Source organism: Equus quagga, chromosome 17 (genome assembly GCF_021613505.1).
Source record: "Equus quagga isolate Etosha38 chromosome 17, UCLA_HA_Equagga_1.0, whole genome shotgun sequence".
NCBI classification, from domain to species: domain Eukaryota; kingdom Metazoa; phylum Chordata; class Mammalia; order Perissodactyla; family Equidae; genus Equus; species Equus quagga.
The window spans coordinates 11,896,314-11,957,261 of NC_060283.1; the positions used below are offsets into that span (position 1 = coordinate 11,896,314).

General features: G+C 37.8%; 2 protein-coding genes and 1 pseudogene across 2 annotated transcripts; all 3 read left to right on the plus strand.

The window, feature by feature from the left end:
- Positions 1-2,330, plus strand: part of LOC124229025 (membrane-spanning 4-domains subfamily A member 4A-like) — a 12,015-nt pseudogene extending 9,685 nt beyond the window's left edge.
- A 2,913-nt stretch (positions 2,331-5,243) lies between these two features.
- LOC124229460 (membrane-spanning 4-domains subfamily A member 4A-like) lies at positions 5,244-23,875 on the plus strand. The gene is made up of 7 exons (XM_046644670.1): positions 5,244-5,303; positions 12,274-12,433; positions 13,506-13,643; positions 16,773-16,829; positions 18,019-18,177; positions 21,620-21,721; positions 23,624-23,875. The coding sequence occupies exons 2-7, from the start codon at positions 12,290-12,292 to the stop codon at positions 23,711-23,713; spliced, it is 690 nt and encodes a 229-aa protein (XP_046500626.1). The 5' UTR covers positions 5,244-5,303; positions 12,274-12,289; the 3' UTR covers positions 23,714-23,875.
- Positions 23,876-26,836: 2,961 nt separating this feature from the next.
- LOC124229026 (membrane-spanning 4-domains subfamily A member 4A-like) lies at positions 26,837-60,638 on the plus strand. Its single transcript, XM_046644152.1, has 7 exons — positions 26,837-26,910; positions 49,137-49,296; positions 50,374-50,511; positions 53,642-53,698; positions 54,845-55,003; positions 58,484-58,585; positions 60,519-60,638. Exons 2-7 carry the CDS (start codon positions 49,153-49,155, stop codon positions 60,636-60,638), a joined length of 720 nt encoding a protein of 239 aa, XP_046500108.1. The 5' UTR covers positions 26,837-26,910; positions 49,137-49,152.
- The last annotated feature ends 310 nt before the right edge of the window (positions 60,639-60,948 follow it).

A 60,948-nucleotide genomic window follows, 5' to 3' on the forward strand; every position in this document is an offset into this window, starting at 1 on the left:
AGGGTATGGCTACAATTAGGAGCCAGTTTTTCTGACCTCTGGCTCATGCTTCATCTCTTTTGGTATTGTAGTCAGTGGTCAATGATTGGACTTGTCATCTCTATTCCTCATATTTTCTTTTTATGAATTTTTTCTTAGAGTATAGATGGTGTGGTGCTCATTTTAAGTATGCCGGAGTTCTGCATTGCTATCTCCCTCTCTGTCTTTGGATGCAAAGTAACCTGTTGTGATCCTGGTCAGGTGAGTATTGGGTTTCTTTGGAAGATATGCATTCATTTCCTATTGCTGTGTAATAGATTATGCAAAGCTAGAGGCATAAAACAACACACATTTATTATCTCTCAGTTTCCACGGATCAAGAATCTGGGCACAGCTTAGCTGAATTCTCTACTCAGGATTTATAAGGCTGTAATTAAGAAGTTGGCTGGGGCTATGGTCTCAGCTGAGGCCTCTGGTCATCTTCTATGCTCACATTGCAGAATTTATTTCTTCTTAGGTGTGGAACTCACGACAAGTTACTTCTACATTGAGGCCTAAAGGAGAGTAAAAGTCTTTGGTGCTTGAAGCCTCTTTTACAGGATTCACATGATTAGGTCAAGTCTCTCCAGAATAATGTCCTTTTTGGGGAACCCAAGGTCAACTGATTAGTAACCTAATTCACAGGATTGATATCCCATCATATACATAGGTCCCACCCACACTCTAAGGGAGAGAATCATACAGGGGCATGGGTGACCAGGTGTCATTTTAGAATTCTGCCTACTACAATGGAGAAAGAAAAGCTATTTTCCTTTATCCCTCAAAGGGACTCCACTCTTATTCCAGATCAGGATACTTCACAATGGAGAGGTCCCTAGACAGTGCCAGATTCTAATCCATTGCCCTCTTTGCAGTCTTCCCTGGGCTGATGAAGAAAGTCAGGGTTTCACACTTTTCTGTTCGTTTGTACACACCTACCATTCTCTTACCCTGAGACCTGCAGCAGATCTTCTTGGCTGCTGAGCAGAAAGAATGTCACCTGGAAAGGATTGGGAAATGGGAGGACACAAGAGACCAAGAGGCTTTAGGAAGAATAAAACAAGGATATCTTCCAAGAATTAAAGGTTCTGGGGTGAGAAATGAACATTAAAAGCCCAAGAGATGCTCATTAGTTTCTTTACCCAAAGGCCCAGGTCAGACAAAGGCCAAAACCAAATCGTAAAATAATAATAGTCGGATAAGATTATTTTTCTGCTGCCCTTCTCCCCACTTTTGTGCCTCTTTACTTTCTTTTGGTGCTCCCAGGCTACGCCACATCCCCCACCCCACCACCCTTGAGCACAGAAGAGAGGTTGACTAAATTACATTAACTTTATTAGTAGACTCTTACATTATAAGACCCTAGAAGTTAGAGTTTCTCAGCAATTCCCAGTGATTTTGTAATTTTATTAAGTGGAGCCTTTTCTCATTAAGTGAAGCATTCGAACAAGGGAGCAAACTCAATAGTAACGTTCACATGTAATATCTAGGCCAGTGTTCCCTTCTGCTCCTAGAGTAGCTGCAGAGCTGAGAAACGTGCTCCCCCTAATTCCACTGGTTACAGAGCTGGGAAGTGTGAATCGAGAAAAGAAATGACTTTGGGGTATATAATGCTTAAGTCTCTATCTCTTCCTGGATCTCCTCACCTTCCCCACCCTGCCACACACTCCATTTCATATTGAGTTTGTGGAAGAAGCACAGGCATTTTCCTTAGTTTCCTAATGATTCTTGTTATTTTGGGTCAGGGTGGTTTTTGCAAGGCTTCATTCAGGTCCAGCAAATCTATGATTTCAATAGGCTGTTGCCATCAGCCTGAACAAGCAAGTGTGGAAGAAGAGCTCTATATTTTCCATGACCCCTTGGTTTACCCAAATGGCTGGGCACCATCATCCACAAGTAAGATCCATCCATTTGCAACACCACAGCAAATAGCTATCAGCATGTCATGCCAAGAGCTATCAATGAGTGTTTTTCATAGATCCAGCCTGATCTAAAGAATGCCTGAGAAACCTCATCAAACTGATGTTGAGACTGAATTCATAGAAGAAAGGATAGACTGTGATAATGATGACATTGTGTGGGCAGGAAAGGTAAACCTGAGGTTATTTGCTTGACTCATCTGTGGCATTCTGATTGATTTCACAGGTTGTGTTCCTGGTGCCGCCAAATCCTCACATGACAGAAACAGCAGCTCCTGTAACAGTTACAGGAGATTTAATGCCACCGATGTATCAATAGAAAAATGTTCCAGAAAATCTATCTTGACAGTTATGCAAGAATCCCACTTGGGAAAGTACCAAATCCAACTTTGATTTATATATGTATATATATACAAAATTCAGAGCTATGTTCTCATTTCCCCTAAGAAGTCAAAATCCCATTTTGCTGGCTCTTTATCACCAATAGCAGAAGTTAAATAAATGCATCATGCTTTTAATGAGTCAATAGCTCTTGAAAGTTTTTCGTCCGGCCTCGGGACTATTATAAAAAGACATGAAGGTGGTAAATACGATTTGGCAGATGAAGGGAAAAAGTCACTGTTGAAATGAAGTTAGAAACAATAATTTCATGTACTGCCTACTTCTCATCAAGAGGTGATATGCTGGAAAGAGACTAAGTGTTGATATCAGAAAATATAGTATAGTAGAGAAGAATGTGGGTTTTTAAATCAGGCAACCCTGAATTTTCATCTCCAAATTTCCATTTCTCTCAATTGTTACCTGTATGACCACGGACATGCCACAAAATTTCTCTGTACTTCATATTTCTGTACAGTAAAATAGTGATAATATCACGTGGCTGGTAGACCCATGATAATTACTTGATACAACACAGGTAGAGCAACCACTACTCCAACTGGCGCATACTGAGCCTTAAGACTATTAATTTACACATGTGCATGAGTATATGTGCATGTGCATTCATTTGTATATGTATAATACCAATTCATTATCATTTTATTCAACACATATCTATAAAGTGCCCATGATGGGCAGGTGTTGGTTTAGGGATATGAGAATATAGTGGTGAACAAGAGAGATGACATCCTTCCTCTCATGTAGGTTGAACTCATAGGGAAGGACATAACTGAACATATTAACAATCAGTCAACCTTTCATATGTTCTTAGAGGCCATATGGAAGCTATATGCAATTTAAAGGGCTAAAGAATGGCTGTTGGTAGTGGTGGGGGAGTGTGGGACATTAGAAACAATACCCAGGAAAGTTCTTTCTGAGGATGTGATAGTTTCATTATAATAGGAGAAAAAGAATCATTGCAGTTTTACAGACATTTTGTCCTTTCTTAAAGTGTCAATTTTTCCAGCTTTATTGAGGTATAATAGACCAATAAAAATTGTATGTATTTATGATGTACAATGTGATGTTTGGATGTAGATATACATTGTGAAATGTTTACCACATGTCCATTACCTCACATAGTTATCTTTATTTATTTTAGTGAGAGCACTTAAACTCTTTTAGCAAAGTATACAATACAGTATTATTAACTATAGTCACCATGATGTACATTAAATCTCCAGAACTTATTTATCCCTCTTTGCTGAAACTTCGTACCCTCTGACCAACATCTTCCCATTTCCCTCACACCCCATCCCCTGGCAACTGCCATTCTACTCTCTCTTTTATGAGTTTGACTTATTTAGATTCCACACATTAGTGAGATCATACAGTATTTGTCTTTCAGTGTCTGGATTATTTTACTGAGCATAATGTCTCCCAGTTTCAACCATGTAGTTGTGAATGGCAGGATTTCCTTCTTTTTTAAGGCTGAAAATATTTCTGTGTGTATATATCACATTTTCTTCATCCATTTATCCATTAATGAACACTTAGGTTGTTTCCATATCCTGGCTATTGCGAATAATGATACAATGAATATGGAAATACAGATATCTCTTTTAGTTAGTAATTACATTTCCATTGAATATATACTCAGAAGAGGGAATACTGGATCACATAGTAGTTCTATTTTTAATTTTTTGAGAAAGCTACATACTCTTTTCCATAATGGCCTTACCAATTTATATTCCCAATAAAGTACATCTGGTTCCAGTATGACTGGGAGAATGGTGCTTTAACTTTAAAAGGATGCTTATAAGCAGAGATGACTTTTCTTTATTCTGTTGACCCTGTCTGGAAACCCCTTATTCCCATTTGTATAAAACCCCTTTCATTTGTCTGTCTCATACTCATTCAACAAGTCTCCAATTAGATGTCCCCTTCTCCTCTGCATCAAAACTGTTGAATTAATTCATCCTCCTATAATCTCTCTTAGAGTACTCTTCTTTACCTTGCAGAGAACTGATTATCCTGAATTACGATGGTCTGTATGCCCCATAATCTATAAGCTCATTGAGGGCAGGATCTATATCATTTTTCCCCATTTTGTCTGCAGCACATAGCACACTGCTTGGCTCATAGCAAATTTTATTTAAGAAGATGTTGAATGAAAAAGAACTGAACACAACTTTGCTTTCCTCCTCCATATACAGTAAATATTGATTTTATCTTACGAATGGGGAATCTTAGTTTCAGAGAAATAACAAAGTCATGCAATAAATGATTGGTATTGGGTTTGTCTTAGTCATAGTCCAGACTCTTTGTGTAATACTATCTTCCTCTTTCAGATGGAAAGTGCCGTAGTAATTACAGGTATGCAATCAACTTTTTGAAATTTTGCAGACATTCATCTCTAATGGTGGAGTTTCTTTTAAAAAATACATTTAAATTGTGTATAGAATGGCCACACACGGTTCTCTAGGGAGACAAGGGGAACGTTTAAAATTGTTAAAAGCCTCTCAAATGATTTTAAATGTCATTACATTAGTTTGTGTATATAAACACTTTTGAGCAGAGCCTGAAATAGAGAAAATCCTCAACTACTGATCTCTACAGTATGTACTTGATCTCACACTATGTACCTGATATACCACTAATAGTGGTAATAACCACCATTATTTTCCTAAAAAGATTGTATGAGGCAGTCACTACTTGTTCAGTATATTTTGCAGTAGACATCTGCACACATATTAGGAGCACACACTCAAGCAGCACTTCCAACATGAAAAAGGAAGTAACTGTGCATGTGAGAAATTCATAGCACTGCCTTTGGGGTTTAGAAAAAGTGCCAGGAGAGGAGGAGGGCATATTAAAACTGAGTGAGGCGTGGAGCATGGGCAAGTGGTTGTATCTGGACTGAAGGCACTTGCCCAGAGTCTCTGGCACTCATAAGACACAACTGAGACCTTCCAAGCTTGAAGAAAGGTAGGTCCAGGGACATGCTTTCCTAGGCTTTTGGGTTGATGGCTTCCTCATCCATTGATTCTAAGATCCCTGGGAGAGGGAGAGAAGAGGAGGTCGCCTCCCATGGTACAAGGTGATATTCCAGGTTGGGGTGGGTCGAGTGCAACTTTAAATGTATGTTTGGGAGGTTCAAGGAGCCAATCTTTGCTGCAGAAGATGGAGATAAGGACAGGCACCTGACAGATGATTCTGGATTATCTTGCATTAGTTACTTTTTTCTCTAACCCCCCAGGCTATGAGAAAACGGAGAGCAATATTTTACACTTTTGACTAATTACTTCATATAGTCTTCATGCTCCTTCTTCCATGGTCTTATTCTCTGTCTCTGACATGTTACTTTTATATTCAACATTTAAGAAAAATATCCGCCACATGCAGAAATTGTTGGAGATGTTGTAGGGCAAAGGTGCGGTCCCCAGTCTTATGCAGGCCCTGGGATAGTCTGGGGCCTGACCTGGTTCCCCAACTATCTTTGGCATCATTCATGAGAACTCAAGGCATAAAGTGAGGCTGCTTATAGGAAGTCTGCTAATGAAAGAGACTGTAGATTTCTAGCATTCTTGGGATCTGAGAGAATCTTGAAGGCAATTGTACTCAATGAATTCTTTACTTGGATGAGGTAAATTAAACCCGGAGAAGGGAAATAACTTATCCAGAGTCACACTAGTCAGTAAAAGAGCTAGGAATAGAACCCAGACTTCTTGATTCCTAGTACAGATGTTTTCCCTGCCCAACTCACCATCTCTACATTACCATCATTAGCCTTCTTTAAACCATCCAAGTTCAGCCTCATTTTGGGCCTCTATTCTATTTCATAAGTTTGACAAGGAAGGAGATGCATCCCCTTCAGACCATCCTTGGTATTCTTGGCAATTGTGACCCATGAGGGGGATGGTGACATAAAAATAATGAAACAACAGATTGATGTTGGTGCTGATCTACAAGGAGATTGGAGCCAGTAGAAGAAGAGGGACGTTTTCTAGGTTTCTCCATGCCTGTAACAGGAACAACAACAAAAAAAGGACATCGCAGTTGACAACGTCCCAATGTATGTGACAGATGATGGGACAAGACTAGGATTCAGCATCTTCCCGAATGTGGAAGAAATGTCCCTCACCTCGACACAGTATTCTCTGTTGTTTTGGTCTCCAGGATCTATGAATATAGGAAACTGAAGCCCTGGAGGATAAACACAAATTTTTGTCCTTGAGGAATTTACATTCTGGAGGTAATTAACACATGGATTTCTATGGTATGAAAGTAGAAGCAGTTATATGAACTTACAGTCAGGGTTTTTAGAAAGAGCACCAGACCTGAGTGACCAAGACCTGACGTGTGTTACCACTGAACTACAAGAACATAAGAGTTATTTGAAAGCATTATTTTAATATGGTGTCTGCTCTGGGGAAACTCACAGCCTTATTAAATTTAGAGGGAGAACCACAAGTGATGTTTGAAAAGACTGAACCTACATTTCCTGAATCCTCAGTCTGAAGGCATGTCTGAGAGATCAATGCAGAGGTTCCTTGGCCTTAACAAGAAGTAAACTCAAGTACACGTTCAGTTTGATTAAGAATCATTAGTCCTTACCTTTACATCACTTTTGGTCCCTAGGACATAAGAAATAACTAAGATTTCTTAAACCCCTCCTTAATATCATCGATTGAGTAAGCCCTGTGTAGGGAATGGAGGAGGTGAAGAGTTGTACCTGAGAGAAGGCAGAGACTGCAGTATTGTCAGTGTGTGAGGAGATCAAATCCTGGGGGGGAGGGTGTGTGTGTGTGTGTGTGTGTGTGTGTGTGGATGTTGTTGTTGCATGGTGGCCTTGGGAATAGCAGAACATTCTTGGCAATGGGTTCAACATGTGAAAATGCCACCATGTAGGAATGAAATTGCTGCTCTGCAGTATTAAAATAAGTCAAGTATATTAGTGGCTTCAAAAATAAAAAGAGAGAGATTCAAGGTAGGGTTAGGGTAATAGATATGGGCTGAAGGAGCGGAGCTGCTCCTATCAACTGCATTACCCATTTTAACTTGAGGGTGAGGGTACTGGGATGCCAAATAAGGAATTTTAGAGAGGAGAGTGCCAGAGTTGTTTTTGCGCTTTAATATGATGATGCTGGCTTCAAAGTGGGGAATGAAATGGACACACATGGTCAAAAGTGTACACAGGATTTCGTTAAGATGCCATGAAGATACTCCTGATAAAAATTGAATGATAGCTTGGTCAGAGGATGTGGGAGAAGTGGCCAGAGTTGAAATGGTTGCCCAGGATCGGAAGATGATTGATTTTTGATGTCAAGGATGAGTAAGAGAAGGCATCAATGACAAATTACCAGAATGTTTCACATGGACAGCTGAGCTAATCATTAGACCTTCCATTACAAAAAACACTTGCTGGGGCCAGTCCTGTGGCATAGTGGTTAGGTTCACACACTCTGCTTTGGTGACCTGGGGTTCACAGCTTCAGATCCCAGGCGCGGACCTACACATTGCTCAGCAAGCCATTCTGTGGTGGCATCCCACATACAAAATAGAGGAAAATTAGCATGGCTATTAGCTCAGGAACAATCTCCCTCAAATAAAAAAAAGGAAGATGGGGAACAGAGGTTAGCTCGGGACCAATCTTCCTCACAAAAAAACAAAAACATGTAGAATCTCATAATCCTCTCATGGTTCTTGTTACCTTTAGCTTTTGCTATTCTATATTAGGAACCAACTGTATGACCCTGAAATAATGTCCTCCATATACTTTTCATTGCACCATTAATTTTTTGAAAGGAAAAAGTTGAAGAAGACTCGATATCTTCTCTCTATTTCTTCTGATGTTTGAAGTGAAAATTCTCCCTCTCCCTCTCTAGGAAAAGTTACTAAATGAAAATCAAACTACGGAGTTTATTGTAATGACTTTAAATTGAGCTCAGAGGGGCAGATCTTCCAGCAAAAGCTGGATTAAAGGATGTGGGTTAGATTGAAGGCCAAAAAGAAAGCTACCTATTTTATGTTCTTTTCTGTAAATTGAGATCTTGGGTTCTGCTCAGAGGATACACAAGTATCCAGAAAAGTCTGAACATGCCTACTCAACAACATGTAATAGGTAACCTATCTCGCTAACCCAGTTATCACTGAGACAGACTACAAGATAAAGAGGAGAGTCTCCTGGCCTGCCTCTACGTAGTCTTGACAATAGCTTATTCCATGACAGCAGAAAACAGATGACACCCCTGGCCTTTCTGAGCAATCTTTGAGACAAACTGCAAAGGAGTGGAAACCTCAACCACTGACCACATGGTACAATGAATAACATGCTCTAATAAATCATATAAGCTCGTCTCCTATGTCTCTCCACATCCCTTAAGACGGGAGCTTTTGGAGCAGGATGCTGACCTGAATAGAGTCCCTCTCTAGCATGTCCTTGAGTGGCAGGCAGTGTAAGAGGAAGTTTGTGTATTATATGCAAAGCTAAAAAATGTGTAAATAACAGCAGTAACAACAATACTACTAGTTCATATGTATTTAGTATTCATTATGTGACATGCACTGGTTTGAATGCACTATCTCGTTATTAAATTTCCACAGTAGGTTGGCACTATTAGTATAGTATAGTATTGGTATAGTATTAGTATAGTATAGAGGAATAGAGACACAAGATAAAGTAACTTGAGTAAAGAGGACCAGAGCTGGAATTTAAATCAAGGTAGTATAATTCCAGATCCTCTTTGCTTAAGAAGATCCACTCTTCTAGTCTGGTGAATGGAAGAACTATTTTGTTTGTACATTTGTCCACTCATCAGTTAACGGACATTTGGTATGTTTCCATCTTTTGGCCATTCTGGTTAATTCCACTAACAAAATGTGTATACAAGTTTTCGTGTGGACATACATTTTTGTTTCTCTTGGGCATATACCTGAGAGTGGAATGGTTGGGTCATGTGGTAAGTCTCCCTTTTACATTTTGAGGTACTCCCGAACTGTTTTCCAAAGTGGCTGCTCCAATTTTCAATCTCAACATCAATGTTTGATACTTCCACTTTCTCCACATTCTCATCACCACTTGTTACGGTCTATTTTTATTTTTTCTATCCTAGTAGGTGTGACGTGCTATCTCATTGTGGTTTTGATTTATATTTCTTTAATGACAAATGATGTTGACATTTTTCATGCTTATCAGTCATTTGCATATTTTCCTTTGAGAAATGCCTATTCAAATTCTTTGGCCATTTTTAAGGTTTTTTTTATAGTTGAATTTTAAGTGTTCTTTATGTATTCTGGATACAAGTCCCATACCAGATATAGGATTTACAAATATCTACTGCCATTCTGTGTGTTTTCTTTCCACTTTCTTCATGGTGACCTTTGCAGTAGGAAAATTTCTAATTTTGAATAAATTTAATTTATCTTTTTATAGTTGCTTGAGCTTTTGTTTTTATAGCTAGGGAACCATTGCCTAACCCAATTTCACAAAGACTAGCTCCTATCTTTTCTTGTAAGAGTTCTATATTTTTAGTGCTTGTATTTAGGTCTTTGATCCATTTTGAGTTATTTTTTTTAGTGTGAAGAAGAGTGTAACTTTGTTCTTTTACATTTTTTTACAACGAATTGGGAAGTGTCCTTTCTCTTCTCCTTTTTCAAAGAGTTTATTTATTTATTTATTTGTGAGGAAGATTGGTCCTGAGCTATAATCTGTGCCAACCTTTCTCCATTTTGCTTGTGGGGTGCCGCCACAGCATGGCTTGATGAGTTGTGTGTAGGTCCCTGATCAGGATCTGAACCACTATGCCACCAGCTTGGCCCCTACATTAATTTTTTTAATTATAATTCATTTGTTTTCTCATAGTATTTTCCTCTCTTCCCTGAAAATTACACAATCCACTTCTTATCTTTATTGGTAACTCTTGATTTTCCTTGTTATTACTTGAAATCTAAAGTTACTCTCTTCACCCATCTCCCAAAGAGCACAAGGACATTACAAGACCAATTCTCATCATTCCAATGTCAAATTTTGCTTTTTGTGGATCTAGTATTTTATATTTTGTCCTCATGTTTAACCTAATAAGTTAGATACTGTTGTTATTATTTTGTACAAACATTGTATGCACATGCATGTTTACCAGTTGCTTTGCTCACCATTCCTTCTTGTAACATGCAACATCCTTCTGGGTTTTATATGCCTTATTATTATTATTTTCTTCCTGAGGAAGATTCACCCTGAGCTTACATCTTTACCAATCTTCCTCTAGTTTGTATGTGAGTTGCTGCCACAGTATGGCTACCGATGAGTGGTGTAGGTCTGCACACAGGAACTGAACCTGGGCCACCAAACAGAGTGTGCTGAACTTAACCACTAGGCCACAGGCCAGCCCCATGCCTTACTTTTGAAGCACATCATTTAGAAGTTCTATTTAGTAAATATCTGTGCTAATATACTCTATCAGGTGTTTACTTATCTGAAAATGTCTTTATTTTACCCTTGATCTTTTTTAAGATTGGCCTTGAGCTGTCAGCCGTTGCCAATCTTCCTCCTTTTTTTTCTCCCCAATACCCCATCACATAGTTGTATATCCTAGTTGCAAGTCATTCCAGTTCTTCTATGTGAGATGCTGCCACAGCATGGCTTGATGTGCAGTGTGCAGGTCCACAACCAGGTTACAAACCAGTGAACCCTGGGCCACCAAAGCAGAGTGCACAAACTTAACTACCCAGCCATAAGGCCAGCCCCTGTACCCTTGATCCTGAAGTACAGTTTTGGTGCAGAACAAATTCTAGGTCTACATTTGTTTGAAAACTATTTTGTATAGTTTTCTGTCTGTCCATAAGTGAGCCATACAATATCTGAATATGGATTCTAATGAGTAGATAATAATGTTCATATGACTTAAACCTATCCCCAGATAACCTGATTGGGTCACTATATTGGGGAGAGAAAATGGCATAAGAGCATTATGTTTGTGCTTTCTGTCTCAGAAAGATAATTTTATATGTCCTTGCTATTCATTGGCAAGTCAGGATTTAAAGCATTCTAATGTGACAAGAGATTTAAATTCTTAGTGTCAGGGATATGACTCAAGATCATAAATTCCATCCCCAAAGTCCAGAGTTTATAGGGTAAAATCCAAGATTACACATATTGTATTTAGTAAAGATGAACCTGGGGAAAGTTTCTCGCTCTGAGATTGTCACTGTGCTCTGATTAAAAAGGAAGACTACAAGATGCAGGTAATTGGATTGCAGATGATTCTGTGCAATTTATTACTATTATAAAAGTTATCTTTTGAGCCAACTCTGATGACCGAGTGGTTAAAGTTAACTCTCACCACTTCAGCAGCCCAGGTTCGCTTCCCAGTTGTGGAACCACATCACCCATCTGTCAGTTGCCATGTTTTGGCAGCTGCTCACATAGCAGAACTAGAACTACTTACAACTAGGATGTACAACTATATACTGGGGGTTTGGAGAGCCAGGATAAAAGAGGAAGGTTGGCAACAGATGTTAGCTCAGGGCAAATCTTTCCCTGTCAAATAACAAAAGAAAAAAGACTTAAAAAGAAGAACAAGTTTTCTTTCAAAGGGGAAATGGTTGTAATCAAGGCAATACACAATAATAGGGATAGAGATAATATCTGAGTGCACTCTTGATATATACACTTGAAGACATTTCCCTAATTTGTGGGGCACTGCATATTTACCTCAATTCTATACATATTTCTATCTTTCCAATACTTTCTAGCACCTCGATGTCACATGGCATTTCTCAGTCTCTGTCTTTCTCTCTCTTTCTCTCTCTCTCCTTGCTCTATTTTCCTGGCTGGACTAGGAAATAATGACATTTTCAAAGAGGTTCTAATAGCTGTTATAATAGAGGAAGGGCATGTAGACCAGAGGTTGCTCTACCATTTCCAGAACCTCATCCTAATTTATATTTCTTATTGTAGCACCTTTTCTGCTGCCATGACAACTATGCAAGGAGAGGAAGAGAGCACACCAGGGGCTGACCCTCGTGTATACCAGCCGGGAGATCATGCTTCTCTAAATACGTATCTGTGGAAAGGGATGCCAGAGAAGTTCTTGAAGGGGGAACCCAAAGTCCTCGGGGTAAGTCAGCTGTGGACCTGGGAGAAGACTAATCATGTTGTAGAATCACATGGATGAGATATAACACCAGATACTCTATCCCACTACTGCATAATACATCAGCCAGAGCTAGGAAGATCAGTGTTTTGTGTTCAGGCCTTATCACCTGAAAATGACACAATATTCTATTACATCATGCTTCTGATTAAGTTGTATTTAAAACATAGTGAATTCCGGTCTACTCTAAGGTTGTGGGTCATCCAAGATAAATATATTTAACCTCAGCATGGAAACCAACAAAATAAAAGGACACGTGCACCAGCTAGTGTTGCATCTGCAGAACTTCCTGATAGCTGATGGCCCCGTATTGCTACTATCTCCCTGTGGGTAATTTTCTTAGCCTTCTTCTATCTTCTGTGCATTTCTGTCTGGAGTCTCAAGCTGATATGCCTAAAAGAAATGATGGTTTAAAGAAAGATAGTTGAGTGCAAGTGGAAGGACCGTGAATACAGAGGTTTATCTCTAGCCCAAGCTTTAAACCAATGGGACAAAGTCACGATGACACTTTGGATCTTTTTGAATGCCATGGCATAACGTACTCCAACTTCTCTATTTTAGAACCCTGTACTCATTCATGTCTTCAGGCACCAAACCCCAGGAAAATGGCATATTGCTCTTCTTTTTGTCTTCCCTTGTACATCCTCTCCTTCCTTAGATTAATTCTCCAAGTGAGAATCTTTGTTTCCTGATTTCTGGATCACTCCTATTTGAGCATGTGTGTAGAAGAGCAACACTTGTGGTAGGAGTAGCGTCATAAGTAGGTACCATAAAACACCTCTGAGGAGGTCCTGGTACACTCGTTTTTATCTTGAAATTAATGAGGCAATTGGGATAGACAGATGAAGAGATAATTTTAGTAAGTTAGTATGTCCACAGTACTTTGTATGTAAGAAATGTGACAGGACAATATCATCAAGATCATCTGACTATTTCAAAAGGTAGAGAATGAGGGTAATTTAGTGGTTAGAAAGGGGGTGGCATGGGTTCAATTTTGTGGTAAATATTCAGTTTTTACTTTGTTCATCCTTTCCAGGTTATGCAGATCCTGATTTCCCTGATGAACTTCAGCTTGGGAATAATAATGATTACTGTCACGGGGAAATTTGGTGCAAGTTATAGTGGCACTCCCATTTCCGTGTACTCAGGGTACACAATTTGGGGGTCGGTGATGGTGAGCAGAATACCGTTTGATACAGTTGGAGACACTATAACATAGTTGATCATATCCTGAGCTTTAGAATCATATCTTAACCCTGTCTTGTAGTTCTCTAACTTTGAGAAAGATCTCTGACCTGTTTTTGATTCAATTTTCTCATATTTAAAGGAGGAATGGTCGTATAAAACTCATAGAAAGCTAAAAAGATCAAATATTTAATGTATATCAGTTAGGATATATTACAGCAGCATGTAGCAACAACGCCAAACCAGAGTGGATTAAAGATTGAAAGCATTGATTATTTCACAACAGGAAGCCAAGAGCTAGTCATTTCCAGAGTTCATTCATTCAGGAGTTACCTCAATGAGGCAACCTCAATGAGGACTGCAGGCAGACCATGGCAGACTTGTTGGCATATCTCATTGTTCGTAAATGTTATGTAGTGCATACATGTTTTCTGTTCCCAAGCCAGCTATGGGCAAAGGTCATGGACTTGCCAGTGTTGGCTTGAACTACTCAAGATTCTTGTCTATGGCTGGGAAGGGTTGATTGAAGCTCATGGGAGGCTGAACAAAATGAGGATTTTGTTAGCAAGGAAGAAGAGGAGACATGGCTGGTATGCAGGATTTTATAGTCAACTATCAAATCTTAGCATATTGTTAGCTTAGCAAATGCAACTGCTGTTGCATAAATTTTCTTCCTAAGTTTAGTAACAATAACTATTATTAAAGTTGAATAAAAATTTAAGAAAGAGTAAAAATTTCACCCCACAACAAAATACAAGAGAATTTCTCTGTACATTGAAAGCGTAAATAGAGTATAAAGTAACAAGTTTTACCTACCGATGAGAGGAAAATACATTTGTAATTGGGTTTGTGTAAGAATCAGGGAACCGACTGAAGTCTGCAGAGTTTCCATTTATCTACAAAATTCAGAATGAGATCGTTTAGAGTTTAAAGTCTATAATGAGCTGGCTTTTTGTGCCTTCTTGTCTGTTTGTAGAAAAAATGTTTAAAGAACAGCAAATGCTATTCTCCTTCGGGTCAGTTGTGCAATGCTTCTGGTATCTGATCACACTGATGTCAGTAGTAGCCTTTATTAAACTCTCACTAGGATCTAGACATTCTGCTGAGTGCTTTATATGGGTAATTCCATTTCGAACAATCATCCCAAACTTCTGAGAAAGGATTTATCATTGCCCTCATGTTACTGATGAAGAAATTGGAACTTAGATCAAGTGACTTTCCCAAGATCACACAATTTTATGGTCTGTGAATCAGGGCTCAAATAGGGCCAGTCCGATTCCAGGATTTCATACATCTGACCACTCTAGTTTTCTGCTTTCCCTTTCATTTCTTTTTCAAGACCACATTGGAAACCAGTTTTCATAATTTACACTTTTACACATGTTCACTAGATTACCAGGAACTGCAAGAGCTGTGTTTATCAATTGAGACATCGCTCAGACCCTTGTAGGTAGCCCACTAGAGGAACCTTTGTTAACTAGGGGGACATTTTTTGCTGCTACCTTCAGGTATTCTTTCAGCCTTCTTTCAGAAACCTCATCTGTGATGTGCCTCCTTCTCTCCCTTATGTAGACAAGAACGGATACCAAGAACCAGTCGCAAATCTCTGTTCTATTTGGCCCTTTAGTCTCCAGCAGAGCTAAATGTCCTTTATCGGAATTATATAAAATTCTCCCCACATTAGTCTATTTATTCAAGTTTTCTTTTGTGTACTTTTGCAACACTGTAAAGTTTTATTTTGATATATCTTTCTCATTCCTTGTTAAGTGTTTTTCTATCAGAACTTTATGAATTTTTGCTACGGTAAATGAAATTCTCTTATTAAATCTTATCTTCAAACACAAACACACACCTATTTATAATATGTACATATTGTTTCTGTGTATAATGATGTTCCCCTGTGCCTTACTGAATTTGCGTAGAGTGTATAGAAGTTTTTAGTTGATAATCTTGGATTTTTGCAGTATAACATGCTCGTATTTAAATAACAGTAATTTTAACCATTTTCTTCATATATTTTTCTTATATAATCATTTTGGTTAACATACTAGGAATAGTAACACACAATAGTCTTATAAGTTTATGTGGATTTTCACTTTAACAAGACGGCCTTTGTTTCCCCATTCAACATGATAAAGGCTTTTAGACTGTGACTGATGTTCTACCATGTAATGTAAAATGCAACTCTACATTTTATAAATAATGTTTGTCAGTAATAACGTGGAAGTCTATTAAATGTCTTATCAAGATTGTAAACATGAATAGCAGTTAGCATATGAGTTTTCTCCCTGAATCCATTAATTTCATAAATTATATGAATATTTCAAGATTAAAAAATCTAGACATGTGAAGAAATACTCCAGATGTTCATGATTTATTTCACATAATATGATGGATGATTCTCCCTGCTGTTTCTTTTCCTGAGGAGACTTCGTTTATGTTAATCATCTCTGTGTCTCGGTAATTAGAAATTCGTTGAGGAAATTTATCAAGGTGGTTCATTAGATCAGGCGTTTTTGGTAGAAAGACAGAAGTTTTGAAACTTCTGCAGTCGAATACAACAAGCAAACCCAGAAACTGAAACTGTTAAATACTGTAAGGCAAGGAGTCCAATCGACTTCACTCTGGTCATTTGTTCTAAATGTAAAATAATTACCCAAAAGATGGAGTCAAATGAAGTAGTACAAACTAATCATCATCTGTACAGAATTTAAACATTTTCTTTGCTATAATTTTATGTACAACTTTTAATAGTCATTTTAAATAAAAATAATCATTAGGTTTTTTTCTTTTGTAAAACCTTAGTAAATTTTGATACCATATTAGGGTTAGGCATATTGGGAATTGAGAAGCTTTCTTTATATTTCAATCCCCTCAAACAGTTTAAATATCATCACAATTACACACTTCTGAAAGGCTTGATAAATTCTCCTGTGAATCCGTCTGGTAGAATTTCTTTGTTGTTTCTGGGAAAAGGGCCATTTATCTACAAACTTCTGTGTTTGTTTCAATATAGTTTGTTTAACATAGTTATCAGATTTTGGGATACGTTTGAATAAGTTATGACTTCAAATATTTATTTAAAGCTTTTTACCTGTATTTTCATTTTTGTTTTTAGTTTCTTATTTCAGGTTCCTTGTCAGTTGCAGCAGGAACTAGAACTACAAGAGGTCTGGTTAGTAATATTTCCTCGTTTTTGTTCCAAAAGGAAGATTAACTGTGAAAATGTTCTGACAGAATAGAAAACAAATTTTGTTTATTCTTAATAACTAGGAGAGATGGTAAGTTTTACCTAGTTGAAAGGGTCTTTCGAAACTTGTAATACAAGATGTCTGACAATAGAATTACGGACATGAGAATGAAGAGTTTGGGACAGTAGTCGCTGAGAGAATCGTTTTGGAAATACAGAGAATCCCTAAGAAAAACCATCAAATGGATTCATCATACAAACCCTACAACTTGAGATCCAGGTCCCCATGACCGTGGCACCAAGTATTGGTGTGACATCATATTTGTTGACTTATTGATGAAAATATTTATTCCAAGTCTATGCAGAAAGGATTTTGATTCAGTTTGCAGGGAAAGAAATTCACAGCAAGGCTGTTAAAAAAGAAGAAGCAAATTTAAAACACAGCTTTCGTGCCAATATGTCTTTCCCAAAGACAATAAGAGGCAAAAGCCCAGATCTCAATAAATGTTTTTCTACCTAAAGCGATATTTGAGTTTTCTTCCCTCAAAGGACAAATATCAAACCATGGAGATGATCAATACGGCTTCTCCAGATCTGACCTCAATCTGTCTCCCTAGGATGTCCTCCAGTTATAACCATTAAAATCTACCTTGTGCTATAGCTACTCTAAACGTCTCATACTTTCTTCAGGAATTTTAAGTCTTGTAAAAAGCCTCAAAACTTCACTGAGGGAAGAGAATATAGGAAAAGGAATACACAGCAAAGGGAGATATTACACAAAAGGCATGGAGGCATGAGAGGCAAGTGGCATTTAGAAAATAATGAGAAGTTAGGCACCGACAGAGAATATGGTAGGAGATGGACACAGACAAAACTATCCGACTAAAGTGTAAAGGGATTGAAAGCCTTGCTAAGGAGATTGGAATTAATCTCATTGTCCCATGGGAGTCATCTGAAGGATTTAAGCATGGGAATAACTAGATCATATTTGAGTTTTGGCAGGAGATTAGAGTTGAAGCTTCCATAAGGAAAGAGACAAGTTGGGAGACTATTGCACTAATCAAGACAGAGAAGATGAAATGGGTTGGACAAGAAGTGGTGGGTGTAAAGTGATTGATAGAGACATATCTGAGGGTGTTGTTGGATTGTTTAATTGATTTTCCTTCCTTTCTAGGTCCAAGGTAGCCTAGGAGTGAACATCACCAGCTCTGTCTTTGCCGCATCAGGGATCATAATCACTATGATCAGCATGATTGGTCTTGCATCCAGTTACTATAACTGGAACCCTAGAGCGGGGTTGGAGAATTATTACAAGCGCATACATATTTCAACGGTTAGTGCTTCCTCTTTTCATGGGATACTGTGGTGGAAGCAAGCCACAGGAGCCTGGGTTCTGGCAAAGATAACAATCAGTATTCCCTTATTGATGAATCACTTTCAAAAGTTGGAAGTGATTGAGACATAGGGCAATCTTTTATTTAGGAGTCAGGACCACATCTCATCTCATCTTTCTCTTTGTTCCTTCTCTAAATGTGATGAGGGAAGTAGGAAGAAAGCCCTTGTAGCTATGGGACATACACTCTGTAATAGCGTGTTAAGCATTTTGCATAATTTTTCCTGTTTAATTTCAAAATACCTGTAAGTCTGTACTGTTACCTACTCTAAAACTGCAGCCAGATGTCAGTCTCTATATCCCCCAGGGCATTCTGTTGGAGCCTGATGCAGTTGCCTGGTTCTCTAACAATAAAGGAAAATTATCTTGAACATTAGCTTAGAAATGGTGAATAACCAGTATCCCTCCCAACATCTCTGGATGTTCTTACAAGATTAAGCACTTTTGGCCTCAACATCCAGCTCTTGGAAAACTCTCAATCTCTGTTGCATATTTCACTACTTTTCTGTAGCACTTGCCTTCATCCAAAATATTATCTTAATCACTTTATTCTCCAAATTACCACTTACACAAGATTTTGTAGGTGATGAAACATCTAGAAGTTTTGGATAAGTGCGGGAAGGAAGAGTTATTGCTGCACCCGTAGCAGACTAAAATGCAATGGAATCTTTATTACTAAAAAGTCTATTAGCCATTCTCAACACCACTGAGTTTTCTGTTACCCCCCTTCCCTTTGAGCTTCCAGCCTTCACTGTGCTGCTTAGTTTTTTCTTCCATTGTCTCTTTTGCAAACCCAAATTTGGAAATTCAACATTCTTCCTAACTTCTTAAGCAGATCAATTGCATTAACTTTTCTTCATTCCTAGCTAATCCTAGGTGAGTCTCGAGTGCTATATATTCATTCCAAATAGTCACTTCAGTGTCTTTCCTAATATGATTCACTCCCCTTGAGATTTCTAACTGTTCATACAGTAAGCAATTTTATTTCTTACCACTCCTTCAAAATAAAAACAAAGTTTGTAAAGAACTTAAAAGATTTTCCAGGATGACACCATTAGAAATTGGCAAAAGCAAGATTGGATCCTGGAACTTCCTGCCTCTAATCCTCCTATTCTTTAATGTTTTTTATGTAGTTATGCTGAAAAAGAATCTTGCTTCCAGTGTCGGACGTTCTCTCCACTCATAGACTTTAAGGGCACAATGATAGGGACAAAATCCACAATGGACCAGCTTCATAGGGCTGGCTCCTGGACACGGGACCTGTGAGGTCACACAGGGCTTTGTAGATAGAAGTTTTGTATCCTTGGTTTACTGCTCTGCTGTTGCTGCCTTAAATTCTTAATACGGTTTTAACAAGAGGTCCTGTAGGTGATGTAGCCTTTCCTGCCTCTATCTCAATCACCATCTCCCAGAGGCTGTCACCAGTTCTTATTGTGTGAACCTTTTTTCTGCCTGCCCTTATATCAGACACATCCATAATGGCTTCTTGAGATCTGAAGCACCAAATTTGTTCCTACCTGGGCACCTGCACAGTCAGTAAACAGGTCTATGAGCCTACACTTTATGTTCAGTCCTGGGTTGGGCACAGTGGGAGACATAAGAAGGAGAGCAGTCTTTACCTTTAGGAAGCTCCACTCCTCCTGGGAGAAAAGTAGAAATATTGGAAAGCAGTTAGAGATTGACAAAGGACCAAGGGCTTACTTTTGAATATAATTATAAAGAGAGGTTAGAAAAAGGTGAGCTCTTTGTAAGAAAGGTACAGTGCAGACTGCATGGAATCATTAGGAGAACCAGATGAAACTGCCAATGATCAACTGTACTTGATCTAAAGATACAATGATTTCACATGGCTCAAATTATATGTATTACATGTATTTTTCTACTTATTGTTGGAAATCCAGCCTGACACTTGATTTTGTAAATAAAGTTTTATTGGAACATAGCCACATCCATTTGTTACGTTTTGTCCATGGCTGCTTTTGTGCTGCAGCAGAGTTGATGGTTAGTGACCAAATGTCCTGCCACACCTGAAGTATATGCCAGCAGGCCCCTGATAGAAAGTTTGTTAACTCCTGTTCTACCTCACTAGATGGAAAAATCCCTGAGGTTGGGGAAATTAGCTGTTTTGTTTGCTGCTCTATCATCTATACCTACAATTTCTGAAACACAGCGGCTGCTGAATATGTTGAAGACATGAGTAAATAGATAAAGAAACGATGAATGCAAATATTCTCAAGGTTCACTTGAGTCAGTGTCACTCATGTCCTGGGCTCTTGATCTATTGGCTCTTCCACAGCAGAAGCACCATTCCTATCTGTGGAGAAAAAAGGAAGAATATTTAGACCAAAGAATCCCAGGAATCAATGCAGGCATCTAATTCAAGTTTTTAGGAATAAGAGTACTGCCCAATGTTTCTAAAATCGGACCATTTTTGGCTAAAGATTAGACCTAAAGTCAATTCTCTGAGAAGACGGATTAAAGACCAACTAACTTGGTGTTCATTGTTGCATTAGTTTCTTATTGTTGCTGTAACAAACTACTACAAACTTAGTGACTTAAGACAACGTAAAATTATTATTTTACAGTTCTGAAGGCCAAAAGTTTGGAATGAGTCTCACTGGGCTAAAATCAACTTGTTGTCAAGGCTGTATTTCTCTCTGGGGGTTGTAAGGGAGAATCAGTAACTCTGCCTTTTCTGGCTTTTAGAGGCTACCTACATTCCTGGGCTTGTCATTCCATTCACTGTCTTCGAAGCAATCAGTAGAACATCTTCAAATCTCTCTAGGACTTTGACTCTTCTGCGTCCTGTTTCCACTTATAAGCATTCTGTAATTGTTTAGGGCTCACTGGATAATCCAAGATAACCCCTCCATCTCATGGTCAGCTATTAAGCTTAATTCCATCTACAAACTTAATTCACCTTTGCCATGTAACTTCACATATTTACAGTTTCTGTGGATTAGGATGTGGACCTCTTTGGTCTTTTATTATCCTTCCTACAATTATTACTCTGCTTTCGATTACTAAGATATGAGATCACGTTATTGTGTCAACTATAAGGAATCCATAATGTCTGAAAGAACTAAGTTGATTATTATCTTGATGATCTCTTCCCCCATTTTACAGCATTTCACATTCTGTACCTACAATAGCACTGGAAAGTAGAGGGTGGGGAAAAATGCCTAATTCAGTACTGATAAAAGTGACAGGATAAGTGACATTCAACAGGCTATGAACTTGATAAGAGTATGGCTGCAATTAAGAGCCAGTTTCTCTGACCTCTGGCCAATTGTTCTTCTCTTTCGGTATTGTAATCAGTGGTCAATGATTTGAACTTGTCATCTCTATTCCTCATGTTCCTTTGTTATGAATTTGCCCTTAGGGTATGGAGGGTATAGTGCTCATTTTAAGTGTGCTGGAGTTCTGCATTGCTGTGTCCCTCTCTGTCTTTGGAAGCAATGTCACCTGCTGTAATCGTGAGAGGGTGAGTATTGGATTTACCTTGAAGATATCTGAATTCATTTCCTATTGCTGTGTAATGGATTACACAAACATAGAGGCATAAAACAACACTCATTAATTATCTCTGAGCTTCCATGGGTCAAGAGTCTGGGCACAGCTTGGCTGGGTTCTCTGCTCAGGATTTATAAGGCTGTAATTAAGGACTTGGCTGGGGCTGTGGTCTCAGCTGAGGCCTCTGGTCCTCTTCCATGCTCACATGGCAGAATTCATTCCCTCTCAGCTGTGGAACTCATGACAACTTATTTCTACATTGAGGCCTACAGGAGAGAAAACGTTTTTGGTAATTTAAGCCTCTTTTAAATGATTCACATGATTGGATCAAGTCCATCTACAATAATTTCCATTTGGATAAACTCAAGGTCAACTGAGTAGCAACCTATTCACGGTTTTGATATCCCATCATAAACAAAGGTCCCAGCCATACTGCAGGCAAGGGAATCATACATGCACATGTGTGACCACGTGTTGTCTTAGAATTCTGCCTATCACAATGGATAAAGAAAAGTACTTTTCTTCATCCTTAACCCCTCAAAGGGCCTCCTCTCTTAGTCTAGAGCAGAGTATGCTTCACAATGGAGAGGTCCTCAAGGAGTGCCAGATGTTACTCTATTATCCTATGATTGCAGTCTTCCATGGGCTGATGAAAAAAGTCAGGGTTTCACACTTCTCTGTCAGTGTGTGCAAACTTGCCCATTCTCTTACCCTGAGACCTACAGCAGATCCTCCTGGCTGCTGAGCAGAAAGGATGTCACCTGGAGGGGATTGGGAAGTGAGAGGACGCAAGAGACCCAGAGGCACTAGGAAGAATAGAACAAGGATATCTTCCAACAGTTGAGGGTTGCAGGGTAAGAAAATAGATATTAAAGCTCAGGAGATGCTCATTAGTTTCATTACTCAAAGGTCTGGTCAAACAAAGGCTAAACCCAAATCACAAAATAACAATAGTTCGATAAGATTATTTTTTTGTGCTCTTTCCCCCCATTTTGTTCCTTTTTACTTTCTTTTGGGGATCTCATGCTACACCGCATCCCCCACCCCCAGAGCCCTTCCCCATAGAAGAGAGATTGACTAAATCACATTGACTTTATTAGTGGACTCTTGAGTTATAAGACCCTAGAAGCGAGAGTTTCTCAGCAAATCCAGTGATTTTGTAATTTCATTAAGTGAAGCATTTGAACCAGGGGGCAAGCTCCTTAGTAATATTCACATCATAATATCTAGGCCTGTGTTCCCTTCTGCTCCTAGGTTAGTTACAGAGCTGGGAAATATTGCTCCTGCTAATTCCACTTCTTATAGAATTGGCAAGTGTGAATCAAGAAAAGCAATGGCTTTGGGACATAAATTCCTAAGTCTCTATCTCTTCCTAGATCTCCTCCAACATGCACTCCATTTCACGTTGAATTTGTGGAAGAAGGACCAGCATTTCCCTTCGTTTCCTAATGATTCCTGCCATGTTGATCAGTGTGGTTTTTGCAATGTTTTTGTCATGGCCAGCAAATCAATGATTTGGGTATGCTGTTGTCATCAGCATGAACAACCAGGTTTGGTAGAAGAACTCGATATATTTTCCATGACACTTAGGTTTACCCAGCTTGTTGGGCACCCTCATCCACATAGTAGATCCATCCACTTGCAAGACCACAGCAACAGCTGTCAGCATGTCATGCCAAAAGCCTTCGCTGAATGGTTTTCCTAGATATAGCCTCATCCAAAGAATGCCTGAGAGACCCCACCAAGTTGATGTTGAGACTGAATTCAGAGAAGAAACAGTAGACTCTGATAATGATGACATTGTGTGGATAGGAAAGGAAAAGTCTGAGGTTTTTTGCTTGACTCACCTATGGCATTCTGATTGATTCCACAGGTTGTGTTCATTCCTATGACAAATCCTCACATGGCAGAAACAGCATCTCCTGCACCAGTGAGAGCACATTTGATACCACCAACAGATTAACAGCAAAATGTTCCAGAAAACCTTTCTTGACAGTTATGCAAGAACTCCACTTGGGAAAGTGCCAGAATCCAACTCTTACATTAATATATTTACACCTATAAAATTCAGAGCGATGTTCTCATTTTTCCCCAAGAACTCAACAACTCATTTCACTGGTTCTTTATTCACAATAGCAGAAGTTAAATAAATATAACATTCATTTTATGAATCAAGAGCCCTTGAAAATTTTTCCTCCATCTTCAGGACTTTTATAAAAGGACATGAAGGTGGTAAAGAAGATTTGGTAGAAGAAGGGCAAAAAAGATATTGCTGAAGTGAGGTCTCCATGCAGACTACATATTTCTGCTTCCCTGGCCAATGCTCTTCCCACTTGTTTGACTTTCTTGTCCTGCCTTTAGGAATGCAAGGTGATTTTTCCTGCAGAAAATTGAGATGTATGGCTCTTCCCTCTGTTTCTTTTTCCTGCTAGGCTTCTCCCATAGAAAATACCTTTGACTAGCACAGTCAGTACTCACATGTGCACAAACTATTATTTGAGTATAAATACACGTAGAGTAAGAATCACCTCCTGGTCAGATACAACTTGTATTTTCTCTCTCTCTCTTCACCTTCCTTTTCTTCCCTTTCTCTCTTATTCTCTTTCCTACAGGGCAGGGTTATACCCTAATCAAATTTGCATCCAGTGCCATATATGTGATTGAGCAACACATGGTATTTACTGAATGTTCATTAAGTACATTTGATTTATTACAGAGCAAAAATTAATTAAATGAAATTGGAAACAGTAAGTCCAGGTACTGCCTACTTCCCATTCAGATGTGATATGGTGGCTTCTTGGCATGAATAATAATTTTTGAATGGATGCTGGAAATTGTCACATTTTGTGGTTGACTGCTCAAATTTTCTTTTTATCAAAGAGTATTGCCCTGTTTTGGGCAGGCGGTTAAGTTCAGTTTGATTCTTTTGAGACTTTGTAAGGCTTTTATAGGGAGAGTTTAGACTTGTTATGACTTTTGGCTAGTTTAGATTTATTACTAACACATAACAAAACTGAGCATGAAGGAGTTACAATTTCCCTGGTTTAGGGTGAAATCCTGCCTTGTAACCACAAGGTTAACGTGGGAAACAAAGTAACCAAAGTTTCTGAGCTTGCTTTGCAGAACAGCTGGAGGACCACTGATAAGAGAGCAGTTGCAGACAGCCCCAGCCCCACCTGACTAAGCATCACATAGGAGCATTGAGATGCTAAAATGACCAGTTGTCAATTTTAGACAGCACAGACTAAAAATCCACTGCATGCAACACAGAGAACACCACCCCCCCCAAATTTGCACATGTGATCCATGTAGAAATATGAAAAGCAGTCCTTCCTGTGCAGAGGATTCTTAGAACTCCAGCCCCAAAGCTACATGTCCCGTTTCTCTGCCTAAAACCCCGGATAAAAATCCTTCCCTTTTTCCCTTCAAGGAGGTGGATCTGAGTATGAACTCGCATCTCCTTGTCTGGCTGCCTTTCTATAATAAACATCTTTCCTTGCCGCTAGCCAGGCGTTCCAGTTATTGGCCTTCCTGTGTGGCAGGTAAATGAACCTGGTTATTCTTTGATAGGACTTTTGGAATTTCAGCCTGTAAATGTGTATTATTTGACAATAAATTTAAAAAGACTTTCTTGCAGATTTCAGAAACTCTGTCTCTGCTATAGCTACTTATTTTATGGTTCTCTGCACACTAATTCCAGCTGCCTCAGCTCCTTAAAACTCTGATCTCTATCTTCTCAGTGCAATAAGATCCAGAATCCATCTCCTTGAATCCATCTCCTTGACCATGGTCTGGAAAGATCCTTCATGCAGAAAATCAGAACAATTGTTATATTTACATTTGTTTCCATTTTCTCAATGTGGAAAGCCCTACATTGACTCCTGTCCAATGCCCACAAGTGTTTAAAATGTTTTCCAATTTTCTAATTGTGCAGAGTGGGAGAGGAAGTCTGGTTCCATAATGATTGGAAGAATCGTGCTTTAATTTTAAAAATATGCCAGTAAACAGAGATGGCTTTTCATCATTCTGTTGACTCTGTCTGGAAACCTCTTACTCTCCTTTGTCTAACAGTCCTTTAATTTGTCTGCCTCTTACTCATTCAGCAAGTCTCTAGTTAGATGTCCCTTCCTCCAGGAAGTCTTTTCTGCATCACCAGGGGTGGATTAACTGAGCTCCCTATATGCTCTCTTAGAATACTCTTGTTTACCTTACAGAGAACTGCTTTCCTGGATTATGATGGTATGTTTACTTGTGTGTATGTCCCATAATCTCGAGGGCAGGCACTCTATCCTTTTTCACCATTTTATTTGCAGCACATAGCACACTGCTTGGGTGATGGCAATTTTTCTCTAAGAGAATGTTGAATGAATGAGAACTGAACACCACTTTGCTTTCCTCCTCCCTATAAAGTAAATATTGATTTTATGTTGCAAATGAGGAATCTTAGCTTTAGAGAAATAACAAAGTCACGCACTAAGTGACTGGTATTGGGTTTGTCTTAGGCAAAGGCAAGCCTCTTTCTATGATACCAGCTTCCTCTTTGATTTAGAAAAGTGCCACATTAATTATTGCCATGCAAGAGACTTGTTGACATTCTACAGATATTCATCTCTACTGGTGGAAATTCATGCAAACAATACATTTAAGTTATGTATATAGTAACAACACACAGGTCTCCAGGGAGACAAGGAGAATGTGTGAAATTGTGAAAAGTGGCTTTTCAAATGATTTTTAAATGTCGTTAAATTAGTTCGTGTATACAAAGTCCTTTGAGCAGAGTCTGACATACAATAAATCCTCAACCACTGATCTCCACTGATATGTACCATATACACTGATATACCAGTAATAGTGGTAATAACCCCTATTATTTTCCTATAAAAGACTTTGTGAGGGAGTAACTGCTCATTCAGCAAATTTCACAACAGACTTCCACACCCATACTAGGGACACAGGCTCAGTTAGCACATCCGATTTAAAAAAGGAACTAATTGTGCAACTCAGAAATATTCAGCACCACCTTTGGCAACCAGACAAATTGCCAGAAGAGGAATGCAGAGGTGTGGAGTGGGGACAAGTTATTGTACCTGGACTGAAGGTACTTGCCTAGAGTTTCTGGCACTTATAAGACACCCGCAGACGTTGCTGGCTTGAAGAAAGGTAGGTCCAAGGACATGCCTTCCTAGGCTTTTGGGCTGATGGTTTCTACCTCCACTTGTTCTAAGATCCCAGGGAGTGGAATGAGAGAAGATGAGGTGACCTCCCATGGCACAAGCTGGTATTCTAGGTTGGGGTGGATTGAGTGCACCTTTAAATGTACGTTTGGGCTTTGGGGGAACAATGTTTGCTGCAGAGGACGGGGGTAAGGACAGGCTCCCAACACCTGATGCTGGATTAGGTTGTTTTAGTTCCTTTTGTTCTCTAAATCCCCAGGCTACCAGGAAACTGAAATCGATATTTCTGACTATCAACTAATTATTTCATGTACTCTTAATATCCTGTCCTCTATGGTCTTTGTTCTCTGTTTCTGAATTATTATTTTTAATTTAACATCTACAAAAATATCTACCACATGCAGAATTTGGTGTAAATTTTGTAGGGTAAATGTGTGGTCCCTAGTCCTATGGAGGCCCTGAGATAGATTGTGACGTGAGTCACTTCTCCAGCTATCTTTGGCACAATTCATGTGACACCAAAGGTAAAAACTGAAGATATTCATGAGGAAATTTGCTAATGAAAGAGACTGTAGATTCTTAGCACTCTTGGGATCACAAAGAAGCTTGAAGGCAATTGTTCCCAATGCATTCTTTCCTAGCAAGAGGTAAAGGAAACCCAGAGAGGGCAAATAACAAACCAACAGTCACACAAGTAGTAAAAGAGCCAGGAGTAGAAACCAGGGTTCTTGATTCCTAGTAGAGACCTTTTCTCTGCTCAGATAACCGTCTCTGCATTACCATCATCACCCTCCACCAAACCACCCAAGTTCAGGCCTCCTTATGCGTGTCTATTCTATCTTATCGGTTTGACAAGGAAGGAGATGTGGCCCCTCCTTGGCAATTGTGACCCATGAGGGGAATGGTGACATAAAGATAAGAAAACCAAAGATTGCTGTTGGTGCTGATCCACAAGGAGATTGGAGGCAGTCAAAGAAGACAGGGGGGGTTTCTAGCTTTCTCCACATCTGTAATAGCAACAACTACAACAAAAAGACACTGTACTCGTCAATGTCCCAATGTAATTCACAGATGATGGGATAAGAGTAGATTCAAAGTCTTCTCCAATCTGGGAGAAATGTGCCTCATCTTTATCTAATATTCTCTGTTCTTTTGGTTTCCTTGATATTTGAATACGGGAAAGTTAAGCCCTAGAGTATAAAAACAAATTATTTTCCTTGGGGAATTTACATTCTGGAGGTAATTAACACATGGATTTCTATGGTATGAAGGTAGGAGTAGTTATATGAACTTCTAGTCAGGGTTTTTAGAAAGAGAGAGCACCAGGTCTGAGTGACCAAGACCTGACATGTGTTACCACAGAACTATGGAGAGAACAGAAGAGTCATTTGGAAGCATTATTTTAATATAGTGTCTGCTCTGGGGAAGCTCAATCTTATTAAGTATAGAGAGGGAGAACTATCAGAGATGTTTGATATGACTGGACCTATATTTCATAAACACTCAGGCTGAAGGGATGTCTGAGAGGTCAATGCAGAGGTTCCTCTGCTTTAAAGAGAAGTAAACTAAAGAGAACCTTCAGCTGGATTAAGAAGAATTATTAGTACTTACCTTTACAACACTTTTGGCCTCTATGCTGTAAGAGAGAAATACCTAAGATTTCTTAAACTCCTCCTTACCATCATAGGTTGAGTAAGCCCTGTGTGGGGAATGGAGGATGTGGGGAGTTGTACCTGAGAGAAGGCAGAAACTGTAAAGCACTATCAGTGTGTGAGGAGATCAAATCTGGGGAAGGGAGGTGCTTTAGTTGTTTCAGGGTGTCTGTGGCAGGGGCAGAACATTCTTGGCAAGGGGTTCAACATGTGCAAATGCCCCTGTATAGGAATGAAATTACTGCTCTGGAAGTATTAAAATAAGTCAAGTGTATTTGTGGCTTCAAAAATCAAAAGAGAGAGATTCAAGGTAAGATTAGGATAATGGATGTGGGCTGAAGGAGCAGAGCTGCTCCTTCAACGACATTACCCATTTTAACTTTACAGTGAGGGCCCTGGCGTGCCAAGGGAGGATTTTAGAGAGGAGGGTGAGAGAATTATTTTTACACTTTAATATGATTACTCTGCCTACAAAGTGGAGAATGAGCTGGACATACATGCTCACAAGTGGACACAGGAGAACATTAAGAGGTTTTGACAATATTCTTGATAAAAATTGGATGATAGCTAAGTCTGAGGTTGTGGCAGAAGTGCCCAGATTTGAAATGATTGTGTAGGGCCTGAAGAACATGATTAATTTGGACATCGAGTGTGGGTAAGAGAAGGCATCAATGACAAACTTCCAAGTTTCTTATCAGGGAAACCTGAGCAAGTTGTTGGGCCTTCCATTAAGAAAAACACTTGGAATCCCATAATCCTCTTATGGTTCTTGTGACCTTTAGCTTTTGCCATTCTGTATTAGGAACTAATTGTAGCACTCTGAAATAATCTCCTCTACATACTTTTCATCGAACTACTAATTTTTGAAACAAAAATGTTAAAGAAGGCTAGATATCTTCTGTTTATGTCTTCTAATGTTCGAAGTGAAAATTTTCCCTACACCCCCCTGCAACAAGTCACTAAATGAAGATCAAATTATGTGATTTGTTGTAATGACTTTAAATTAGGTTCAGAGGGGCAGATCTGCCAGGAAAAACTGGATTCGAGGATGTGGATTAGATTGAAGGTCAAAAAGAAAGCTACCTATTTTATGCTCTTTTTTCTAAACTGAGATCTTGGGTTCCATTCTGGGGATGCTCAAGTATACAGAAAAGTCTAACTCACCTACTCAATGACATGTAATATGTAACCCATCTCACAAACCCAGTTATCATTGGGTCAGATTGATAAAGAGGAGAGTTACCTGGCCTGCCTCTATGTAGTCTTGTATGCAGCTTGTTCCATGAGAGCAGAAAACAGGGGACACCCCTGACCTTTCTGAACAATCTTTGAGACAAACTGCAAAAGAGAGGAAGCCTCAACCACTGATCATATGACACAATGAATACCATGCTCTGACAAATGATGTAAGTCCTTCTCCTCTACCTCTCCACCTCCCCTATGACAGGAACCAAGTGGATCAAGAGGATATAAGGAATAAAATCCTTCTCTAGCATGTCCTGGAATGGCGAAGTATTGGAAGTTTATGTTTTATTTATAAAGCCAAGAAATGGTTAAATAACAGTAGTAACAACACTAATAATAGTTAATATGCATTTAGTATTTGGTTTGTGACATGCACTGATTTAAATGCATAATCTCATTATTAAATTCCCACAAGGAGCAGGCAGTATTATTTACAGCATAGACTTCTAGAAACACAAGATTAAGTAGCTTGAATAAAGAGAGGCAAAGCTGGAATTTAAATCCAGGTGGTATAATTCCAGAGCCTCTTTGCTTAAGAAGATCCACTCTACTAGTCTGGTGAATGGAAGAACTATTTGGTTTGCACATTTGTTCACTCATCAACTGATGGACATTTGGTGTGTTTCCATCCTTTGGCCATTCTGGATAATACTGCTAACATAATGCATCAACAACTTTTCATGTGGACACATGTTTTCATTTCTGTTTGGTATCTATCTGGGAATGGAATTGTTGGGTCATATGTTAAGTCTCCCCTTAATGTTTTGAGCTACTGCCAAACTGTTTTCCAATGTGGCTGCACCAATTTTCTATCTCAGCATCAATATTTGATGGTTTCAATTTCTCCACATTCTCACCACCACTTCTTATGTCTGTCTTTATTTTTTCCATTCTAGTAGGTGTGAAGTGATATCTTTCTGTGGTTTTCATTTACATTTCTTTAATGACAAATGATGTTGAGAGTTTTTTCATGTGCTTAGCACACTATTTTCTTTGAAGGCATACCTATTCAAATTTTTTGCCCGTTTTAAGTTGGGTTATTTTTCCTTTTTATAATTGAATTGTATGAATTCTTTATATATTCTGGATACGAGTGCCTTATCGGCTATAAGATTTGCAAATATCTTCTCCCATTCTGTGAGTTGTCTTCTCACTTTCTTCGTGGTGTCCTTTGGAGTAGGAAAATTTCTAATTCTGAAGAAGTCTGATTTATCTGGTTGGGTTTTTCTTGGTTGCTTGAGCTTTTATTTTTATAGTTAAGAAATCATTGGCTAAACCAGGTTCACAAAGACTAACTCCTTTGTTTTCTTCTAATAGTTTTCTATTTTTAGCTCTTATATTTAGGTCTTTGATCTATTTTGAGTTAATATTTTGTTTGGCGTGAAGCAGTCTCTAACTTTGTTCTTTTACATTCTTTTACAATGAATTGGCATGTGTCCTTCTTCTCATCTTTCAAAGAGTCTTTGAAGAAAAGTTGTTATTTCTTTTTAAAATGCTTAAAAGAATCACCATTGAAATCATATGGCCATGGGCTTTCTTTGTGGAAATTTTTAAAATTCCTAATTTAATTTCTTGTTATAGATCTATATAGCTTTTGTATTTCTTCTTGATTGAGTTTCACTAGTTAGTGTCTCTATAGGAATATGACTATTTCATCTAAGTTATCTAATTTATTGGCATACAGTTGTTCCCAGAATTCCCTTACAGTTCTTTTATTTCTTCCCAGTTGGTAATCATGTTCCCTTTTTCATTTCTGATTTTAGTAATTTCTTCTCAGAATTTTTCTTGTTCAGTCTAGCTAAAGGTTTTCCAATTTTGTGGATCTTTTCAAAGAATACCGCAATCCACTGATTCATTATTCTTGTGACTGCTGTCTGGTTTTTGTTTGCCTGTTTGCTATTTTCTGTTTATCTGTTTAGTGACTCCTTGATCTCTTCTGTGAAGTCTGTGTTTTTTGTAATCTGTGGACATTGGACTTTCTGCTTGATTGACTTAATGACCAGCTAATGATTTAACAGATATCCTTAAGAGTCTTAAAATGTAAGTCTCTTATTCCTTTATGTTAGGCTGTGTGTGTGTGTGTGCGTGTGTGTATGCATTGGGGCAACTTCAGTATTTTAAAACTGTGTCTTAACCTTTCCTTCTTATTTGCACAGAGCCTTAAAGTGAGGAGCCAGGGACTTCTTAGGTCTTATACATATACACAACCCTGAACACATGCATGGCTTTCTAGATTTTCAGGGATCTATCAGGAACTTTTTAAAGCTCCCTGTATGTACCGCCTTCCTGCTTTTTTTCTTTTAGTTCTTTGTATTTAGCTTTTTCATTGCCCCAATTGCTACCACTGCCTCTGACAGCTGTGAATTAAACAATTCTGATGATTGCTTTTGACAAACACCTTGGGATTAGGGTTTCCTTCACTGAACGAAACTTACATCAGATCGAATAAGGAGAAGATCTATGAGTGGGGCTTTTCCAGATAGTTGTCAAGCAAACCCAATAGTGGCAATTTTCTGGGGATGAGGCTTTTGATTTCCAATCCTCTTCTAACCACTCCATAGCCTGTTATGCTACTGGTTTTTACAGCTGTCATGGTTCTAAGGCCTGTGCTTTTGAGGGATACCATGGAGAAGAGAGTTTGGAGAGAGGAATGGGAATCAGAAAAGTCAAAACAAGGCAAATATCAAAAAAAAAAAAAACACTAGAGAGAATCAATGAAATCAAGAGTTTGTTCTTCAAAAGATCTACACAACTGACAAAAATTTAGCTAGATTAGCTAAGACAAAAAGAAGACTCAAAAAAAATAAAATTAGAAATAAAAGAGAAGACTTTATTACCAATTTTACAGAAATAATACAAGGATTATAAGAGAGTAATATGAAAAATTTTACCCCCAAAAAATCAGGTAACCTAAATGAAATGGACACACTTCTAGAAACACACAACCTACCTACACTGGATCATAAATAAATAGAGAATAGGAAGAGTCCTACAGATAGTAAGGAAATTGAATGCATAATTAAAATCCTTCCAAAAAAGAAAAGCCAAGGACAAGATGGTTTTACTGGTGAAATCTACCAACATTTAAACAAGAATTAACATCAATCTTTTTTTGTGTTTTTTTAATTTTTCTTGCAGTAACATTGGATTATAACATTGTATAACTTTCAGATGTACATGATAATATATTTCAAATTCTGTGTAGATTACATCACGTTCACCACCCAAAGACTAATTATAATCTATCACCACACGTATGCCTAATCACCCCTTTTGCTCTCCCCTCTAGCAACCACCAATCCAATCTCTGTTTCTATGTGTTTGTTTGTCGTTGATAATCTTCTACTTGTGAGTGAGATTATATGGTATTTGACTTTCTCCCTCTGACTTATTTCACTCAGCATAACACCCTCAAGGTCCATCCATGTTGTCACAAATGGTCGGATTTCATCATTTCTTATGGCTGAGTAGTACTCCACTGTGTATAAATACCACATCTTCTTTACCCATTCGTCCCTTGATGGTCACCTAGGTCACTTCCAAGTCTTCATTATTTTGAATAATGCTGTGATGAATACAGGCATGCGTTTTTTATGCATTTGTGTTTTCAAGTTCTTTTGCTAAATACCCAGCAGTGGGATAGCTGGGTCATATGGTAGATCTATTCTTAATTTTCTGAGGAAATTCCATACTGCTTTCCATAGTGGCTGCACCAGTTTACACTCTTCACCAGGAGTGTACAAGTGTTCCCTTCTCCCCACATCCTCTCCAACACTTGACGTTTCCTGTCTTGTTAATTATAGCCATTCCGATCAGAGTGAGGTGATATCTCATTGTAGTTTTGATTTGCAATTCCCTGACAGTTAATGATGTTGAACATGTTTTCATGTACCTGTTGGCTATCTGTATATCTTCTTTGGAGAAATCTCTATTCAGATCTTTTGCCCACTTTTTATCGAGTTGTTGGGATTTTTGTTGTTGAGACGTATGAGTTCTTTGTATATTTTGGATGTTAACCTCTTAATTGATATATGGTTTGCAACTATCTTCTCCCAATTGTTAGGTTGTCTTTTCGTTTTGTTGATGGTTTCCTTTGCTGTGAAGCAGCTTTTTAGTTTGATGTTGCCCCATTTGTTTATTTTTTCTTTTGTTTCCCTTGCCCGTTCAGACACGGTACTTGAAAACATGCTGCTAAGACCAATGTCAAAGAGCATACTGCCTATGTTTTCTTCTAGAAGTTTCATGTTTTGAGTCTTACTTTCTAGTCTTTAATCCATCTTGAGTTGATTTTTGTGCATGGTGTAAGCTAATGGTCTACATTCATTCTTTTGCATGTAGCTGTCCAGTTTTCTCAACACCATTTATTGAAGAGATTCTCCTTTCTCCATTGTATGCTCTTGGCTCCCTTGTTGAAAATTATTTGTCCATATAGGGGTGGGTTTATTTCTAGGCTCTTGATTCAGTTCCATTGTCGTGTGTGTCTATTTCTGTGCCAATACCATGCTGTTTTGGTTGCTATAGGTTTGTAGATATTTTGAAATCAGAGAGTGTGATACCTCTGGCTTTGTTCTTTTTCCTCAGGATTCTTTTGACTATTCAGGGTCTTTCGTTGTTCCATATAAATTTTAGGATTCTTTTTCTACTTCTGTGAAAAATGTTGTTGGAACTTTGATCGAGATTGCATTGAATCTATAGATTGCTTTAGGAAGTATGGCTATTTTAACTATGTTAATTCTTCCAAGCAGAGAGCATGGAAAATATGCCCATTTCTTTGTGTCTTCTTCAATTTCCTTCAACAATGTGTTATAGTTTCCCATGTACAGATCTTTCGTGCCTTTGGTTAAATTTATTCCTAGGTATTTTATTCTTTTTGCTGCAATTATAAATGGAATTGTATTCTTAATTTCTCTTTCTGCTACTTCATTGCTAGTCTATAGAAATGCAACTGATATTTTTATGTTGATTTTGTATCCTGTGACTTGACTGTATTCATTTATTATTTTTAAAAGTTTTATAGTGGATTCTTTAGGGTTTTCTGTATATAAAATCATGTCCTCTGAAAATAGTGACACTTTCACTTCTTTTTTCCAATTTGGATCCCTTTTATTTCTTTTTCTTGCCTGATTGCTCTGGCTAGGACTTCCAATACTATGTTAAAAAAGAGTGGTGAAAGTGGGCATCCCTGTCTGGTTCCTGTTCTTAGAGGGATAGCTTTCAGTTTTTCTCCATTGAAAATGATATGAGCTATGGGTTTGTCATATATGGCCTTTATTACGTTGAGGTGTTTTCCTTTCTTACCCATTTTATTTAGAGTTTTTATCATGAATAGATGCTGTATCTTGTCAAATGATTTCTATCTATTGAGAAGATCATGTGAGTTTTACTCTTCATTTTGTTAATGTGGTGTATCACATTGATTGATTTGTGGATGTTGAACCATCTCTGCATCCCTGGAATAGAACCCACTTGGTCATGATGTGTGAACTTTTTAATGTATTGTTGTATTTGATGTGCTAGTATTTTGTTGAGGATTTTTGCATCGATGTTCATTAGTGACATTGGCCTGTAAGATTCTTTTTTTGTTATGTCCTTGTCTCGTTTTGGTATCAGGATAATGTTGGCTCTATAGAGTGAGTTAGGAAGCCCCCCCCCTTCCATTTTTTGAAAGAGTGTGAGAAAGATACGCATTAAGTCTTCTTTGAATGCTTGGTAGAATTCACCAGGGAAGCCATCTGGTCCCAGACTTTTATTTTTTGGGAGGTTTTTGATTACTGTTTTGATCTCCTTACTGGTAATTGGTCTGTTCAAATTCTCTACTTCTTCTCAATCTAGTTTTGAAAGGTTGTATGATTCTAAGGATTTATCCATTTCTTCTAGAATACCCAATTTGTTGGCATATAGCTTTTCATAGTATTCTCTTGTAATCTTTTGTATTTCTGAGGTGTCTGTTCTAATTTCTCCTCTTTCATTTCCGATTTTATTTATCTGAACTTTCTCTCTTTTTTCTTGTTGAGTCTAGGTAGAAGTTTGTCAATGTTCTATATCTTTTCAAGGAACCAACTCTTGGTTTCATTATTTTTTTCTGTTGTATTTTAGGTCTCTATTTCATTTATTTCTGCTCTGATTTCTCTTATTTCCTTCCTTCTGCTGATGTTGGGTTTGTTTGTTCTTCTTTTTCCACTTCCTTTAGGTGCACTGTTAGATTTTTTTTTGGATTTTTCTTGTTTGTTGAGGTAGGCCTGAATTGCTATAAACATTCCTCTTAGAACCGCTTTTGCTGTATCCCATAGATTTTGGCATGTCATATTTTCATTTTCATTTTTATCCAGGTATTTTTTTCATTTCTTCTTTGACTTCTCCATTGACCCAATCATAGTTCAGTAACATTTTGTTTAATCTCCACATTTTTGTGGCTTTTGTGCTTTTCTTCCTGTAGTTGATTTCTAGTTTCATACTTTTGTGGTCAGAAAAGATGCTTGGTAGTATTTCGATTTTTTTAAATTTATTGAGACTTGTTTTATGGCCTAATATGTGATCAATCCTGGAGAATGTTCCATGTGCATTTGAAAAGAATGGAATGTTCTATATATATCTACTAAGTCCTTCTGATCTAATGTGTCATCTAAGGCCAATCTTTCCTTATTGATCTTCTGTTTGGATGATCTGTCCGTTGGTTTAAGTGGGATATTAAAGTTCCCCAGTATTATTGTGTTACTGTCTATTTGTCCTTTTATACCTGTTAATAGTTGCTTTATATATTTAGGCGCTCCTATGTTGGGTGCATAGATATTTACAAGGCTTTTGCCTCTTGTTGGATTGTTCCCTTTATCATTATGTACTACCCTCCTTTGTCTCTTGTTACACTTTTTGTTTCAAAGTCTGTTTTGTCTGATATAAGTATTGCTACCCATGCTTTCTTTTCTTTGCCATTTGCATGGAGTATCTTTCTCCATCATTTCACTTTCAGTTTGTGAGTGTCTTTAGTTCTGAAGTGTGTCTCTTGTATACAGCATACATAGGAGTCATGTTTTTTATCCAATCAGCCACCCTATGTCATTTCATTGGAGCATTTAGTACATTGACATTTAAAGTAGCTATTGATAAAAATGTATCTATTGCCACTCTGTTACTTTTTTTCTGGGTGTTTTAGTAGTGCTTCTCTGTTCCTTTCTTCTTCCCTTGTTCTCTTCCTTTGTAGTTTGATGGCTTTCTTTAGTAATATACTTGATTTCTTTTCTCTTACTTATTTGTTTACTTATTATAGGTTTCTGGTTTGTGATTACCATGTGGTGTGTATAGAATATTCTACATATATTGCAATCTATATTGAGTTGATAGTCTCTTTATCTTGACCTCTTTCTAAAAGCTCTACTATCTTACTCCCCATCTGCATATTTTATGTTTTTGGAATGATATCTCATCTCTTGTTTTGTGTGTCTTTATCGATTACTCTCTTATCATTGAAATAGGTAATTTTAGTACTTTTGTCTTTTAACCTAAATATTATCTTCATAGGAGGTTGATCTGCTATCTTTACTGTATTTTAGCCTTTACCAGTGATTTTATTGCCTAGGGGTTTTTTTGTATAATTTTTTTACCCCTATTTGTGTTATTCTCTTTCACACTTAAATAAGTCCGTTCAGCATTTCTTGTAGAATTGGTTTCTTGGTGACAAAATACTTTAATTTTTGCTTGTCTGGGAAGCTCTTTGTCTCTCCTTCCATTCTGAATGATAACTTTGCTGGGTAGAGTATTCTTGGATGTAGTTTTTTTCTTTCAACACTTTAAGTATATCAAGCCATTCTCTTCTAAGCTGCATGGTTTTGACTGAGAAGTCCACCAATAGCCTTATGGGCTTTCCTTTGTATGTCACTTATTGTCTTCCCCTTGCTGCTTTTAGCATTCTCTCTTGATCTTTAATTTTGGGCATTCTAATTATAATGTGTCTTGGTGTGGGCCTCTGGGTGTTCATCTTGTTTGGTGTTCTCTGTGCTTCCTGTACTTGGATGTCTGTTTCCTCCCTAGGTTAGGAAAGTTTTCACCTATTATTTCTTCAAATAGATTCTCTGCCTCTTTGTCTTTCTCTTCTCCTTCTGGGACACCTTAATATGAATGTTAGTGAGCTTGATATTGTCCCAGACTTCCCTTAGATTGCTCTCATTCTTTTCAGTTCTTTTTTTGTTTTATCTGTTCAGCTTGGGTGATCTCCTGTAGTCTTTCTTCCATCTCCCTGATACATTCTTCCATATCATTTACTCTGCTCTTGAGTCCCTCTACTGAATGTTTCATTTCCATTATTGTATTCTTCATGTCTGATTGGTTGTTTTTTATATTTTCTAATTCTTTGTTGATGTTCTCACTGTGTTCATCCAGTATTCTCCCAATATCTGTGAGCATCATTATGAGTTTTTGTTTGAGCTCTTTCTGAGGTAAATTGCTTATTTCTGCTCCATTTAGTTCTTTTTCTGGGGGTTTGTCCTATTCCCTTGCTTGGAATGTATTCCTTTGCCTCCTCATTATGCCCCTTTCTCTGTGCTTATATCTATGTATTAAGTGAGTCAGTTATGTCTCCTGGTCTTGGGGAAGTGGCCTTATGTTAGAGATGACTTTGGAGGCCCAGCAATGTGCTTCTGTCTCATCACCAGTCCAAATGATGAAGAGTGACCCCTATTTGGGCTGCTTGCATCCTTCTGCTGTGGCTGGGTTGCTCTTACTACAAGTACCCAGGGAGTCTAGTCTTTCCCTCCCTGGTCAGTTATTTGTAAATTAGGTTTGGTGTGCTCCAGCACCATTGGCTACAAGGTTTAATAGTACACTCCTGTTGCACTTTTCCAGTTAGTTGAGTATGTACCCAGTTTAGCTAGTTGCTAGGCTCAGGGGCTTACAGTTGCTGTATGCCTCAGATGTGCAAGGTTGTTGTCAGCTCTCTTAGGATTGCAGCTTAGTGTGGCTGACCCTAGGTATGGGAGCACCCAATTGTTTCAGACTTTGGAAGGTGGAGCCAATCCTCTATGTCACTGATTGTGAAGCACAGGTCTTCTGCCACTGATAAGCCCCAGCTCCCACAGGTCCACACACACTGTCAACACAGCCCTGGTCCGTGCATACTTCTTGACCCCCTGGAGCATACACATTTGCCCAACTGCAGAGGCCCCACCTCTCCACCAACTCCCCCCACAGTTCATCTGGTCCTCACACAGGCCCTGCCCCACAGAAGTGGACACACTTATCTGCTCATAGAGGATTGAGGTACCCAGTCTATGCAGGCCAACAAGTAGCCTGAGGGCTTGCTGTTGGGTGGGGCCAGTCCCTAGGGCAGGTTGCCTTCTCCGGCAAAACTAGATTAAATCTGTTCCCTAGTGGGTGTGGCAGACCCCTGGGTTTACATGCCAGGGGAAGAACTCCAATGGCATCTGCCAACTTCTGAGTCAGTATGCCTGTACTAGGTCATAACAATGGCCGCCACCAATGTCTCAATCTCTGGAGAGGTCTCACTTTTCACCAAGATATACCCAGGGCCTACCAGGTGAGTCGCTTTTCACCAAAGTACTGTGCGGCTGTCTTTTTGGTGGTTTTTGGTTGCTCTCTGAGATGGGTGAATTTGTGCATGGGCCCATTAAGAATCAGGTTTCCTTGGCTTTTGTCCAATAGCTTCTCTGGCGGTATTCCCCCCTTGTGGTTAATAGCCAGCAAAGGCAGATAGTAGGACCCTCACTGGTGCTGTCTGAAGGATGCTTACAGCTGTAATGTGCCCCCTCTCAGGTCCCCACTACTCCAGGGATGGTTGCATACCTTAGGGTGACTTCCTCCCTGCCAGCTTTGAAGCTCTACCACATTGGAAGGTGGCTTTTTTCACTCTAGAGGGAATTTCTGCCTCTCCCTCCTCAGTCATGACTGTCCCTTGTTGAGGAGGTTCTTTTTATCCAGTTCTCAGTTTTCCCTCCAGGGTGCTTTCTCCAAGAATAGTTGTAAACTGGTTGAGTTTGTGGGAGGAGGTGAGTTCAGAATCTGCCTATGGTACCATATTGATAAGATCTCCTAGCACCAACCTTTATCAAACTCTCCCAACAATTCAAGAAGAGGGAACACCTCCTAAGTCATTCTATGAGGTCACCACTACTCTCCTTCTAAAGCCAGATAAAGTCATTACTATAAAACTACAGACCACTATTTCTTATGATTATTGATGCAAATATCTTCAAGAAAGTACTAGCAAACCAAATTCAACAGCATATCAAAGTGGTTATATAACATGACCAAGTGGGACTTATACTTAGAATGCAAGGATTGATAAACATATGAAAATGGATCAATATAATATACCATATTAACATAATGACAAAATCAATAACACATGATCATCTGAATTAATACAGAAAAAGCATTTCACAAAAGTCAACATCCTTTCATGATGAAAACATAGAAAAAACTAGCAATAGAAGGAAACTACCTCAAAATAATAAAGGCCATCTACGAAAAATGCACCATCAAGATCATACCCAACAGTAAAAGAATGAATGCTTTTCCTCTAAGATCAGGAGCAAGACAAGGATGCCTGCTTTTGCCACTTCTAATGAACATAGAAATGGAAGTCCTGGTCGGATTATTTAGGCAACAAAAAGAAATAAAAGTCATCCAAATTGGAAAGAAGGGAGTAAAATTATCTATTTTCACAGATGACTTGCTCTTATATGTAGAAAATGCCAAAGAGCCCATACACAAACAAAAAAATCATTAGAACTAAGGTATGAATTCAGCAAACTTGCAGGAAACAAAATCAGCACACAAAAATTACTTGCTTTTCTATACACTGACAATAAACAATCTGCAAGGGAAATTGAGAAAATAGTTTCATTTATAATAGTGTCAAAAAATATTTATGCATAAACTTAAGTATAGAGGTGAGACTTGCACACTGAAGACTACAAAACACTGCTGAAAGAAATTGAAGATGACACAAATAAATGGAATTATACCCCATGTCCATGGATTGGAAGATTTAATATTGTTACCATATAGGTACTGAATAGATTCAATGCAATACTTATCAAAATTCCAATGATATATTCTTTTGAAGAAATAGAAAAAATCCACCCTAAAATCCATATAGAGTCTTAGGGAATCTCAATAGCCAAAACAATCTTGAAAAATAAGAACAAATTTGAAAGTTTCATAATTCCTGATTCAAAAAATATACAAATCCATGATAATCAAAACAATGTGGCACTAGTTTAAAAATAGACACAGAGATCAATAGAATAAAAGCCCAGAAATAAATCCTCACATATATGGTCAAATGATATTCAACAAGGCTGCCAAGATCCTTAAATGAGGAAAGTACAGTCTTTTCAACAAATAGTGTTGGACTAATTAGGCAAATAAATGAAGGTGATGGGCCTGCCCCATGGTGTACTGATTAAGTTCAGCACACTCTGCTTCAGCAGCCCAGGTCCGCGGGTTCAGATCCTGGGTGCAGACCTACACCACTCGTCAGCCATGCTTTAGCAGTGACTCATATACCAAATAGAGGAAGATTGGGACAGATGTTAGCTTAGGGCAAAATGCCTCAAGCAAAAAGAGGAAGATTGGCAACAGGCGTTAGCTCAGGGTGAATCTTCCTCAACAACAACTAAAAGAAAAAAACCTCAAGTTGACCCTTAACTTATTCCACATATATACAAAAATTAATTCAAAATAGATTAAAGACCCAATTATAAGAGCTAAATTATAAAACTCTTAGAAAAAAAAGTATAGATTGAAATTTTCATGACATTAAATTTGGCAATGATTTCTTGGATATGACACCAAAAGAGTGGGAAACAATGATAAAAAATAGGTACATTGGACTTCATCAAAATTAAAAACTTCTGTTCATAAAAGTAGACTATCAACAGAGTGAAAAGGAATGGAATGGAGCACATGGAATGGAGAAAATATTTGCAAAACACATATCTGATATGAGGTTAATCTCCAGAATATATGAAGAACTCAACAACAAAGAAACCAATAAATCTGATTCAAAAATGGGCAAAATGCTTGATTAAACATTTCTCCGATAAGATATACAAGCGGACAATAAGCACGTGAAAGGATGCTCATCGTCACTAGCCATTAGGAAACTGCAAATCAAAACCACAATGTGATACCACCTCACACCTACTCAGAAGGCTATTGTCAAAAACAAATAAAGAAACAAACAAAAATTAACACTTATTTGGCAAGAATGTGGAGAAATTGGAACATTTGTGATTTGCTATTGGGAATGTAAAATAGTGCCACCACTGTGAAAAACAGTATGGTAATTTTTTTAAAAGTTATTGCATGGGAGATTTTGACCAGAACAATTAGGCAAGAAACAGAAATAAAAGATATACAAATTAGAACGGAAAAGCGAAACTCTCACTCTCTGCAGATGACATGATTCTATATATAGAAAACTCTAAAGAATCCATCAGAAAGCTATTAGAAATAATCAACAACTATAGCAAAGTTGCAGGGTACAGAATCAACTTACAAAAATCAGTTGTGCTTCTCTACTCTAATAACAAACTAGCAGAAAGAGAAGTCAAGAACACCAGCCCATTTGCAATTGCAACAAGAAGAATAAGTTATCTAGGAATAAATTTAACCAAAGAGGGGAAAGACCCAAACTATATAATGTGGGAAGCATTCCCCCAATCTAGCTGCCATTGTATTGTGACAAGGTCTGGCAATGGAAGGAGAATCGTGCAAGGCACTTCTCCAGGGAACATAATTCTTTAAGCAGAATCCTTTGTCCTCCTTTCTAAATCCTATTACTGATTAACGTCTTCCCTCTGTCCTGGAAGCCTTGTTAAAACAGGCAGAACTAGCAATAAACATATCTCAAAGAACAAACAACAGCCCCCAAGGATGAGGGGGTCTATATTCCGTTAATTATATACTCGCTGTCCTAACTTCTTTGAAGACTCTGAAACTACGTAACCTCTTCCTAAAAAATCGATATGTATGCTGCACATCTGGTATGTAGATAACCACCTTTGATTATCACCTTTAGTCACGCACTGCCCCTCATCTATTGTTCCCATGACGACAATAGTTAGACCACCTCGTGTGATTTTTTCCTATATAAGTGTACCCTGTCCCCGAAATAAATTGGACTTGCTTGCAACTGCATCGAGTCTCATGTCTAGCACTTACACTTTCGCCGACGCCGTCTCTCCCGTGGGAACCTGGACTTTGCCAAGGCTGGACCCCGGCAATATAAGACATTACTGAAAGAAATCAAAGAACATGTAAAGAAATGGGAAGATATTCCATGCTCATGGATTGGAAGAATAAACATACTTAAAATGTCCGTATTACCTAAAGCAGGCTACAGATTCAATGCAATCCCAATCAGAATCCCAATGACGTTCTTCACGGAAATAGAACAAGGAATCCTAAAATTTACATGGAGCAAAAAAAGACTTCAAATAGCCAAAGCAATCCTGAGGAAAAAAAACAAAGGTGGAGTCATCACAATCCCTCACTTCAAAATATACTACAAACCTATAGTAATCAACACAGCATGGTACTGGCAGAAAAACAGACACATAGATCAATGGAACAGAATTGAAAGCCCAGAAATAAAGCCACACATCTATGATCAGTTAATCATTGACAAAGGAGCCAAGAACATACTATGGAGAAAGGAAAGTCTCTTCCGTAAATGGTCTTGGGAACACTAGACAGCCACATGCAGAAGAATGAAAATAGGCCATTATCTTGCACCATACACAAAAATTAACTCAAAATGGATTAAAGACTGCAATCTAAGACCTGAAGCCATAGAACCCCTGAAAGAAAATATAAGCGGTATACTTTTTGATATCAGCCTTAGCAGTGTCTTTTCGAATGCCATGTCTACTCAGGCAAGGGAAACAAAGCAAAAAATTAGCAAATGGGACTTCATCAGACTAAAAATCTTCTGCAAGGCAAAGGAAACCGTAGAGAAAATGAAAAGACAACCCACCAACTGGGACAAAATATTTGAAAATCATGTATCTGACAAGGGGTTAATTTCCAAAGTATATAAAGAACTCATGAAACTCAACAACAAAAAAAGCAATCCAATAAAACAGTGAGCACAAGATATGAACAGACTTTTCTCTAAAGAAGATATACAGATGGCCAACAGACACATGAAATGATGTTCAACATCACTAATTACTAGGAAAATGCAAATCAAAACTACAATGAAATATTACCTTACACCTGTCAGAATGGCTATTATCATGAAGACAAGAAATAGCAGATGTTGGAGAGGATGTGGACAAAAGGGAACGCTCATACACTGCTGGTGGGAATGCAAACTTATCTAGCCACTATGGAAAATAGTATGGAGATTTCTCAAAAAATTAAAATCATATAATCCAGCTATCCCACTACTACTAGGAATTTATCCAAAGAACTTGAAGTCAACAATCCAAAGAGATTTATGCACCCTTATGTTCATTGCAGCATTATTCACAATAGCCAAGATGTGGAAGCAACCCAAATGCCCATCAACTCTAAAATGGCAAACTAACATGGTATATATATATATATATACCATATATACATACATATGTATACATATACATATACATACATATATATATATATACCATATATATATATACACATACACTCAGTGGAATACTACTTAGCCATAAAAAAGGCAAAATCATCCCATTTGCAACAACATGGATGGATCCTGAGGGTATGATGTTAAGTGAAATAAGCCAGAAAGAAAAATACTGCACGATTTCACTCATATATGGAAGATAAACAAACACATGGAGAAAGAGAACAGATTAGTGGTTACCAGAAGGGAAGGGGACTGGGAGTGGGCAAAAGGGGTAATGTGGCACATACGTATGGTGATGGATAAAAATTAGGCAACTGGTGGTGAGCACAATGCAGTCTATACTGAAATAGATAAATAATAACGTAGAAGGTGAATTTATACAATGTTATCAACGTTTATGATTTAAATAAAATAATTGAAAAAGAAATTAGTCTCAGAATTACCATACAGTAATCTGATCAAGCTATTCTACTTCTGGATATATACTCTAAAATAGTGAAAGCAGGGACTTGAACAGAAAATTGTATACCCGTGTACACAGCAATATCGTTCACAAGAGTCCAAAGTTGGATGCAACCCAAGTGCCCATTGGCTGATGCCTAGATAAATAAAATGTGGTTTAGATATACAATGGAATAATATTCAGCCTTAAAAAGAAAAGAAATTTTGACACATGACTATAACATGGGGTGAAGTTTGAAGACATTTTGTAAAGTGAAATATCTAGTCACAAAACAACAAATATTGTCTGATTCCACTTATACGAGATTCATAGAATAGTTAAATTCAGAGAGACAGAAAGTAGAATGGTGGTGGCCACAGGGCTAGGGGGAGGTGGAAATATGGAGTTAGTATTTAATCAATACGGTTTCAGCTGAGGAAGTTGAAAAACTTTTGGAGATGGAAGTGCTAGTGTTTTTGCAACAATGTAAATGTGCTTAAGGCTATACACTGACACACAACCTAAGTGCCCATCAACTGATAATTGGATAAAGAAGATATGGTCTATATATAAAATGGAATGCTACTCAGCCATAAAAAAGAATAAAATCGTCCCATTCACAGCAACATGGATGGACCTTGAGGGTATTATGTGAAGTGAAATAAACCAGATAGAGAAAGACAATCTCTGTATGACTCCACTCATATGTGGAAGTTAAACATGCAGACAAAGAGAACAGATTAGTGGCTACCAGGGAAAAGGGGAGGTGGGGGGTGGGCACAAAGGGTGAAGTGACTGAGAAATAATAATGTACAACTGAAATTTCACAAAGTTGTAGACTATCATACTCTCAATAAAAATTTTTAAAAAATGTAAATTAAAAAAGGTAAATTGTAGACTGTGAATATTATACCACAAAAAAAGTGACCAACCTCAATATATTTAGTGGGACTCAGCCTTTTCTTTAAATAAAAGCTCCTGGGATTGTTGCAAGGTATTGGTTAGTGCCCACAGTTCTGGAAAAGTTGATGCTGACAATTTTTCCAGTGTTCTCATTGCTTTTACAGAGGAGTAGATTTTCAGGTGCCCTCGCTCAGCAATTCTGGAGGTGCTTTACCCTTATTTTTGCTTTCTCTTTGTCTAACCTATTTTCTGCTCATTTGGTCTCCTTTCTGGCATTTTTGCATTATGGATTACATTTATTATTTTAATTATCATTCATTTGTTTTCTCGTAACATTTTCCTTTCTTTATTGAAAAATTGCACAACTTGCTTCCTTTCTTTATTGGTAGCTCTTGATTGTTTTCATTCTTACTCGAAATCTGAAGTCACTCCCTTCACCCATCTCCCAAAGAACACAAGGAATTTAGAAGCCAACTTTCATCATTCCAATCCCAAATTTTGCTTTTTGGGGATCTGGTATTTTATGTTTTGTCCTCTTGTTTAACCTAATACATTAGATATTGTTGTTCTCATTTTGCACAAACAATGTGTGTACATGCAAGTTCACCAGTTTCTTTGCTTATCATTCCTTCTTCTATCGTGGAACATCCTTCTGGGTTTCATATGCCTTACTTTAGAAGCACATCATTTAGAAGTTCTGTTCAGCAAATGTCTGTGCTGGTAAACTCTGTCAGGTGTTTATTAACTGAAAATGTCTTCATTTTACCCTTGATCTTGAAGTACGGTTTGGGTGCAGAACAAAATCTAGGTTTATAGTTGTTTCAAACATAGTTTTCTGTGGTTTTCTGGCTTGCATTATTACCACTCTAATTGCCATTACTTTGTGTGTGACCTGAGTTTTCTTTTCTACTACTTTGAAGATCATCTTTGTTCTTTGCTATCTTTCGATTCACTATACTGCGTTTCAATATAGATCCGTTAAAGATACAGTTTGGTGTATGTTATATGACCTGTACCTGTGGGTTTAAGTATTTCATCAAAGAAAATATATAGTTTGTTGTCATTCCATATGTTGCCAATTTTACCTATCCTCCATTTATTATTTTCTCTCTTTCTAGTCCTCTAATTATACGTATTCTAGAAGTTTTAATTCTTCACTTCTAATTTTTTAACCTGTATTCTATTATGACCATTTCCTTGTCTCTCTATATGGCTTCTGGGTGATTTCTTCAGATTTGCCTTCCAGTTCACTAATTCTCTTTTCAGTTGTTCTTTGCTATTTCACACTTGACCAGCTTTGTTTAAATATCAACATCATCTTTATTCACACCTGAAATTAGTCATGTCGCTTTTTGCTGTTTATCTATGCTTTCTCGCTTTTGTGATTCCATTTATACTTGAATATTTTATCCATATTTACTACATATTCTGTATTTGATTATGCTAATATCTGATGCATTTGGTGTTTCTCCTCAATACATCTCATGGTATCTTTGTTTTTGTGCATTTGGTGATCTGTGACTGTGATGATATATTCAGATGATCTTAATCTGTGGAATCTTGGAGATTTATGCCAAGAATACCTGCTTCCTTCATTGTGAACTCCAGTGTAAGACTTATTCAGAGACAGATGGCTTTGTACAATATGGGCTTTTTGGTGTGATTTCTCTTTTCTTCCTGCCCTTTACTTCTCAGAACTATACTTGTGCAGAGAGTTACAGCTATCAACTGGCGCGTTCACTCTCAGGATTATAAACAATAATATATGTTTCCTACCTCAATGAGCCTCTTGTATTTGAGAAGTGTACGCTGAAAATCTGTGGCCATAGGGTCCTGTTTCTTTGACACTCTCTCCACATTTCCCCAGAATTCATCCTCGTGAATCTTGGTGGTTTCCACAGTGATTTCACCTGTGTTATGGAGATTTTAGTTGTTTCCTAGTTTCAAAGTGGAGTTCCAAATTTCTTTCTCCATATTGATATTGGAAATTTTCTAGAACAGAAGAAGAAACATTGACTTTTTTGGTTACATCCTCTTCTTTACTTCTTGATCTTAACTATTTCGTCTCTTTCACATTTGCATTGCTTATGAATTATTCATTATACTTTTCTATATTCTTATTTTTTTAAGTTTTACTGATTTACTATTTAGTACTTTACATTCTACTGCTTTCCAGAACTCAGAATGTATATTTAACCAAAATTAAATTAATATTTTAAATGATTGATATTTTATTTTAATTTGAACATTTTCTCTATCTATCTTTGAAACTGACTCATTTTTTACTGATTTTCATCAGTTTTATTGCTAGATAACTAATAATGTAGTGCCCTTGACCATCTGAATATAAACATAGGTTAGTAATCCTTTCCAGAAATTCTGAATTCTTTTCCAATACACAGAAAATTTGTGCTGCTAGAACATTCTTTTACTTTGTGCTACCAACATTGCACACATCTCTAATCTTGAGAATTTACCAAGCACCAATGAAAGCATAAATGGTATCAGAATTGATTGTGGCTTTGCAGAGTCATAACCAGTTTGACTTCCCACAAAATTCATGGAAGTGAGCCACGCAAGATCTGAATATGGACTCAGATGAGTAGATAAAAATGTTCATGTGACTTTAACCTATCTCCACATAACCTGATTGGGGTTACTGTATTGGGAGAAAAAGTGGCATAAGAGTATCATGGTTGTGCTTTGAGTCTCAGAAAGATAATTTTTTATGTCTTTGCATTGACAAGTCAGGATTTAAAGCATTTTAATGGGACAAGAGATTTAAATTCCTGGTGCCAGGGAATTGATTCAGAATCATAACTTCCATCCCCAAAGTCCAGAGTTTATAGAGTATAATCCAAGATTACACAAATTGTATTTAGTAAAGATGAAGATGGAGAAAGTTTCCAGCTCTGAGAGCCCTCTGAGTCAGTGTTCTGATAAGAAAAGGAAGACTACAAAATACATTAAATTGGAATGCAGGTGATTCTGTACACTTTGTTGCTACTATAAATTTTCTTTCAAAGGGGAAATGGCTATACTCAAGGGAATATGTATTAATATGGATAGAGATAAAATCTGAGTGCAGACTTGATGCATGAACTGGAAGACATTTCCCGAATTTGCGGGGCCCAGCCTATTCATCTCAATTTTATCCATATTTCTATCTCTCCAATACTTTCTAGCATCTTGATGTCACAAGGCATTTATCACTCTCTCTTTCTCTCTTTCTCTCCTTGTTCTACTTTCTCAGCTAGACTACAAAATAATGACATTTGCGAAGATGTTCTAATAGCTCTTATAATAAAGTAAGGGCATGTAGACCAGAGGTTGTTCTATCATTTCCATGACCTCATCTTAAATTACATTTCTTATTGTAGCACCTTTTCTGCTGCCATGACAACCATGCAAAGGATGGAGCAGACCATGCCAGGGGCTGGTCCTAATGTGTACCAGCTGGGACAGGTTGCTGATCGGAACGCATATCTGTGGAAAGGGATGTCAGAGAAGTTCTTGAAGGGGGAACCCAAAGTCCTTGGGGTAAGTCAGTTGAGGATCTGAGAGAAGACACATCATGTTTTAGAAACACAATAGATCAAACATAAAACAAATACTCTGTCCCAATAGCCTCATAATACATCAGGCAGCCCTAAGAACATCAGAATTTGGTGTTCAGGCCCTTTCATTTGAAAAATGATTCAACATTTTATTGCATCTTGCTCTGATTTAGTTGAGTTAAAATAGAGTGACTTCATATGTACTGTGAGGTTGTGGGTCATCCATGATAACTATACTTAACTTCAGCATGGAAGAGTGGAAAAAGAAAAGGACACATGTACACTAGCTGGTGTCCCAGCCACAGACCTTCCTGATGGTTGATGGACCCATATTGTTACTTTCTCTTTGGGGAATTTTCTTAGCCTTCTTCTATCCTCTGTGCATTGCTGTCTGGAGTCTCAGGTGGATGTGCCTAGAGGAAATAGACCATTTAAAGAAACACAGGTTAGTGAATGTGGGAGGACAGTGAACACAGAGGTTTATCTCTAGTCCAAGCTTTAAATCAATGAGGCAAAGTCATTAAGACACCTTGGATCGTTTTGAGTGCCAAGGGGTACTATGTTACAACTTCTCTATTTTAGACCCTGAATCAAGACCCCTGAATCCTCAGGCCCCAGACCCCAAGAAAATGGCATATTGCTATTCTCTTTGTCTTCCCTTATACATACTCTCCTTCCTTAGATTACTTCTCCTTGCTGGAATATTTGCTTCTTAATTTCTGGATCACTTCTTTCTGAGCATGTGCAAAGGAAAGTAACAGTTTTGGTAGGAGTAGCATTATATCTAGGTATCACAAAACACCTCTGGGTAGGTCCTGGTACGCTCCTGTTTTTACTTTGAAATTCCTGAGGCAATTGGGATAGATATACCAAGGCATAGTTTTAGTAAATTAATATATCCACAATTCTTTATATGAAAAAAATGACAAGAAAATATCAAGAAGACCATCTGACTATTTCAAATGTTAGAGAATAAGGATAACTTAGTGGTGGAAAGGGGATGGCTTGGGCTCTGTTTTTGTGGTAGATAATCAGGTTTTACTTTCTTCTTTGTTTCTAGGTTGTGCAGATCGTGATTGCCCTGGTGAACCTCGGCTTGGGAATAATAATGATTAGTGTTTGGCTCTCATTTACTGAATTTTATTATGACCGTCCCATATCAGTGTACTCAGGGTACACAATTTGGGGATCGGTGATGGTGAGCAGAATACCGCTGGATATAGTTGGAGACAGTATAACATAGTTGTTAATATCCTGTGTTTTGGAATCATATCGTAACCCTATCTTGTAGTTCTTTAACTTTGAGAAAGATCTCTAACCTCTTTTGACTCAATTTTCTCATGTTTAAAGTGGTAATAATAATATAAAACTCATAGAAAGCTAGGCAGACTAAATATTTAATGTATATCAGGTAGGATATATTACAGCAACATGTACCAAAAAGTCCAAACTGTAATCTGTAATGGATTAAACATTGAAAACGTTGATTATTTCACAACAAGAAGCCTGGTGGCTAGTCAGGGTTGGTTAATTCAGGAGTTACCTCATTGAGGTAACCTCATTGAGGACTGCTGGCATATCATATCAGATATGTTGGCACATGTCATTGTTCATAAATGTTTTATAATGCATAAATGTTTTCTATTCCCAAGCCAACTATGGGCAAAGGTCATGAATTTCCCACTATTTGCTTGGACTAATCGAGATTCACCTCTATGGCTGGGAAGGGTTCATTGAAGCTCTTGGGAGACTGAACAAAATGAGGATTTTGTTAGCAAGGAAGAAAAGGGGGCATGGCTGGTATGCAGGACATTTGTAGTCAACTATCAGACCTTAGCAAGAGGTTAGCTTAGCAAATGCAAGTGCTGTTAGCTAAATTTTTTCTCATAACTTTAATATCAATAACTATAATTAAAACTGAACTAAAATTTAAGAAATATTAAAAATTTCCCCCTGAACAAAATGCAGAGTTTCTCTGCAAATTGAGAGTGTAAATAGAATATAAAGTATCAAGTTTTACCTACTGACAAGAGGAAAATGCATGTATAAACTGGGTTTGTGTTAGAATCAGGGAACCTATTCAAGTCTGCAGAATTTCTATTTATCTACAAAGTTGAGAATGAGATCGTTTAGAGTCTAAAGCCTATAATGAGCTGGTTTTATGTGCCTCCTCACCTGTTTATAGAAAAAATTCAAGCTCTGAAGAACAGTAAATACTGTTCTCCTTCTGGGCAGTTGTGCAATGCTTTGTTTATCTCATCATACTGATGTCAATCATAGCTTTTATTAAACTCGTACTATGATCTAGGCACTCTGCTAAGTGCTTTATATTTGCAATTCCATCTCAAAAAAAATCATCCCAAACTTCTGAGAAAGGATTTGTCATTGTCCTCATTTTAAGGTTAAAAAAATTGCAACTTAGAGAGATTAAGTAACTTGCCCAAGATCGCACAATTTTATGGTATGGCAATCAGGGCTCAAATAGAGCCAGTCTATTTCCAGTATTTCATTCATCTGACCACTCTAGTTTTCTGCTTCCCCTTTCATTTCTTTTTCAAGACCACATTGGAAACCAGTTTTCATAATTTACACCTTTACACATGTTCAGTAGATTACCAGGAACTGCAGGAGCTGTGTTTGTCAATTGAGGCATCACTCGGACTCTTGTAGGTATCCCACTAGAGGAGGCTTTGTTAACTGGGGAAACATTATTTTTCTGCTACCTTCAGGTGTTCTTTCAACCTTCTTTGAGAAATCTCACCTGTGATGTGTCTTTTTTTTCTCCCTTATGTGGACAAGAACAAACACCAAGAAAGAGTCACAAATTTCTCTTCTATCTGGCTCTTTACCCTCCAGTAGATCTAAATCTCCTGTATCAGTATTATATAAAATTATCCCCTTATTAGTCTATTTGTTCAAGTTTTATTTTGTGTACTTTTAGAACATCATAATCTTTTCTTTCTATATATCTTTCACATTCCTTGTTAAGTTTTTTCTCTCAGAAGCCTTATATATTTTTTGCTATGGTAAATGAAATTATCTTATGAAATTCTATATTCAAACACACATATATTTATAATGTGTATACATAATTTCTGTATATAATTATGTTCCCATGTGCCTAACTGTATTTTCCTATTTATGGTAGTTTTTAGTTGATAACCTTGGATGTTTTCAGTATAAGATATTCATATTTAACAGTAATTTTAACCATTTGCTTCAATTTTTTTATATAATCATTTTGGTTAATATACTAAGAATAGTGATACATAATAGTCTCCATCTTTATCTTGATTTGACTTTATGAGATGGCCCCAGTGTTTCCCATTAAACATGGTAACGACTTTAGACTGAGATAGATGTTCTATCATGTTATGGAAAATGCAACACTTCATATTTTATAAATAATGTTTAAGTCAATAATAATGTTGAATGCTATGAAATGTCTTATCAAGACTATAAACATAAATGGCAATTAGCATGTGAGTTTTCTCCTTAAATAGTTAATTTCATAAATTATAATAATATTTCAATATTAAAATAACTTGACATTTTAAGAAATACTCCATATGTTTATGATTCAGTTCATATAATACGACGGATTATTCTCCCTGTTCTTTTTTTCCAGAGGAGATTTAGTTTACATTAATCATCTCTATGTCTTGGTATTTTGAAATCAGTTGAAGAAATTTATCAAGCTGTTTCATTAGATCAATCCTCTTTTGTATTAAGATAGAATTTTTGAAACATCTGAAATTAAATTTGGAAAGCAAACCCAGAAACTGAAACCGTTAAGAAAGTCTAAGGCAGCGAGACCAATTGAGTTGACTCCAGTCATTTTACCTAAGTGAAAATAATTACCCAATTGATGGTGTCAAATGAAATTGTATATTCTTATCATCATCTAATATAGAATTTAAAATTTTTCTTTGCTGCAATTTTCTTTACAACTTTGAATAGTCAGTTTAAAATGAAAACAATCATTAGGGTTTTTTCTTTTGTAATACCTTATTAAATTTTGGCACCATATTAGAGGTACTTCATATTAGGAACTGAGGATCTTCCTTTATATTTCAATCCCCTCAGATTAAATACCATCACAGTTAGACACTTTCTGAAAGGCTTGACAAATTCTCCTGTGACTCCATTTGGTACAATTTCTCTGTTGTTTTGGGGAAAAGGGTACCATTATTTACAAACTTTTGTGTCTCTTCCAATGTAATTAGTCTGTTTAGCATATTTATCACATTTTGGGACAAGTTTTGGTATGTTATGCCTTCAAATATTTGTATAACATTTTTTACCTGTATTTTTCTCCTTGTTATTAGTTTATTATTTCAGGGTCCTTGTCAATTGTAGCAGGAACTAGAACTACAAGAGATGTGGTGAGTAGCATTTCTTGGTTTCTGTCCCAAAGGAAGAAAGATTAACCTCCTATGTATTCTGCCAGAAGAGAAAACAAATTTTGTGTGTTTTTAAAAATCAGAAGAGATTCTAAGTTTTACCTAGTTGGATTGGTCTTTCAAAAATTGGAATAAAAAATTGGCTGATAATAGAATTACTGACATGAGAAGGTATAGTTTGGGAAGGCAGTTGCTGAGAGAATCTTTATGGAAATACAGAGAATTCCTGAAAGAACCGTCAAATGGATGGGTCATACAAACCTACAACTTGAGATCCAGCCCCTCATGACAGTGGCACCAAGTGTTGGTGTGGCATCATATTTATTGTCTTGGATGAAAGTTTGTATTCCAACTGTAGGCAGAGAGGATTTTGATTCAGTTTGCCACCAAAGAAATTCACAATAAGGCTGTTAAATAAGAAGCAGGAAATTTAAAACAATAAAAGGCAAAAGCCTAGATCTCAACAAATGTTTCTGCTAGGTAAAACCACATTGGAGCTTTCTCCACTCAAAGGATAATGAATATCAAAGTATGGAGATGATCAATATGGCTTTTCCAAATCTGACCTCTATTTGCCTCCCTAGCATCTCCTCTAGGTATAACCATTAAAATCTACCTCATGTGACAGCCATACAACGCCTCTCATACTTTCCTGAGGAATTTTGGTTCTTATTAAAAGCCACCAAAACTTGTCTGAGAAAGAGAACGTAGGAAAAGGAATACACAGCAAAGGGAGATAATACGCAAAAGGCATGGAGGCATGAGAGGCAAGTGGAATTTAGAAAATAAGTCAGGCACCTGAAACAGTACATGGTAGGAGATGCACACAGACAGGACTGTCCAGCTAAAGTGTAAAGGATATTGAAAACCCAGCTAAGGAGATTGGAGCTGATTTCATGTGCCCATGGGAGTCATCTGAAGGATTTAAGTGTGGGAATAACAGGATGATATTTGTGTTTTGGCAGGAGATTAGAGTTGAAACTACCATAAAGACAGAGACAAAGTTAGGAGACGATTGCAATAATCAAGATGGAAAAGATGGTTGGACACGAAGTGATGGGTGTAAAGTGATTGATGAAGATATAATGGAAGATGTTGCTGGATTAATTGATTTTCCTTCCTTTCTAGGTCCAAGGTAGCCTAGGACTAAACATCACCAGCTCTGTGTTAGCTGCATCAGGGATCATAATCACTGTGATCAGCATGAGTGTTTTTTCATCTCGTTACTATTACTGTCACAACAATCAGAAGCCAATGAATTGTTCCATGCTTGTAAATGTTTTAATGGTTAGTGCTTCCTCTTTTCATGGGATACTGTGGTGGAAGCAAGGCACAGGAGCCCTGGGTCTGGCAAAAGTAACCATCAGTATTCCCTAATTGATGAATCACTTTGAAAAGTTAGAAGTGATTGAGACATAGGGCGATCTTTTATTTAGGAATCAGGCCCACATCTCATCTCTCTCTGTGTTCCTTCTGTAAATGTAATAAGGGAAAGTAGGAAGAAAGCTTATAGTTGAAGAACACTCACTCTGTAATAACTAACGTGCTAAGCATTTTGCATAAGTTTTCCCATTTAATTTCAAAACACTGGTAAGTATGTCCTGTTATCCATTCTAAAACTGGAGCCCAGATGTCAGCCTCTATATGTCCCAGGGAGCCCTGATGGAGCCTGATACCGTTGCCTGCATCATGTCTCTAATCATGCATATATGTCTCTAATAATAAAGGAAAATTGTCTTGAACATTATCCGACAAGTAGCGATTAACCCAGTACCCCTCCCAACATCTCTGGATGTGCTTGAAACATTAAGCACTTTGGCCTCAACTTCCAGCTCTTAGAAAATTCTAAATCTTTAATCTGTGTTTTACTACTTTTCTGTACCACTTCCACTCATCCTGGTATTATCCTAATCGCTTTATTTTCCAATTTACCACTTACACAAGATTTTGTAGGTGGTAAAACATCTAGAAGTTTTGGGTAAGTGCAGGAAAGAAGAGTTATTGCTGCACCCATAGCAGACTAAAATGCAATGAAATCTTTAATATTAAAAAGTCTATTAGCCATTCTCAACATCACTAAGTTTTCCGTTATCTCCCCTCCATTTGAACTTCCACCCTTTCACTGTGCTGCTTAGTTCTTGCTCTCATTGTCTTCTTTCCTCACCTAAATTTAGAAACAGCATTCTCCCTAATTTCTTATGCAGATCAGTTGCACGAACTTTTCTTCATTCCTGGCTAATCCTAGGTGAGTCTTGATTGTTATATATTCACCCAAAAATAACCCCTTCAGTGTCTTTGCTAAAATAATCTACTCCCCTTGAGATTTCTATCACTTTTTACAGCAAAAATTTTATTTATTACCACTCACTCAAAATCAGAAGAGAGTTTCTTCAGAGAATGTAAAACTTTTTTCAAGTTCTCTCAGTTAGATATTGACAAAAGTAAGATCAGATTCTGTAACTTCCTGCCTCTAATACTCCTATTATTTAATATTTTTCATGTAGTTATGCTTAAGAAGAATCTGACATCCACTTTTGGAAGTTCTCTCCACTCATAGGCTTTAAGGGCACAATGACAGGGACACAATCTACAATTGACCATCCTCATAGGGCTGGTATTGTGGGCACGGGACCTGTAAGGTCACTCAGGGCTTTGTAGATAGAAGAGGTCTACACTTGGTTTACTGCTGTGCTGTTGCTGTCTTGAAGTTCTTAATACCTTTTCACGAGAGGGCCTGTAAATGCTGTAGCCAGTCCTGCCTTCATCTCAATTACCTTCTCCCAAAGACCATCACAAATTCCTATTCTGTGAGCATTTTTTCCGCCTGCCCTTATAGCAGAGTGCATCCATAAGGGCTTCCTCGGATCTGGAGCATCAGGTCTATTTCTACCTGGGCACTTGCACAGTCAGTCCAGAGGTCTATGTGCCCACACTTTATGCCCAGCCCCAGAGTTGACACTCTGGAAGACGTAAGAAGGAGACCAGGCCCCCACCTTCAGGAAGCTCCAGTGTTTCTGAGAAGAAAAGATAGAAATATAGGAAAGCAGTTAGAAGTTGACAAGGCCCAAGGGCTTACTTTTGTACTTACTTAAATATAAAAAGAGTTAGAAAGAGGTGAGCTCTTTGTAGGAAATATAGACAGTGCACACTACTTGGAATCATTAGGCAGAACCAAATGAAGTTGCCAATGATCAACTCTACTTGATCTAGAAATATAGTAGTTTCATCTAGCTCAAAGCATATATATTATACGTATTTTTTCTATGTTTTGTTGGAAATCTAGCCTGACACCTGTTTTTGTAAATAAAGTTTTATTGAACAAAGCCACACTCATCTGTTTACATATTGTCCATGGCTGCTTTTGTACTGTAACAGCAGAGTTGAGTATTTGTGACCATATGGCCTGCAAAACCAAAAATATATGCTAGCTGGACCCTGATGGAAATTGTGTTAACTCCTGGTCTACCCTACTAGATGGAAAAATACTTGCGGTTAGGGAAACTCTCTGTTTTGTTTGATGCCCTATCATTAGTGGCTACAATTCCTGAAACATAAAGGCTACCGAATAGCTTGAAGAGGTGAGTAAATAGATTAAGAAACAATGAATGCAAGTATTCTCAAGGTTCACTTGAATCAGTGTCACTCATGTCCTGGGCTCTTGATCTACTGGCTCTTCCACAGCAGAGGTACTATCCCTATCCACAGAGAGAAAAAGAGAATATTTAGACCAAAGAATCCTAAGCATCAATTCAGGCATCCAATTCAGATATTTAGCAATAAGAGTACTGCCCAGTATTTCTCAAATCTGACCATGTGTTTTGGCTAAAAATTAGACCTAAAGTCTATTCTCTGTGGAAATGGATTAAAGACCAACTAACTTGGTATTCCTTGTTGTATTAGTTTCTTGTTGTTGCTTTAACAAGTTACTGCAAACCTAGTGATTTAAGACAACATAAATTTACTGTTTGACAGTTCTGAAGGTCAAAAGTTTGAAAGAGTCTCACTGGGCTAAAACAAAGAGTTGTTAGGGCTGTATTCCTCTCTAGAGGCTGTAAGGGAAAATCAGTTTCTCTGACTTTTGTGGTTTCTCGAGGCTGCCTACATTCCTGCCCCTGTTGTGCCATCCTCCATCTTCAAAGCAAGCAGTGCAACATCTTCAAGTCTCTCATGGACTTTGACTCTTTTACCTCCTGCTTCCACTTATAAGGCTTCCATAATTATTTTGGGCTTAACAAATAATCCAAGATAACCCCTTCATCTCGTGGTCATCTATTAACCTTGATTCCATCTGCAAACTTAATTCTCCTTTGCCATGTAACTTGACATATTCACAGATTCTAGGGAGCAGGATGTGGATCTCATTGCTCTATTATCTTCCTGCCTAAACTTATTACTCTGCCTCATTTACTAAGATATGAGGTCACATTATTGTGTCAGCTGTATGGAATTCCTAGTGTTTGAAAGAACTAAGTTGATTATTATCTTGACGATCTCTCCCCCCCTTAATAGCATTTTCACATTCTGTATCTATAGTAACACTGGAAAGCAGAGGATGGGGAAAAATGATTATTTTATTAGTGAAAAAATTGGGAGGAGAAGTGACATTCAGAAGGCTAAGAATTACATAAGTGTATGGCTGCAATTAGGAGCCAGTTTTTCTGACCTCTGCCTCATGCTGCATCTCTTTTGGTATTGTAATCTGTGGTCAATGATTTGGACTTGTCATCTTTATTCCTCACGTTTTCTTGTTATGAATATTTTTCTTAGGGTATGGATGGGGTGGTGCTCATTTTAAGTGTGCTGGAGTTCTGCATTGCGATGTTCCTCTCTGTGTTTGGATGCAAAATAACCTGTTGTAATCCTGGTCGGGTGAGTAGTGGGTTTCCCTTGAAGATACCTGCGTTCACTTTCTATTCTATGTAATAGATTACGCAAAGGTAGAGGCAAGAAACAATACACATTTATTCTCTCTCAGTTTCCACGGGTAAGAGTCTAGGCACAGCTTAGCTGGGTTCTCTGCTCAGGGTTTCTAAGGCTGTAATCAAGAAGTTGGCTGGGGCTGTGATCTCAGCTGAGGCCCCTGGTCCTCTTCCATGCTCACATGGCAGAATTTATTTCCTCTCGTCTGTGGAACTCACGACAACATCTACGTTGAGGCCTAAAGGAGAGCAAAAGTCTTTGGCACTTGAAGCCTCTTTTAAAGAGTTCACATGATTAGATCAAGTCTCTCCAGAATAATGTCCTTTTGGATGAGCCCAAGGTCAACTGATTAGTAACCTAACTCACAGGATTGATATCCCATCATATACACAGGTCCCACAAATACTCTAAGGAAGAGAATCATACAGGGGCATGGGTGACCAGGTGTCATTTTAGAATTCTGCCTACTACAATGGAGAAAGAAAAGCTATTTTTCTTCATCTTTATCCCTCAAAGGGCCTCAACTCTTACTCCACATCAGGATACTTAACAATGAAGAGGTCTGTAGACAGTGCCAGATTCTAATCCATTGCCCCAATTACAGCCTTCCCTGGGCTGATGAAGAAGTCAGGGTTTCACACTTCTCTGTCAGTGTATGCATACAAGCCGATTCTCTTACCCTGAGACCTGCAGCAGATCTTCTTGACTGCTGAGCAGAAAGGATGACACCTGGAGAGGATTGGGAAATGGGAGGACACAAGAGTCCAAGAGGCTTTAGGAAGAATAAAATAAGGATATCTTCCAAAAATTGAGGGTTCCAGGGTGAGAAATGAATATTAAAAGCCCAACAGATCCTCATTAGTTTCTTTACCCAAAGGCCCAGGTCAGACAAATGCCAAAACCCAGTAATAAGACAATAATAGTCTCATAACATTATTTTTCTGGTGCCTTTCTCCTCCATTTTGTGCCTCTTTACTTTCTTTGGGTGCTCCCATGCTGCACCACATCCCCCACCCCCCTCCACCCTTGAGCACAGAAGAGAAATTGACTAAATTACATTAACTTTATTAGTGGTCTCTTGCATTATAAGACCCTAGAAGCTAGAGTTTCTCAGCATTTCCCAGTGATTTTGTAATTTTATTAAGTGGAGCATTTTTTCATTAAGTGAAGCATTTGAACAAGGGAACAAACTCATTGGTAACGTTCCTATCAGAATATCAAGGCCAGTGTTCCCTTCTGCTCCTAGAGTAGTTACAGAGCTGAGATATGTGCTCCCCTAATTCTACTGTCTACAGTGTTGGGAAGTGTGAATCAAGAAAAGAAACAGCCTTGGGGCATAATGTTTAAGTCTCTATCTCTTCCTGGATAGATCTTCCTCACTCACACACACACACACACACACACACTCCATTTCACATTGAGTTTCTAGAAGAAGCACAGGCATTTTCCTTAGTTTCCTAACAATTCTTGCTATTTTGGGTCAGTGTAGTTTTTGCAATGGTTTATTCAGGTCCAGCAAATCAACGATTTCAGTAGGCTGTTGCCATCAGCATGCACAACAAAGTTTCATAGAAGAGGTCTATATTTTCCACGATACCTCGGTTTACCCAACTGGTTGGGCACCACCATCCACATGTAAGATCCATCCCTGCAACACCACAGCAACAGCTATCAGTATCTCATTCTAAGAGCTATCACTGAGTGTATATTCTAGATATGGCCTGATCTAAAGAATGCCTGAGAAACCCCACCAAACTGATGTTGAGACTGAATTCAGAGAAGAAATGGTAGACTCTGATAATGATGACATTGTGTGGGCAAGAAAGGGAAACCCTTAGGTTATTTGCTTCACTCACGTATGGCATTCTGATTGCTTTCACAGGTTGTGTTCCCAGTGCCATCAAATCCTCATATGGCAGAAACAGCATCTCCTGTACCAGTTATAGGAGATTTGATGCCACCAATGTATCAGCAGGAAAATGTTCCAGCAAATCTATCTTGACAATTATGCAAGAACCCCACTTGGGAAAGAACCAGAATCCAACTCTGATTGTAATTTTTATATATACATATACATATATATATATATATATATAAATTCAGAGCTATGTTCTCATTTTCCCCTAAGAAGTTAACAACCCATTTTGCTGGCTCTTTCTCAATAATAGCAGAAGTTAAATAAATGCATCATGACTTCAATGAGTTAATAGCTCTTGAAAGTTTTTCATCAACCTCCACGGCTTTTATAAAATGACATGAAGGTAGTAAATAAGATTTGGCAGAACAAGGGCAAAAAGTTATTATTGAAATGG

Excerpts from the sequence above, each read along its gene's own strand:
- LOC124229460 (XM_046644670.1), top strand. The coding sequence starts at position 12,290 with ATGACAACTATGCAAGGAGAGGAAGAGAGCACACCAGGGGCTGACCCT. Across the intron at positions 12,434-13,505 it reads GGGAACCCAAAGTCCTCGGG|GTTATGCAGATCCTGATTTC; the intron begins GTAAGTCAGCTG and ends CATCCTTTCCAG. Across the intron at positions 13,644-16,772 it reads CAATTTGGGGGTCGGTGATG|TTTCTTATTTCAGGTTCCTT; the intron begins GTGAGCAGAATA and ends TTTTGTTTTTAG.
- LOC124229026 (XM_046644152.1), top strand. The coding sequence starts at position 49,153 with ATGACAACCATGCAAAGGATGGAGCAGACCATGCCAGGGGCTGGTCCT. Across the intron at positions 49,297-50,373 it reads GGGAACCCAAAGTCCTTGGG|GTTGTGCAGATCGTGATTGC; the intron begins GTAAGTCAGTTG and ends CTTTGTTTCTAG. Across the intron at positions 58,586-60,518 it reads CCTGTTGTAATCCTGGTCGG|GTTGTGTTCCCAGTGCCATC; the intron begins GTGAGTAGTGGG and ends TTGCTTTCACAG.